Source organism: Magallana gigas, chromosome 6, assembly GCF_963853765.1.
Source record: "Magallana gigas chromosome 6, xbMagGiga1.1, whole genome shotgun sequence".
In the NCBI taxonomy this organism is placed as follows: Eukaryota; Metazoa; Mollusca; class Bivalvia; order Ostreida; family Ostreidae; genus Magallana; species Magallana gigas.
Window position 1 is genome coordinate 202,647 of NC_088858.1, and position 60,948 is coordinate 263,594.

Consider the following 60,948-nt stretch of genomic DNA (forward strand, 5'->3'; position numbering starts at 1 on the left):
TTTCGGATTAAAATACCTTTAATTTTTGCGCAGAGACTTAATAAGTATGGACATACTCGGTCTCCTTGTCTACAGCCTCTTTGAGGGTTAAAATACTGGGAAAGTATACAATTTTGAATAACTCAAGAGGATATATTCTGATAAAAACATTTGATCCACCTTTTGATTGAAAATCCAAAGTTAAAGAAGGTTAAAGTTTGGAATATAATGTCCCATAAAACTGTATCAAATGCTTTTTCAAAATCTATTAACATCAATAGTCTTGGAATATTATTGAATTCGGTGTAACTCATTATATAATATACAATCCAATACTTTCTCCAATAAATCTTCCTTTTAAAAACCGGTTTGATAATTTTTTGTTGTAAGCAGTTTTGTTTTTAAACTTTCTTCGATACAACCTGAAGAAATTTTTGTAAATTACTGAGAGGAGTATAATAGGTTATATGTTTATATGCTGATAAAACGATAAAAAGTATGACAGTGTACAAGTTTTAACACAACAAGTGTAGTCCCCGATACGCCTCCGAAGTTACTCCAGAGAGCAGTGTCGCTCATGGGCTTCTTGTTTATCTTAATTTATAAATACGTATGGTATTTATAGTATTTAGGTGATAGTGCTTCCTTAACCCATCTGCGAAGTATCCCTCCTCATATTACCGGTACACTAAGAGTCTTTGGAATTCCCAAGTTCATTCAACCAGACTTTTTAGACATTTTGTACATTTTAAACCCCCCATTAAAATTGACTGAATCACATTAATTTTTACCAGTATCTTTCACTTTTCCAATGCTCAAACATTTTCAAGACATCTTAATCCCCTTAACAGTGAAGTAGCGATTGAGTATTTCAGCGTGTCTGTCAAAACTTTCATCACACCTAACTACATACTTTTCAAATGTTGAAATCATCTATAAAGAATTCTTCGTTAGAATTTTATTTTCATATAGTTTTTGTACTGTTTTTATTTCTTTTCATAACTTTATGTGGTACATTAAAACAAATGCTAGAGAAGTCGTACTCTGGAGAAATCGTATCTGAGAAAGATCGCAACCATATAACAAGGTACGGGTTCTCTTAGAGACCTCGTACCAGGTTACAGAATCTCTAAGAGGACTCGTACCCGGGTACGGGTTCTCTTACTTAACTCGTACACTGGATGATTTTGTATTACCTTTTTGTAATCCTGTATGCATAAACATATTTTCTAGCAATTTATACCTGGCAATAAGATTCATTTAATAGTTGTCAATATTAATCGGATACCGGTGCTCCTGAAGGTAAAAGTATTGAAAAAATGCAATTTCTGCGTGTTTGTTGTACGTCATACAAATATTTGAATAATGTTTGTTTCTTGAAAGGTATTATTCTACGTTCTAAAAGGTTTCAAGTATTTTTAAGCGTTGTTGACTTTCCTGGCCCATCCTCACAAATGCATTCAAATCTATGAATGTCGCTTTATTTAACATGACGGCAAAAGTAAATGGTCAGTAAACACAAGACTGCTTTCTATTGTTCATAACGGGAGATAATTGTTGTAATACATCTTATTTTTAAAACTGTGATTTGGTGCTGGTGATTTGCAGGCATGTTCACGAAATTTTCTTAAGATATGACCTTAGTGTGTTCCTAAGATATGACCTAGGAAGAAAAGTTAGGAACATCCTAAGATCAACTTAAGACACGTCTTAAGATGTAGTTCGACGGTTATTTGGGAAAATCTTAAGTTAGGATATCCTAACTTTTCACAACCATTCTTATTTTTTACTTTTTTCTATAAAAATCGAATTTAAGAGACTTGTGCAGGGATAAACATATTGCAAGAAAAAATTGTACGTGCCGGTATTTACATGTAACACAATAGGTCTAAAACTAGTAATTTTAATGTATACATTTTTAAAAATTTACATTTAATCATATATATATCAGTGAACAATAACGACGTATAAATAGTTTAAAATACCCAAAAAACAAATAACAAAATAAAACAAATATAAAACAAAAATTTTAAAAGAAGAGTATACAACACCCCCAGAAATCCAAATTACTGCCTTTTTCGATGAAAATATATATATCAAGACAGAACTGTCTTACAAGCAAATAATTATTTTAATGACACATGTCATTTCTTTAAGTGTAAATTAACATTTCATAATCTTGTCATTCGAGTATATGTTATACATAAACATGAGATTTTCATAGAATTTAACGTCACATGTAGAAACACAACCAATTTCCCTTTAATCTGTTATATATAGAATACACGATGGTAAATAAGAAATAAGTTGTAATATATCTAGAAAATTCATAAATTCAGTTTATTCAACATTCCCATTTTTTCAAAGATTATTTTTTCAGAATAAAGTGAGAAAAAATCGAATGATCACGCATGGATTATATAAACCGATGTTTTACTCTTTAGCAAAGGGAATTTGAATAATCTGATCCAAAAGTAATCAAAACAATGAATGTAACTTACTTAGTGTACATTATGTATAGTAAAAATAAGTGAATAATTTTCATTTGTCAAACAAAGACAGTATTTGCGGGGAAAACATTTGCTTAATTTGTCAGCTCCCAGGCAAGAATGTAGCAACGGGAAGTTGGGGGGGGGGGGGGAGTTCGGGGTCCCTCTCCAATTTATATTGATAAAATGAACGTTAATTATCGAATAAATGACTAACCCCCCCCCCCCCTCCAGGATTAGGAATTAGATGTTTGTTGGAAATGCTGGAACTGTAGAAAATATTGCTTTATTTTATCGGTCGTAGTAAAAGTTTCACAACAGCCCCGATAACCCCCAAACGTTATTATACAACCTAAGGATGGTCTTAGGACAAGGATAGTGGTGTCCTAAAGTTAGGACAGGGTTATGGCGTTTCCTAAATTTAGGAGAGCTTCGAGAAGCAGACTTGAGACTAAGACGAATCCTAAGATGTACTTAGGACGCACCTTGGTCCTAAGATAGCTTCGTGAACATGCCTGCATATTATCAGTGACTCGACTGCGGTCATTCATGATCGGTATAGTGTACAAGACTCTCGTTTACCTGCCATGTGTGGAGATAATATATTTCCGTTGTCAATTCATAATAAACTACTGTGACATTGGTTTTTTTACAGAATATTTGAATTTAAGGAATAGTTTTCTGTACACAAGTTTTAGTGAAACATTTTTAGCAGTATAAATAGATTACTAATTTAAGATATAAATGATCTCAAGCTATCAATGATTTAAATTTTATTTACAAAATTCACAACTGTTAAGTTATTTGAAATACTCCAGCCAGTACATGTTAAACACATTATTAATTAACACCTCTCTGAATTGTTTGGAAGATCGTGTATAAAAAAATGTTATCATGATAATTACGTATATTAATATGGACAGATTTTTCAGTAATATAAACACACTCCTACATGTTAATGAATAATATAAAAGTTATGAGTAAAATTCGTCATTGCTATGAAATTAATTATTTTATATAACTATCAAAAATGTAAACTGAATAATTATGTATATGCGTGCAGAATAACAGGAAAATATCAGTTATCCAGGGTACGGGGTTTTGTTTTTTTTTTTGGAAGAACTAAGACAACTCTTACTCTATTACTAGGGTGTGCGTTCTCAAGGGTATGGGTTCTCCAATGTACTTCTCTTAATACACATTAAAACTACCCTTTACTTTTGTTTTAGAGTAAGCACAGTTGAGTTGCACTGTTTTAAAATTGACGTGAAAGGTGAGACAATTTTATGAAATAGTTAAGTTTGAAACAATCTTTAATTTAAAAGCATTAAAAGTAATTCCTTATAAACATTTAAACTAATAAATGATAATATTTGTTTTCTACAGCCAACCTGTTTCGACCAAATCCGACTACACCGGTAAGTCCATGAACTATGTATAACGGGTTTTTTCCAAAGCTTTGAGATTGATGTGAATCACATGTTGGGGCTTTTTGACTTTCGGTCAAAAAGATCTCTTGTTTTTGTCTTTATTAAAATTGTATTGGACAGGAATTTCGTCATCGATTTTTTTATAAACGGGAAGAGATCTTGAAACAAAAATGAAAATGTTGATGGTAACTACCAACTTGATTTCTTAATAACATTTGATAAACAATCAGTTCTCTTTGGAAAATATAAAACTAGAGATATTTATAGATTTTTAAACTTGATAGTTCTTATTGTGAAGCAATATTTTTTTCTTGTAAATACAGAAGTAATATCAATCCAAATATACATGGATTAAAAAATGTTATAATAGAAAGGCTCTTGATCGAAAAATTTATGCTTATGAAAAATTGTAGATATAAGGAGTATAAAAACCATGGGCAAAAATATGTGATTAGCTGTAAAACTGCAGTATATATGGTTAAATTGTCTCTCTATTGTGTCTCTTCTCAATGTTGTTTTGAACTGTGATGTTTGGGGGTTTTTTTGGATTTGTTTTTTGTGTTTTATCTTTTTTCCTTCTTTTAAGTACCCCTGTAGAACAGGGACCTATCACGTGATTATGGTTTATATTTTATATACGTATGTGAACAATGCCACAATCCTTTCCCTCGTTCTCTCTCTTCCTTATTTACTCTCTCTTTCTCTGTCTCCCACTCTTTCCCTCTTTCCCAAAATTTAATTACACTACATAAGAACAGTATAATATAGAATGATCAAATAGTTAAAAGCTTTCAAAGATGATTATATAAACATATGTACAAGATATGTCATGTATGTACATATAGGTGTTGTGAAAGTGAAAAATATTCAATTAAAAAATGGTTAAGAGATAAGGGATCTAGAGGGGTCAACGCTCAAAACAGCCCTTTTTACTGTTTCTTTCTTTCCGAAAGTATGGTCAGTGGGGCAAATTTTTTACTCCTTTTAAGGGTTTTGAGGGCCTACAATTTTTGAAAATTGAAAAACGTTTAGAAAGAGTTATTTCGCTTACCTTAAAGAATGTGGAGTATAGATACTCTAAGTATACCAAATTGCGTGCCTGAAAAATGAGTACTTACGTTTATGAATTTTTTAAAGAAATATTCTTTTGAAATTTAAAAGGTTTATCTACAAATAGTTCTCGGGGGTTATCTCTTTTTTACTTTGTATATCTTATAAGTTCTAAAATGACCATCTCATTTTACTAAGGCGTTGAAAGATTACTGAATATAAATTGCATACAGTTATTTATTAGTTTTAAGAAACTGCATGATAGAAATGGTTCGCATATGTTGACAGGGAAAGCCTTATTATGCATCTTTTCCAAAACAACAAGACATATTGTGCCCATTAGGCTCATATTGCAGGTTCCCTATATATGCTGCAACTAACAATACAGGGTATGATTATTTACATTGATTATTTTAATAAACAAATGAATAATTTGAAAGTTCGCATAATTCGCCTTAATATGTAGTGGTTAACGCGCTGTACATCCACCACTTACATAAATGATACATAAATCCGGACGTATAAGTTAGATTTTTTAATCTGGATGAATGCGAATGTCGAATGATGTATATCTTTATTGTCATATAAGACAATCAGAATATACTTTTTTTATAATTTAGCGGCATTGACAGGATTATCAGTACAGACAGAAGCAAGGAAAATGTGACAATACAATACAGCTCTGATGTGATTAATGGAACAATAGACACCAAGGTAGCACAAGTGGAGTTCCTAGCCTTGACACCTGGTCCTCGACAAATATGTCTAAACGCCACTGATCGGTGAATATTATCAAATTTGATATTTCTTGCTGAGGTGCTATTGATAGTTTCATTTTTTCAAAAAATAAAAAATGTTCAATTTTTTATTTTATAACATTTTAGTTTTGAATGGACCGTGAGATGCCTTATCGTAACGGTTGAAAGAACAGGTAAAAATTTATCAAGATGCAATTGATGTTTGGAAAATAACAATCAAAGTGTCTTAAATTACATTAAGTTTTTCGGCAAAAGTCACATAAAAAGTTTCTAATAAAAAGGTAATAACAATATTCTCTTTGATTATCATTAAGAATCTTTTCCGGATATTATTTATATTTAATCTTATTCTATCACAGATGCTTGAGGAATAGACCCCTCCCCCCTTCCAAATATTTTAAAAATAACATGAAACAATTGATTTATGTAAAACAACCCAAACCTGCACATAAACGATAAAAAGGTATGCTAATCCGCAAGGTAACTAGGACGGAAGTAAACATCTCTAGGTCACTTTGGTACGATCACATCCGAAAAAATCACTTCAAGTATATTGGCGCGCAAAATGACTCCTCGAATTTATCGTAAAAGAGTGTACATTACGTCATTAAAAGATGTTAACTTTTGTCTCGGTTACCTAGCTTGTCTTCACAAAAACTCGTTTAACAAGATATAGTTGGATTACGGAAGAAAGCACATTTTTTTAAAGCATTATGACGATATATTTACTGCGATAAAATCAAGTCGTGTTAGTTTGATATATAAAGTGGATGCATGTTTGTTTTTCCCAAATGACGAAGGGGTATTAATATAAACAATCGGAGTATCATAACTTTTTATCCGAAGTTGGGAGGGGTTGTTTTTATAAAATTCGATTGTTCTATGTTAATTTTTAGATATTTAGAAAAGAACATGCTGTGTACATTATTTTGAATTAACTTCTTTTATAACGAGAGTCAACTACACCAAGGGTCTAAATCGGGGGAGGAGGTTCTGTCCTCAAGCACTTGTGAATTCTATGTGTCAACCCCGTATTGTAGATCCATGTGAATCAAAACCATGTCAGAACAATGGTCGATGTACAGCTTATAAAGACAAATCGGGTTTTAATTGTTCTTGCGGTGAAAGATTCAATGGTACATTATGTGAAAATAGTAAGTCTTGGGAAACACAATTCTACAAAATGACCGAACCCTTTAAATCTTGATTTAGTAAATTCGTATCAAATATATTCATTTTCTACACTTTGTTTTTTATTTACAAGCTACATGGCAGTTTTGAAACCTAACTCTCTGATTGTTTTTTAATCCTTTAGAAATAAGAATCTGCAAACAACGTCCTTGTTTTGGTTCCGCTTCGTGCTTGGACGTGATAACGCCGCCATACTTTCTATGTTTACAATGTCCACCAGGAAAGACAGGATATAGATGTGACGTTGGTAATTATAGAATTTGAAATGCGTATTTTATTTCTTGATTTTCTTTTTCGTGCCTTGCACAGGTTAAGTAGACAACCTCTACATTTGAGAAAAATAATACTCATGTGTTCTACTTAATGTTCTGATGCACTCAAACGAGTATATGTCTTAGATTTAATAGTCAGTATGAAGTTATATTAGTATAAGACGTGTTTATCGTTTACATCTTGGAAATGGATACACCATAGAATAATACATTGATATACTTTCTTATTTTGAAATGAAATATTTTATAATGATTAAAATTTAGATTTTATGCAATAAATGCAATAGTTTTTTGTTTTTTTACCGAGATATCAACTAATGTTTGTTATTTAAATGCTTTTGAATAATAGTTAGTCAGTTTAAAAGTAAGTAACACAAAGTGTAATAAAAATGTAATCTTTTTAGATATTAATGTTTGTCGTCCAAACACTTGTGGCGAGAATGAAATCTGTGAACAGGATCATAGTTTATATCGATGTAATCCAGGTATTTATTTATAGCTCAGAAAAAAAAATCTGATCAGTTTTGTTTGCCTGTCAATATGTATGTTTTTGCGTTCATCTGTACTTTTTTTTTTACATTTTCAACTTCTTCTTCAGTACCAATAAATTAATATCACCCCAATTCGACACAAAACATCTGTGGATAAAGGTGTTTATATGTCCATATAAATTTTTGAGTTCGAATAAATGGTCAGATTAACTTCCAAAGGTTGTACTAAGAAAATAATGAATATTGTGTATGATGATTATAAAATCTTAAGATCCAGATATTAAGCAAAACTGAAACTTTTACATAGGTTTTTATGCATTTGCTAGATATAGTGTGTACAAACTCTGACCACTTGGTGTCACTTACAATTCAAAGGGATTCAAAGTAATTAATTTAAGGAATACATAGATAAAAACTGTCTTTTTATGAATAAAAAAGGTTAAACTTTGTATTTCCTCTAAGGGGGTCATGTTATGGCTCAGAAGATATTTTACAATTCGGATTGAACAATTTTAGATTTGTATGGAAATATGTTGATAAAGGGGTCACTTTTAGTACTGTTTGTAAACACTGTTTTGAAAACATATTATGAGGTTTAATGTTAATTAATCCCTTATTCACTTGATCATTTTAAAAGGATGATGACAATAACTTGAAGATGGTTTAAATTTATTTACATAATTTGAGAATAATCAAATTCTGAATTTTTTTATTTTATATGAAAACAAGCCAATATAAATATTTCAATATCAATCCATGATTCATTCAAAGTCACAATTCAAAGTTTAACAGATATATACCTTAATAAACAAAAACCCTTTTTCTGAATTATATTTGGGATGCATAAAACATAACGAAACTGTTTGCTTATGCACAATTATCAAACAGCTATGGAAGCAAGTTTGTTTAGAAAAGCTTTAGTTTATTTATACAGAAACCATTATTCTTTTTATTTATCAATATATTGTAATAGATTTTGAAAATTGATACATTTATATAAACGACTTTAATGTTATGAAAAGTACTTTGATGCAATTATTCGAAAAAAAGAATACTTAATCAGGCCTATACATTTCGCAATGTCCTTTTTTAAGCTTGTTAACAAAGAAGCTAGAGATATAAAGAATTTTAGATTATTTTGCAACTAAAACCCTAAAGTCAACTGACCAATGCTGCTCTTGTGAGCAATGTGATCCCCATTTCTATTTGGTTCTATTTTTGTATAACAATCAATTTGTCTTAAAAATCTTTCTGATAAAACATTTATCGGCTAAATCTTTATGTTCAACCCTGTATATAATGATAAACGGAATGTTTTTTTCTTACAGGAACTGTAGACCGTAAGTTCTTTTTTAATTTACACATCATTTAATCATCTATCCTGACTAGATGCTCTTAGCATATTTTAGACTATATAAGTATCCTTTATGGAGAAGAGCTCAGTATAAAAAATTAGGAAATAATTAAAATTTTTAAGATGGAATATTTGGAATGTTTTTATTATCTTAAAAATAGTTTATGACTAAAATAATCATATCTTAAGAACGACGGACCCGATTCAATATTTCGCAACTCTGAGCAGAAATCTCCGCATATGCTATGAATATGACTGTCGTAATTACGTACATTAGAATAAGAGAAAATAATAAAATGTTCATTCTACTAAACATAATTTGTGATGCCGAAATATTTTAGTGGAGAAAAATTGAGAAAAAAAATTAGTCCGAAATTTCTCTGTTTGCGATAAGTCCTTTATATTTCTACGATTTATAAATCGTAAAACGCACAAGTGCAGTTTACAGTGTAATTATCTGGAAGATATTGAATTTATATCTGAACCTAACAATGTTTATGTATATAGTAGTTAATGTAATGTCAGGCAATAATTAATCATGTCCTTTTTCAATGATATTTCGGAAGAAACATTAACCATCTAGAAAACTTTGACACAATCCTTCAAAAATTTTACATCTGTAAGCTGACCTCTTAACATTTCAATTCAATTAAGCAAAAAATCTATTGCAGAATTTTTAAAATATCAGTTTTTATACCACACCCCAGAAAATTCCCATTAGTTTCTATTATATCTGAGGATTTTCGTAGCCAAATATTGAAATGCCCCCAGTAAAATAAGAAAGTCGGTGATAATGTATCTTTTTTTATTGATTTTCACTCGCCATAAACTGATTAACATTTTATTGATTAAAATTTGAATAAAAAATCTATTGTAAAAATGAATAGGGTCCGGCGTCCTTAAATGGTAAATTTAACCCTTAAATTGTTGGCCACCCAACCTACCAAAATCTCTTATCTGTTTACGATACATACTACATACTATTAATCATGATTTTTGTCCGTTAATCTGAAATTACAATGACATCTCTTTTTTCCAATTTCTGTAATTCAGGATTTATGCGTGTTAAGATGGATCGCCACTCAACTTTTTTTTTCATTTTTAATAATGTGGGTTGTTTTCTTAAAATTCGTAGTAAAAAATTTTGTTTAATTAAATACACCAAATTATTACTTACATGGGTGTGGGGTTTTTTTGGAGGGGGTGCAGTTCTTAAAAAAATGTTTCAGGAAAAGTTTCTGAAAAATCCATTTTCTTTAATTTGAAGACTATGCGAAAAACAGTTAACAGTTGTCATTTTATTTATAAACTAATTTTTAAAGTCATTTTGTAAAGGAAGACTACCAAAAATTCAAAAAAATTACAAAATTTGACGTATTTTGATTTGTTTTGCAATTTAATGGTTAACTGGCTTATTTTTCTTTTTAGAATTTTAGATTTATATCTGTTGCACTTCAGAAAAATTTAGGGGTTAACTTGCTTATTTCTTTCTCAATTATCGCTTTATCAAATTCACCTTTGAAAAATGTCATCAAACAATTTTTTTTTTCGTAAATTTCTATTCGATTTGGGTTTGTATTTAAATGATAGATCTTTGTAAAATAAGTATTTTTGTAAAATCTGTGTTTAGTATATGAATATACTAAAATGCATGTACAAATACAATGTTTTGAAGCCAAAAGTCGGATAATGGTAATAGCGTATTTTCGCTGCAGTTTATGTAACCAAGCAGAAAGGAGGTAGTTGGTGATTTCTTTCCAATTTTATTATGATAGATAAATAAATGAGACATTGACCTAGAATAATAGACAATCACTATTATAATTCATTTAAAAAATACAGATGTGAAAAAATAAAAAAATATTTTACGTTATTTAACCACAGTTAACGTTTGAGTATGCATGCTTTCATTTCTATATTATAAAGTTATATTTAGTTTTGTAGTTAATTTAAATTATATATTACAAACTTAAATTATAAAAGTTTTTACTTTGACTGCAAAAATACAATTAAGTAACAACTTGCAATAAAAAGAATTACTTAAATCAAATTTTGAAATGGAATGAAACACATAAATAAAGATAAAGTTACATAACATATGATGCACACGTTGACTATGAATTTTAAAATGTATAACTGCTCAAAAAGGTAGGGTTAGCCCTACAAAGGTAAAACGCGTCGTGAAATAGTTGTTGTCTAGGGGGATAATAAATTTGCTATCATCCCCATAGTCTGTAAAAATGTATATAATATAAATGTGTTGGGTTTTTTGTAGAACATTGTCCAAGTACTTGTTTAAAGAGCAAAATATCAGTGTGCGTGAAAAACCAGTGCGTGTGTGCTTTAAGGCACCAAATTAATGCAACATGCATGTCAAGTAAGTTTGATTAGTTTATATGTTAAAAAACTCTAATCTCTGATTCTTAAATTCACACAGGTGTAGGCCATTATGTATTTCTTTTAAATAACCATGCCAACGCTTATTGATATGATTCATAACCATTTGTTTAGCTCAATTGAACCGAAGTTTCAAATGAGCTTTTTTGATCAACTGTTGTCCGTACTCCGTCCGTCTGTCCGTCTGTAAACTTTTCACAATATTGAAATCTTATCTAAAACCACTGGACCAAATTTAAGCAAACTTGCTACAAAATATCCCCATGGGAAGGGAATTTTGAATTGTAAAAAAAAAAGGCGTAACCCTTTTTTAAGGGGAGAGACTGTGGAATCATTAGAATTCGTGGTGGCTCAATTTTCATGGTACTCGTAAGTAACCCTTACCAACGAGTTAACATCTTCTACGAAACCTAATGATAGTAGATTTAGTTTTCCTATTGAAACTAAAAACCGACGCATCCACGAAATTACACCCCTACAAATAAGCAAAATACTGACAATCCACAAAAATTGGCCCACACGAAATAAAATGATTCCACAGTAATTGCAAAACAGTGAGTATAGGGTGAGTGTCTTTGAAAATTTTCTCAAGTACTACTGGACCAGAAATGTCGATATTTACATAAAAGCTTGTTCATATAGTGAAGATTCCAAATTGTGAAGATTTTGACCCTCAGTCCAAAGATGGGGCCCTAGGCGGGGTCAAAGTTTAACATAGAAATAGGTAGGGAAAATGGTTAAAAAAAATTTTCTCAAGTACCCCTGGGCCAAAATGCCGGTATTTACACAAAAGCGTGTTCATTTAGTGAAGATTCTAAATCATAAAAATTGTGACCCTTAGTCCAAAGCTGGGGCTCCAGTCGGGGTTCAAAGTTTAACATGGAAATACATAGGAAAAATGTTTTTAAAATCTTCTCAAGAACCACTGCACCATAAATGCTTATATGTACACAAAAGCTTGTCTATATAGTAAAGAATCGTGGCTTTTGGACAAAAAATAGGGCCCAATGTGGGATTCAAAGTTTAACATACATAGAAAAAATGTTTGAAAATCTACTCAAGAACTACAATGCTTCAAAATTGTAAGGAACTTATGGATGAAAATGCGAGATGTAGAGTCCAGATGAAAATATTTGTAAATAAAAATTGTATTTTAAATTGGTGATATATTAGTAAACATTTATGTTAATCTTCTTTTTTCTGTCCATAGAGTTATTAATGGACACATTGAAATCATTCTAAAGATATTGATTTCCGTACAGTACATTATTCTTATAAATACATGGCACGAACTTTTTTTACGTAAGAAGGAAATCTTAGAATCTGTATAATGCATGCAACATAATTTCTGACATTCAAAGTGAAGTCAATCATTAAAAACTTCCGATCAAACTTTTCCATACAACAATATCTCTGGAATGAAATTTAAACTATACTTTTTTATATATTTGAAAGATCAAACATACAGATCGAATGACAAAAATGTAAGTATGACTTGTTCTTTATTACACTGTGCACAGGATGCTTCATTTTACTTTTGTTTAAATAAAAGATGATTTAAATGTGCCTACATCATATAAAATAGCACATCTTTATCTAGATTTAGTGTCATGTTAATTAAGAGTCAAAATAATGATAATGGTAACAGCAGAACTCGAGGGCTTGTCTTTAGAATGTCACACTTTAATTTCAATGAATAACAATAAAATGCTTTAATTAACAGTTTTCTATTAGTATTATAGTAGTTTCAAATAATTTAAACACGTAAAGTCTTGTCCCAATTAATATAGAATCCAATTTATCTTCAAAATCCGAAATATTTAAATGTTCATACTATTCCATAAAATGAGATAAAGCTATCAACATATGAAATGACTTTAAAATTACTCTTAGCATTTGATTGCTTTTTATTTTTTATCGTTTACTTAAAATAATTAGTTCCTTATCTATATTGGAAAATTGAATTATATTTGTCGTACTTTCTACCTTTATTAGCTCACATGAGCCGAAGGCTCAAGTGAGCTTTTTTGATCGAAATGTGTCCGTTGTCTGGCGTCGTCGTTGTCTACCTAAAATTTTCACATTTCCATCTTCTGCTTCAAAAACGCTGACCAATCTAACCAAAATAGGAGAGTCGAGTTCATATTTTGAGACATTAAAAATTGTTGGTATTTTTTCAAAAAATCTTTTCAAAATCCAATTGGCCAGAAAGCTGAAACTTGTGTTGAAGCAACCTTAGGTAGTATGACCCCTAGGGGTAGGGAGAAGCAACAACTAAGGGTGGGAAGTCGATATTTTACATAAGATTATATACAGAAAATTCTTTGAAAATCTTCTTCTCAATTAGCCAGCAGAAAAGCTGTAATGTGTGGAAGCATTATCAGGTAGTGCAGATTCAATTTTGTTCAAAACCAGATCCTTAGGGGTAGGGAGGGGCCTCAATGGGGTCAAAATTCAACATTTGAATGTATAGAGAAAAGTCTTTCAATCAAAGTACTGAAGAACTGACGGGAGTTGATTTTATCGATTATTATTTATTTTAGAATAAACGATATATTATTTTGCATGGCAAGTAGTTTCCTATATGTATTTGAATTATGCACATTTTTTAAAATATGAATTATTCTCCGACAAGAATTTTGCGAAAACCCCATATGAATCATGTTGTGTAATATTCAAAGAATTAATTCCATCAATCTACGTATCAGTAATCGATATTTCAAAAAAAAATAGTATGGATCCAAGCAATATTGAACTCTAGTCTTGTTCAACCAGACACTCGGCTGTTTCCGTTAATCTACGATAAGCAAGAGAGACTCTCTGCTTGTCGGAGATTTACGGATATATATTGAACTCTGGCGTAGGAATACATACAATGTACGACTATAAAAAATATCTGAATTGTTCGTACCATTTAAAATTTGACTATTTACAAGGAATCTATAAATAAGTTTCCTTAAAAAACAATGTTTTAGAATACATTACATTTATTGATTATTTTCAAGGACTAAATGTTATCAGCGGTGTTAGTTTGTGCTTAGGTCCAAATACTGTTTCACTTTCGGTTTGCCTGAGTAACTGCATAGGAGAGTTGATTTAGAATCAACTCCCAAAAATCATCTTCTCGAAAACAAAATGGCCAAAAAGCTGTAACTTATGGAAGCATCCACAGGTAGTGTAGATTCAAGTTAATTCAAATCATGATTCCTATGGAAGGTGGGCCACAATGGGGTGAATTTGCACATAGCAATATATAGAAAACAAATCTTTAAAAGTATTCCTAAAATCCAATTTGCAGAAAAATTGTGCCTTGTGTAGAAGCATTCCCATGTTGTGTAGATATAAGTTTGTACAAATCCCCATGGGTACGGAAGGGTCTTAATGGAAGAGTCTTTTCCATTGGAATAAATAGGGGAAAATCCTTCAAAATCTTATTCTCCAAAACTGAAAACAACAAAAAAAGCTTAATGCTTAATTTAAGAATATGTTTCAGAAAAATTTGAAAATCTTTGAAAAATTACGATATACTGTATTAAGTTGTCTTGATATTTTGTATTAAAAATACTGAAGACGGTGTAAAGCTTTTGTTGCTCAGATGAGCGGTGTTTTCTACTACTCTATAAAAGACTCTGTTTTTAAATTTTATCGTAAAGAGTTTGCTAGGTTGTTTATAATAGAATGCACATGTCTTTGTAACTCTAAAATGTGTGATGTAGAGCAATGAAAAAGGTTACTTCGGTTATGGAACTCTAATTAACAAGTCTTAATCTCTTTATGAACAACTTTGATTGATTAAAATCTATTTTGTAAGAATTCACAGAAATACATACACGTAGCTAAAAATAAGTTGTCGAGCACGTGAATTAATTGAACTTCAAATTGTTTCATGATATTCTTTGTGTTTTGCTTTTATCAGCCGCATTTCATAGAACCAACACCTTCCAGTGGGGCAGTTATTACTTGCGATTTATATGAAAGAAATTGTGAATTTCCAGTATATTTATTTTCAAAGTAAGTTGTTAAACATGAAAAATGTTTTGTTGAGATGCAAGTGTTGTTGCAACTAATATTTTATTCCATCACCAAAAGTTAAACCTTTTAAAATAAAAGGCATACATAAATGTTATTACTTATTATTAATGTACCTGAATATATTTTGCTAAAATGAGTGCAAGGTTTTGTTTTGTTTTTTTATAAAAATTACAATTTGGTATTATAAAAGTATCTATATTTAAAAAACTTCAAAAAAATTATTCACTAAACTGAAATTAAAGTTATGGATTATACAAAAACGTTACGGTATTTGATTTTCATAACGCTTTTGTTTTCTTTTTTATATAGCAACACTGCTCCGACGTTATCTTTCTTCAATGGAACAAAAGAATGGAACGAATTTGGTCGAAAAATAAGTTTTTCACCACTAGAGAACAATTCCGATGACGTTTATTCATTAATAACTTCACTTTCCAAATTACCAGTTGATGATCCAAAACATCATGAAATTGATCTTTGTCTGAACGTAGCAAAAATGACATCGTGAGTATATATTCCGTTGTGCAAAAACTAGTGCAAATTCAAAGTCTCAGAATAGCTCAGAACAAAACAACTTTCTTTACAATTAATCAAATCTCAGATTTTGATATGATCCTTAAATATATGACAGTGTTGGTGTATTTTGCTGTTATTTTACTTTGCAAACAAGCTTTTGAAATTCTCGTAGAAGTAGTTTGTATAGCTATAGTGAAGAAGTTTTTATAAAAATACCAACGACCTGTGCGACAATTTAACATCAAATTATTGTTTATATTGAAATTTTTTTCTATTAAATTTTCATTTCTGTACTAGTAATTTTGTAGAAATTAAATCGTCAAACTTTAATTCACGACGCAGCAATATCATATATGTATTTCTATTTATTTTCTTTAATACAAAACCAATGAGAAGCGTGATTGTGTGAAAAGTTTTGTCTCAACCCTGTACGTGCTTGATTATATATACCTTGTTTGAATCAAAACTGAAATTGACAAACACTAGAAACTGTTTATTTGTATTCATTAAGAACTAATGATAAAAAACAAATCAAATAAAATTAATACTTGTAAGATAATTTGCACCAGAATGTTTAACCAATGATAACAAAACATAGCACTAGCCTTTTTACATAAAAATAGTTCATAGTTTTGTATTTAGAGTATAAATGACACACGAGTTTTGATTGAGCAAACGAAATACCTGATAGATATTAGAGATGGAAAAATACAATTCGAATATTTCTAACGAAATCTAGTTTAAATCGTGCCATTTGCAAGTATATAATAAGTGTAAATTTCAAAAAAGGGTCAGATTCTGAATGCAAGTCGGTTTTACTTTACATTTTACATAAAATGTCCATTTACCATTTTTGTATTTAACTTTATATATTTACATCTTCAACTGTTTTTTTCTGTGATAACATTACGAATCAATTTTGAAGCCTATCACCCAATAATTTCATATAAGATGAGCTAAACAAAATGGTCGTGTCTTATAGCATAACCGAAACATGTTATTGGCTGTGCTGCGTAGTAAAACATAGCATGTGCTATATAAAAAATATGATTTTAAATCGTTGTTTTAAAATGCAGATATTGGAAATAATATAGATATAAGAAATCTTTCTTTGAATATTATGAGATGATAACTTCGATCGGGGTGTGGTAAAATCTATCATAAAGCCCTTCGGGCTTTATTAGATTTAACCACGGCCCGACCGAAATTATCATATCATTATACTAAAGTACTGATTTTTTATTCCTTACGTTACTTCATACAGGATGAACTTTATCTTAATTACAGACCTCAACATATAACAGATAAACGATGTTTCCACGTTGTAGATACAGGAGTTCCATCTGGTAAGACATATAAATATATACTGGTATATGTATCTTAAAATTTTATGGGAGATTTTAGAGATGCCAATGAGTAAATAAATTTTACTTCATCTCTGCAAAGCATTTGACTTAGTATAAACTTGACACTTAACAAACCTAATCGCATTTTCAAAAAAGCTTCTATTAAAAGTGGTAGTTTTCAATTGTTCAATAAGAACACTTAACATATTAATCAATTTTATGATTAACAGTGGTTGTATCTGATAGGGTAGGGCAGTCACTAGCTTGGATATGTGGCATTTCATCGGGTAGCCCGACTTCCTTCGCCATTATCAATACCCCCCTCCCGCTGACATCCGTGCCAACGAGAGATTTAAGTTGTCGAACTTGCTTATTAAAGATTGTATAATAAGTTCAGTTTTCAATAAAAATAAATCAAATAATGTTGGCCGCCGGCCAGTATAAGAGCCTGTAGGAATCAGCGTTAAATATAAAACTTTGTTATAGAAACCTTTTTCAAATTTCTTACACATGATAATATCACAATTTGTGGTATTTTTAATTATTCTAAATCGGAGTTTTACAACCCGTGATTAATTGACCAGTGATATTTACCAGCGGTCATATATGTAAAATTAACACAACAACAATACGGCACCTATATAAAAAAATAAGATTTAAACAAAAAAACAAGTATTTTTTAAAGGCTCAGATTATTTGTTTTAAATTGTTTAAACAATACTCTAAAACAACATTTATTTTGCTTTAAGTATAAATTAATCTTGAATTGACATTTTTTGCAGTTCAGCAATCTGTAAGTATCATCTTTTTGTTATATTTATAAACATTTTTAACTGATTTGTTATTTACAGAGCAATATAAAAAAATAAAACCATCTCGAGTATTCAATTCAATTTGATATTGATCAATCGCAGACGTCATTGTTGTGGTCTTCTTCACTGTTAAAGGGGAAAAAATAAACATATAAAATCACGGCAAACAAATATTGGAATTATATTTTTCTGAAGGGTGAATAACATATTTAACAAGCATTCTGATAGTATTGCATAAGCAATACACGTCCCCTACCGGTTTGTGGAAATTGTGATATGCAGAATATCGAACCCGAACATTAAAAAATTAGAATGTAAAAAATTAATTTTCTCGAAAATATGTCAACCAGATGCTACAAAAGTGTAAACTTGATCTGTAGTTTGACATTTTGAAGCTGTTCAGCAAATTTCATATTATTCCTCAAACGCATAAAGGAAAACAAGTGTGGAAAACTGAAGTGGTACAGACAGACGGACGGACGGACGGACGGACGGACGCAGAGGAAAGCTATAGTCCCCTCCGGTGAAAACTGGTAGGGGACTAATAACCTGGGGTATAGCTTTATTTCATGTGAAAAAACTTTAACTTTGAAAAATAGGTTTAATACCCTTTTAACTTCATATCAGAAACATTTAAACAGAAATATAAGAATTGATATTAGCGTCTGATGGCGATAGCATTTATTATTACATTTCATATATCTGTTAAAGACGCAGTGTTAGTCTTTTGCAATTTAAGTCTTCGTGCTGTTTTACGTTGTTTACCTCATGCATGTAGGGTTACGGCTTCGTTTCAGTCTTACGTTAACAATATATATCTAAAACTCTGAAGTATCCTTTTATGACTTGAGTGGCATATGTCTACATTCATCAGAAATTTATAAGCTTAAACTTTTGAATACCTTGCGATATATCTTTAAAGATTTTCTAATTTTTAAAAACAGTTTTTAAATCATCCTTATGTAATATTTAAAACTAACATAATTGCATTACAGGAAAACAAATGAATGCATAAGCATTTTATGTACAATTTTTCTGCAACCATCGCTACTTTCATACCCATGTGACCAATGTTTATTAGCCATACAAAACAATATGTGTCTTTCTGCAAAATGGTAATATAGTTGTTCAAATCTGCAACCAACACTCTCAAAGTAAAAAGCAGAGGTATTCTAGTTATCATCTTAAAAAAAAGTTCAAATTTTTGCATAGATATTCTCAATTATTGAGCTAGATCTACATGTTTTATGATATATTCAAATAAAAGTTAATATGAAGCTAATCTCTGGCTAATTGTTCATTGTTGTCGCGTTAATATTTTTCGGGCAAATATTGTTTATCATTACCCTTTTCATTTTAAATTGTTTGAATGGTTCAATTATAAATGTAAACACTGTGTAATGAGAAACAATAATTATATTTACTGCTACCCTGTTCAATGGTTATGAATTTGCTTCAAATGGTCTGCAATTATCATAGATATTAGATGCAAGTCCCGGTTGCATTTTTGCAAAACCAACACTTCCAAGAGAGTCAACTGTTGGATGCAGACAAGGACAGTCTTGCCATTTTTATCTGTATTCTGAAGAAACGAATGGAGGATGGTAATTTTCTTTGAAATGTTTATTATTAATGCTACAAGTATTTAAGATATTATAATATTGATACATTTTGGTAATCTGCTACTCAAAGTTCCTCTAATTTGTCCACACTTTAACACATGCTTATATATTCAGCTTCCTCTAGATTGGTTACAGTCTAGTTGAATCATATTTTTCTTCATGTATTAAAACACTCCATAGATGATTTAATAACATTAAACGGAGAATTCATCTCTTATCTAATACCAAATTGCCATAAAATAACAGCAGGCTACAAAAGCCTTATTGTGATTGACAGTGTTGATGTTTTACCATTTTGTCCTTGAAATCATAAGGGATCAAATTTTTTTTGTGAATTAATTCTATAATGAAAAAATAATATAATTTTTGTTTGTATAACAGTCAATTTATTTTATAATTAATAAAAGATTTCATGAAAAATGTGTATCAACTAAATCCTTTAAATTTCTGTGCGAAAACTTGCTCCTAAATACTACTTTATAAATAGATAACACGTTTTAAAAAGTGTTCTTGACTTCTTTTTAGCACAATGTTGACCACAAATGACCCGTCTACCGGTATATTTGATCCAAAAATTTCTTCGGGATTGTGTAGACATGAAGTCGTGTATACCAACACGTCCGCGGTTGGAATTAATAAAATTTGCTTTCTGATTTGGTAAGACTTTATGTACAATTATATAACAATTACAATTCATGTTCACTCCTGTGTAAAGTAAATCATGGGCATTTATTATTGTTACTTTGCAAAGTTCCAAAGGAGAATCCAGATGTTTCCAAATGCACACCAACGACATAGTTGATCGTAAGTATTAACGTATCGATGTATCTAAATATCTATAATATAGTGTTGTGTTGTCCATGCACTATGCCTAAATAGTAGTCTGGGTATGATACATACTTAGTAGTACACGAGCTTGAGGAAAGTGCACTATGTATTAAACCCTGACTTCTACGTAGGTATAGTACATGGACAACACAACACTATTGTTACTATTATGCTGACTGCTGTATAGACAGACGTGCTTTGCAATAAATAGCTGTGACGTTTGAGTGTTGTTTATCATAGTCCCTATAAATAATCACTGGAAAAGCAAGCGTTTGTTCTTTCAAATCAATCAACTGATTTGATTGATTATTTCATGAACAAGTTGCTGTACAAAAAAAAATTAACAAACGTTTACGTTCTTTTCAAGAGATGAGACACGATTGACCTTACCAAAAAAACTACAGTTGTTTAGCAGACAAAATCTTACTAATTTTTTTATTTTACATTCTTTATCAAGTGTCGTTTAAAAAAAAGTTTTTGTGATGCTCATGTACAGTATCTTTGAAAAATGTTAAATCAATTTGTTCAAAAGTTTATCAGAAACTTCAACTTAAAAATTACCATCAATAGTGAAGTGATTTGGAAATATTAATGATTTAAATTGTTTGATGTCAATCATATGTATTTACGTTTAATATATATAATAACCGCCATATTCAACATCGACTTACATAGCGTAACGGTAACGTGTTAGGCTTTTAGACGTTATGATTTTAGGGTTGAGTGTTCGGAACCTGCTGTCGGCGCTGGTAAGATTTTCGTTGAAAACATTTCCCGTGCTCTATATCGGATATTATGCTTACGCTATATAAAATCTTTGTATATTATGCGAAAAAAGATGAGTATTGAATATATATCGACAAACAGAAGGATATAATAATTTTTGATGGTTTTATTTCAACGGAATTTTGATTCATTTTGCTTCATTTTTTTGTGTTTGCCTACAGAATGTACGGCAGCCCCGTGCTTGAATAACGCCTACTGTCAGACTGAGTCGACAGGGGACTTCCGGTGTCATTGTCGAGAGGGATTCTGGGGAAAGCTCTGTGAACACGGTATCATGTTCTTAAATGTTCTAGTTTGCTACAAAATAGATATTGCGTTTGCAATTAATTTTGAGACACATAGGGTATAATGGAATAAAACCAGATATATCTAGAGCATATAAAATGTGTTTTCAAATATCTTCATAGGATTTTGTAATGATCAATCATATTGCCAAAACGACGCTGTTTGTTTCATAAGTAACGGAACTCGAGGTTGTTTTTGTCGTCTGGGATTGGAAGGACCTACTTGTGCTTTGCGTAAGTTATCACGCGATTGAGGAAGATATTAAGAAAGAGAGGTTCAATAAAATTATCAATGATAAAAGATAAAATAAAATGTGTATCTCTTAGTAAATAAATGGAAAATTTGTTTTGTTTAAAAACGGAAACTGAATCTTTTGAAAAATATTTTTGCACGTCCAAGGGAACAATAGATAGGCAATCATCATGTAATGAATCTTTGTTTAAGCATTTGAAATATTCTTATCATTATTTAGATAAGGAGCAGTTGCTTGGATTCTCAATATGTTTTATTTTTTTTTTTTTATTCTAGAGCTGAATAAAATGAAAATATTTCTGTTGATGGTTTTTGAAAACTTTAAATTCTAATATGCTTTACAGATATAAATCGAAATCTAACAGACACAATTGAAAACGGGGTAAGCCTATTCATTGATTCATGTCGATTTGTTTTATAGAGTTTGTATGCATGATATATTAAAAACCATCTTGTATTTAATATTTCAGGGACATTTCACTCATGTAGGTCTCATCGAGAGCGTGACATGTTACATCAGTGAACCCTGTACTATGCCGATCAGCATCACCAAAAATATACATGCCATGTATGTACTTTCGATTATGAATTTTTTTAAGTAAAGAACTTCTCGAAATTATCATATTGTCTTTTCTTAGGCCTGCGTTAGAAATTGGATTCTCCGATAAAACGCTAAAGGTTCAGTCAATGGATTTAGACTCATCAACACAAGCAGGGGGTATTGTTTATGGAACCCTGACAGTAGTTGGCCACGAACTTGGCCTGAAACGTATATGTCTGGATTCTGTTGCTAATCCGAGGTATTTTTTGTAGTGGTTCTTTATTTCTAATTGTTTTTACTGTGTGCAATATAATTAATATTCAATTTGATTTTTTGCTACTACAGAACAGGTAGAATTGAAGACGAGATCTGCTTCCAAATTAATGTTACAACAGGTAATAAATCAAACATATCACATTGTTTTCCCTCGGACTGAAATGTCACACTTCAATTGGTTTAAAAATAGCATCTGACTGCTTCATATATATCTATGTTTGTTCGGTGAGAATTAATATTATCCAATATGGCCGTCATTGGTCGACGTTCCGCCTACTCATTTCATATTATTTCATATTATTTAATATAGAAACTACTTGCCGTAATGTCTTAAATCATTTGGAGTAGTTGCCCTTTGAAATTCTTTGAAATTAGAATAGTTGCCCTTTAAATCGTCACATTGTTGTGTCTTGAGCAGAACAAAATAGCAGCGTCGAGATTTGCTCAAATCTCTGCATAGGAAAGGGAAGAAAACGTTTAAAGTACATTGTAAGTAAACATAAGTGAACGAAGAGTTTAAATGACTTAAAATTGGACGAGATGTTTTAAGCAGTTTGTATACATGGGTTTACGTAGATCATCGCTTTTTGTGAATAAATGTGTTACTTGATACTCATCGTGAAAACAAAACACTTTTTACAGGTTTGTTACTGACTGATTACAGAATTATATTTGGTTGATCAATCTTATAGATGCAACAGTAATAGTATATGTACATAATATATAGGATACCTCATATGGTTCCCGATGTTGTATGATTTTTATCCAACGAGTTGTGTTTTCTTTCCCCGAGCCTTGGCGAGGGGATTGAAACACACGACTGTTGGATAAAAATCATATACCATCGGAAACCATGACAGATTCTTTTTATCACAAGTTTTACTACTTCGTGTGTTAAACCTCAATCTTTTCTGTAATAATGATAATTGTGAATAATTGTGCACAACTCATTTACTACAGGCCGTCAACAACTTACGCATTTAAAAAAAAAGTTCCTTAAAAATTAACAAACAAACCTTTCATTTTCGAACATATATCTATCAATCCATGAAAAAAAATATAAAACAGCATTAAACCTCACATTTACATCTCCACACTATTCACCTAAATTAGTGTTTTTAGCTCACCTGAACCGAAGGTTCAAGTGAGCTTTTCTGATCACACGTTGTCCGTCGTCCGTCCGTCCGTCTGTCCGTCCGGCTGTAAACTTTTCACATTTTTGACCTATTCTCTAGAACCACCGAGCCAAATTTAACCAAACTTGGTACAAAGCATTCTTATGGAAAGGGGATTCTAAATTTTTAAAATAAAGAGCACAACCCTTTTTAAAAGGGAGATAATTGCGAAACTGCGAAACTTGGGTGGGTGTCTTAAAAAATCTTCTTCCTAAGAACCACTGCACCAGATATGCCAATATTTACACCAAAGCTTGTATATGTAGTGAATATTCTAAATAGTAAAAATTGCGATCCCCGGGTCAATACTGGGGTCCCAATAGGGGTTCAAAGTTGGTTAAAAAAGACAAATTTAACATAGAAATATATGGGGGGAAATGTTTTTAAAAATGTATTCTCAAGGACTACAGTGCTAAAATTAGTGAGATTACTATACAAGTACCCTAAGATAGTGTAGATTCTAAATTGTGAAAACCGTGATCCCCGGACTAATACTAAGTACGGCTCCAAAATATGTTCAAAGATTAACATAGACTTATATAATGGGAAAATGTTTTTAAACTGTTGTTTTTAAGAATTACAATGTTACAGTTTGTGAGATTACTATGCAATCATTCTAAGATAGTGCAGATTCTAAATTGTTTAAATCATTTTTTATTAAAAGAAGATTTAAAAAAAGAAGAAATTTCCATGATAAGTTTATCATAGTTATATAATCTGGAAATACATATTTATGTTTATCGACTAGTTTTTGGGGTTTTTTTTTTAATTTCAATCCCGACATCAATTACTCACATATCGGGATCCAAGTGATCGGGATCAAAGATCATAAACTCAAACAACTTCAAAAAGGTGTGGATCTTAGTTTTTACGAAGTTTTGATATACAAACACACAGTTAGGAAAGATAAAGGAACAAAAGATAAAAAATGGTTATGGAAAAAAAGTAGGAATCATTGATAGACTTTATCAACTATATATAGACTTTCCGTGTTTTTTTTAGTTTAGTCTATAAGACAGATGATCGATGAGAATGCAAAATCTAACATGCCGAATGTCCTAATCACACCTGCAATATTTTTATTTGATGAAGAAGCTCTTAAGTTATCTCCTTACCTATAAAATTATGGGTTCAAAGTTAAAAAAACTTTTTTTAACTTATTGGACTTGAATTTCATAAAAAAAATAAATAAAATATATATGTATCCATACTATTTAAGATGTAAGGTAATAAAAACCAAAGGCTGAAATTATCATCTGAAAATCACACTTTTTCTTGTTTAAAAATTAAATAAAAGTGGATGGATACTTGTTTATATATTTAAATTTTATTGCTTACTATGCCAGAAAACTAAAATTAATTCTTAAAAAAAGAAACAATTGTTTACATTATAAAAATTATAGCATTTAGATATATCACTTAGAGAAAAATAGAAAAGAGTTATTTCCCTTTGTCATTATTGAAATATGTCAAATATAAGGATGAAAAACGCTTATAAAATATCTCCAAGTAAACACCGATTTCAGTTGCTGATGTATGTGCACCTATAATTACTTAGAAATTACAAATCTACTTGCAAAAATTTTAATGAATTCATGGTTTATGTAAAATGTATGACGTCACAGGAGGGTGGATTTACTTTAATGATTGAAATACAAAACAGATGCCAATATCATCTTTGAATTATTTAACGAATATTTTTCAATTTTTTCAGTGAAATGGGATTTTTTTTAAATGCAAATGGGTATTTTCGAGCTTAAAATTCAGTCTCATTTGATGTGTAAAATAACTATGAATAAAAACATGCCAAAGATAAAATTGTTTCTTCTTTTTATGTATTGTTTAATATATGGCAAAATCTTGAAATATATGAGTTTTACAATATTTATTCAGAGTTCACTTCATAATAAACCCTTTCGAAATAAAATGATACAAGGACTATTGTTCAGGTGAGCGATTTGTGGCCCATGGGCCTCTTGTTTAACTTTTTCATTCTGTGTCAATCAACCGCCTAAACCTATTTATTGTTTAATTATGACGGCACGTTGGGTAAGAATACGCAGTTTAATAGCAAAACTTTCTACTTGACATATCATCCATCGTGTATTGAGATAAACATGTGATAATTATGTATATGTATTCATTTGTAACATCTTAAATCATCTACATTTTGTGTTGCAGGAGATATTTTGGAACCAGACGAGGTAAACTATTTTGTAAACGACGTGTATCTTCTATTTCACTAAGATTGCAATCAACAATTGAAAATTATTTTTTTTTAAATCTCAACGTTATGACAGAGGTATTCATGTATATTTTTTCAATAAGTTTACAGCCCTGTTGTAAAGCAGCTTTTCCTCCATAGTGCTCCCTCTAAGGAAATCGTGTAAATAGTATATTTCCCCTGTAGAAGGGTTTCTCCATTCCTCTTTCGGTTAATATATTATATATATGTCTATGGAAATCAAGTACACAAATTAAATCATATATTTTGTATACCCATTGGTCGTATATATGTCTGCACATCTTTTCATGTAAAAATGTTTAACGTTGTTCAAGGAATACTTTAGACTTAGTTACATATATTATGATGGTTCTGAATTTTAAATAACTTAATATTCCTAAATAATGATAAAGTTTATGTCTGTTGTCCCATTGTTTTATTCTTCTGATAATTGAATTTAACAAAGAGGTGTTAAAAATAAGGAAATAAATTTAAAGGGACATTGCAGCTAAAACACATTAGTTTAATTTCCGATTTACCCGCTGTATCGTAAGGAAATAAATGATAGCGTTGAATGTAACAGTTGAAGTACATAAAAAATGCCTAATCATTGTAATTAAGAGCATCCGGAAATTGAGGGCCGGACAAACCGGATTAATCTTATATTATTTACATGTATTTGTATCACGTGGACTTTGATTGACAGTAATTGACACGTGCTGAAAATTACAAGATCTTCATCTTGGAAAACGAACTAAAGGGGACTCTCTAAACGGAACACCTCATCACTTTATCCAGAATTCATAAATGGTTTACCAATTTCAGTTTATTTTGAAATGAACAGACATAAAGATGTTAGATAAAACCTCAAGGGGCCTCACTTACCAAATAAATTTAGGTGTAGCAACTCCTGTGATAAAAATTCAAAATACATGCTTACAAAGTAATAATTGACACGTGCTGAAAATTACAAGATCTTCATCTTGGAAAACGAACTAAAGGGGACTTTCTAAACGGAACACATCATCACTTTATCCAGAATTCATAAATGGTTTACCAATTTCAGTTTATTTTGAAATGAACAGACATAAAGATGTTAGATAAAACCTCAAGGGGCCTCACTTACCAAATAAATTTAGGTGTAGAAACTCCTGTGATAAAAATTCAAAAAACATACTTACAAATTAATAATTCTGGTTATTTTAAAATCTTTGGGAGGAGTGAATAAGACACATTTTTATCAACAAACCTGTCAAGGGGAATCTTCGCGAGCCCTGCTTGTGTTTTGTTTATAGTAAATACGCAAGCGTAAAAGTATAGAAGGTTGAACCCTGTAACACGTTGCGATGTATATATTTATAGGTTAAAATGTTAATATTAATGAAATTGTTATATTAAATACATGGAGACCTTTTTAACATAATACAATTGACTTTTTCACATTTTTTGTAGACAAATCCTTATTTTGTAAATCCAACTCTACCAACTTCAACGATATTACAGTGTGTCGTAAATCAACAATGTTACTTAAATTTATGGGCAAGAAACCGCGTGGGAGTTGAGAAATGGTGAGCAGAAAACACTTGTATATTCAAACCCATTTTTTAATAACTGTGAACTTATTCACCGATATCCGATCTTTTCAGTCCACAACTGGAGGTCGACAAAACTATTGAAGACGGAGTTTATATTTTTCCGCTTCGTGATGCAATAAATCAGCCATGCGTGTTTGAAAGCGTTATATTGATCGACAACGTCACTGATCTTCAGCTATGTTTCTCTCTACCGTTAGATTCATCTTCAGAATACATAGCAAAGTGAGTGATACATTAACAACCCTTTTGAATGCGTTTTCATTTTTAAGATATTTAGATAATTTTGATTGACAAAATATAATTTTTGATTCAGGACTTAATTTGATGATGTATTTTCCTTTCAGTGCTCAAAAGGATACCAGATGTTATATTATTCGTGTGCTTCCCAAGGTTACAGGTTCGTGCTTAGTGCAAAATTTGAAAGAAGTTTATTGATAATGCAATAATAAACATCATTTTGTTTTACTCAGTATTTGATATCATACATATTGAGGTTTTTTTGATTTTTTTTTTTAAACATAAATCCACATACACACATATTTCATACATTTCAAGATTCTACATATTGTAATATCTTATTAATCTAAAGGAAATAGATTACCCGTGTAGTGTGATAACATGTGTTTTTCTTGCAAAAAAAATAGATAATAAATAATAGCAGTAAATGAAAAGAGAAAAAGGGAGATAAAGAAGAAGATTTTTAAAAATACAATAGAAAAGCGGGGGGGGGGGGGGGGGGGGGTACATGTATCAAAATATTTGTTCACAAGTCAATATAATTTAAAAAAAGAATAGTTTAAGCAATCGCAGATGTCATAAAACTTGTTATAGTTTCTCACAAATTGTTTGCAAGTGGTTTTCATAATCTGAGTATCTACAGTTTTTCAATAACATTTTTTCAAGCAGAATCCTGTTTTTATTATTTGTTTTACTAATTCAAAACTTAGGTGAGGGTTTTTGTTATATTTGGTAGCAAAAATATACCATTTAATAACCATCGATATTAAATTACACATTTTATTGATGCTTGGTTTTAGAAATTTACCAAATAAAACAGATTACATATTAGTTAAAGGTTCCTGTGCTGGAATGTCCTGTTACAATGAGGGATTTTGTGACGGAAGTTCGCCATCTTCCCAATGTCTTTGTCGATCTGGTTTCTCTGACTATAACTGTTCTAAAGGTTTGTTTTTATCGTTTAACATATGTGTCATCATATACTCAGTTAAAGCACAGTATTAAATTGTCTTAAAGAGTTGGTACGAAACATCAGACATCAAATTTATTTGATAAATATGTGAATTTACTGATCATAAGTATTAAATATTTATGAAGTTGGTTTAGTTTGCATTTATCATAAATGTTTCACACCTCTAAAAGTGTCTGTTTTCGGTAATTTTAAGAGACGCTCATTTTAAAAACACTTTTTAGCAGAATAGTTGTGTTTAGAACTGCCTATTTTGAATTTGATAAGCTAAATAGCATGGTACTGTTTACTCTCATACATGTATACTTGTCAATGACAAATGTTTTAAAACCATCTGTTTGTTTCTTTGATTGTGTATAACAATTGGCCAGGACAAATTTATAAAGGTTTAAAGTCAAAAAGGCGAGAAAAAACATACACTTTTCACTGATTTCGAATCTATGAGGAAAAATTTCAACTTTTATTCATTTTTGGTAAAGATCAAATTAACCCTTTTATTCTTTTCCCAAAATTGCCCTACCAAATACAGAAAAAACCATTTGACTGGCCTTCAACAGCCGCATTAGATTTTCTTATTTCAGAGACCACTGGCTTCAGAGTAAAAATTATTATAAATTTCTTTAGAAGATTAAGAATCTGTTTTGTTATCTTTAATATTTGTTATGGAATTGCAGATTTCGGGATTGCTCAAGCATTCAACAGTTGTACAAGTTCACAGGTATTGTCTAGAATACTTTTTAGTATTCTATGAGTTTTATGTGAAAAAAAAATTTAAATAATACAAATATCTGCCACATACTTATTAAGATTTTTACAATGATCAAAGAAAGGATACTATGAAAATCATTTCTGGTGTATTATATGCATAATAGGCAAAATTTGGAGATGTTGCTCTACCCACACTAATAAGATGCCCTCTCTTGGAAAACTGCGATATACCATTTTCAGTGACAGACACAAGCAAGTATGTAACATGAAATAGTAGTATGTATTTTTCTTACTTTTGCGTTCTGTCTCATGTATTGCCTAACAAATTATAGTTTGTTTTTAATGTCATTTTCCTTGATAATTTGGTTGTTTAATTTAAAAACAAAAGAATAAAAATCTCATATTTTACCTATTTTTCAGTTTAAACTCTTTTTATGTCACATGGAATGGAACCAACTTCGACTCTGTTAATATTTCTCGCTCTCAAATGTCTGGATCTCGTGACTTTACTGGAAATGCTGTAGTGGTACATAACGCGACAGGAAAGCATGAATTCTGCCTGACTTTGGGCATAAGGTGTTTACTTCAATAACGTATGGTTTATGACAGTACAATTACACTGTGGGCTCGTCTTTATTTGTTAAACACAAATTTTCAGTCATTCAACGAAATTCAATGTTCAATGAAGTACGATGTATGTTGATATATTGTACCAATAGGACCATTGTACACGTCTTAATGCATCCTAACAACTAAGCATTTAACGAAATCCGCTTAATCTAGAGCACATTATCGAAATGTTTATTTGAATACATAAAGAATTATTGATAATAATGAAACACCTAAATACTGAAAACTAAAATTTTATTTTGTATTCTAATATCAGTTTTCTAGTATTTATATCAAGTAGTTATTAGATGTTTCTGAAATGACGTCATTAACATAGACTTCAGCATTCAAATTTAAAAATATGCCTTTTCCTGCAGAGAAAGCATCGTTCATAACAAATATACGCATCAGAAGCGTCATCTACTAAAAAAATATATCCATTTCTTTAGGGGTTACGTTTACGACAGTGTTTGCTGTTTCATTCTAACAGAACCGGGTAAGCTTTGCAAAATACTAATCTTAAATATATAAAATGAACCAAATCGCTTCTTTTTTTATTTATAATGCAAATAAATATTTTTTTGGGATTAATTAAAAGCATTTTCTTGTTTCAGATATTGTCCCTCAACTACCTGATAACGGACAAGTATGTTTATTGCACATCCACTCTAAACCGAAGTCAAGTGTTATGTCGACGTCTCCAAAATAAGTTTAGGGCGGATGTTGTCGGTCTTTATGAGAATTTCCTATTATCTTTTGTTTGTTCTGAAGTGTATTGATGCATGTAGTAGGAAATCGTCTGGAATGTTTTTCGTATACTGTATGTGTATTTGGAAAAATGTTTTATTTAACTTGAAATTTCATTTTCTCTTTTTATTTTTTTTACTTGCTATTAATGAAATGCAAACATTTTTGCATATTTTAGTATTGTTTCGATTCAATGCATCTCTTTTATATATGCAGGAAAAACCTTGAAATTATAATTTATGATTTATAGAGCCTTTTTATTTCCCCTTCACCGAGTAACAACTCGGAATTCAGTTGCACTGCAGGGCAACCGTGTCACGTGATATTTAGAACAAGCAAGGGAGATGATCAGAATTGGTAAGTATGATCTCATTGTGTGCTCATACAGATAACTTGACTAATTGCTCATATCTATAAAAAGAATAGCAGCCCTATATTTGATCGACAATCACAAGTAGTTTCCATCTTTTAGTCCTGAGTTGCATGACAGATCGAGAATGTCCGTTCATATTTTTACCGCACTGTCTCCCAACGAATGTCAAAGGGACGTGTTGATTGAATCTCAAAACAGTACCCAGGGAACGGAGAAGTACTGCTTCCAGACATCATCTTCAGGGTAACAACACTCTTCTATTGGTTGTTTACAAAATGTTTCATATGGTTCCATTTTGTATAACTGTTGAATCGATTAAATCCGTGAAAGCAAACATCGTGAATATCATGTTTTTTAAGTTCTTCATCACCGATTTATTTATATGATCAATTAAATGAATAATAAATCTTTGATAAAGAAGACCCACATAATCCAAACAACGTATGTCTCCACAAATGATTCAACAGTAAAAAACTGTACGTAGCATTGTAATATGCTTCAAGCTCAAACGTGTACTTATTGCTCCAGTTTAAGGTTGTTTTCGATGTATGCAAAACCTTTGAGTATGATATTTTGTTATGTTAAGTACAATGTCTATTTAAATGTTTTATAATCTCGATGCATGAATTTGGTTAATTTAACAATTCACTATTAACAAAGATATCGTTTTGTAGTATTCTTGGAGAAGTGAGGTGCATGACCATCCATTTTGAAAACCATGGTTAGAAAAAACACTTATTTAGTATTTATTGTTTATAAATTAATGCAGATAACAATTGATTAATATATTTGAATTAAAACCCGTGTATAGTATACAACTTCACGTTTGAAAACCTATGAAATGGAATGTAAAAATCAAATACATATTTAGGTTACTTTTGCAAGTTGATTAATAATGACAGCAAGTATAATACACTTGCCTTTTACTTTTTCCTACGTATTACATAGATTTTTTTTTTCATATACTCGTAAGAAATTGCAACAAAAACACACAATTATCCATCCTAAAAGATATGAAATTGGTAACTATCTGTATCTATCATATAATAGCTATTATAATAAAGTTATGCAATATTTTCCTTTAAAAGGCTTACCACCACCCCCTCCCACCACCACAACGACAACAACAGAATCACCGACGACTGTCATACCCAGTACAACAACCACATCATCAGCCACGTCCAACAATGATCATACAACAACTTCCGACAATGATCATACAACAACTTCCAATAAAGTGTCTACGTCATTACCAGAAAATGGTCCAGAATCAACCACAAATAAGGAAATATCCACAAGACAAACAGAGCAGCTTGCATCAAAAGAGACAACTTTTATACTTGGATCAGTGCAGACAATAACAACGCTTGGCACAGCACAGACAACGCAAATTCAACCAGAACAAACAAAAATAGCACTAGAAACGGGACAACAGGCAACAACACTTGTAACAGGAAAAACAACAACAACGCTTGCTGCAGGACAGATGACAACAACACTTGGTGCAGGTCAGACAACAACAACGCTCGCTGCAGAACAGACAACACGAACAACAATGCCTGCCGCAGAGGAAACAACAACAACGCTTGCTGCAGGACAGACAACAACAACGCTTGCTGCAGGTCAGACAACAACAACGCTTGCTGCAAAACAGACAAAACAATTAACAATGCCTGCTGCAGGAGAAACAACAACAACGCTTGCTGCAGGACAGATGACAACAACACTTGGTGCAGGTCAGACAACAACAACACTCGCTGCAGAACAGACAACACAAACAACAATGCCTGCTGCACGACAGACAACAACAACGCTTGCTGCAGGTCAGACAACAACGCTTGCTGCAGAACAGACAACACAAACAACAATTCCTGCCGCAGGAGAAACAACAACAACGCTTGCTGCAGGAAAGACAACAACAACGCTTGCTGCAGGTCAGACAACAACAACGCTTGCTGCAGAACAGACAACACAAACAACAATGCCTGCTGCAGGAAAAACAACAACAACGCTTGCTGCAGGGCAGACAACAACAACGCTTGCTGCAGGTCAGACAACAACAACGCTTACTGCAGAACAGACAACAACAACGCTTGCTGCAGGTCAGACAACAACGTTTGCTGCGGAACAGACAACACAAACAACAATGCCTGCTGCAGGAGAAACAACAACAACACTTGCTGCAGGTAAGACAACAACAACGCTTGCTGCAGAACAGACAACACAAACAACAATGCCTGCTGCAGGACAGACAACAACAATGCCTGTTGCAGGAGAAACAACAACAACGCTTGCTGCAGGTCAGACAACAACAACGCTTGCTGCAGAACAGACAACACAAACAACAATGCCTGCTGCAGGACAGACAACAACAACGCTTACTGCAGAACAGACAACAACAACAATGCCTGCTGCAGGAGACACAACAACAACGCTTGCTGCAGGTCAGACAACAACAATGCTTGCTTCAGAACAGACATCACAAACAACAATGCTTGCTGCAGGACAGACAACAACAACGCTTGCTGCAGGACAGACAGCAACAACATTTGCAACGGGAAAGACAATTACAACAACGCAACATAAAAGAGAAACATGTGATGTTGTAGCTGGTAATTCTTGATATTTTGATAGAAAGTTTTTATCATGATGTATCATCGATAGTGTTTTATTTCTTCATTGATACATAATTCAATTGCGCTATTCATATAATTTCAGTTCAGGAATGGGCGGTATGTATGGCTTGTTTCTTTTCTAGTTTAAATTGGATGATTACGTTAGTGTTTTTAAGGCACGAGTACATAATGATTTAACTTGAACTTCTGATAAGAACTAGAGTAAGTACAAAGATTGATTAAGATAATAATTTATTTTATTATACTTTCATGTTAAATATTGAAATCTGATTGGTTTAGACGAAGTTGATAATCCGTTCTATTACCCTCAGCGTTAGCAACACACTTGGCAACGGGTAACACAACGAATTGTTACATGCGCGTAAATTATGCGCGTACGGTTCGCCGTATAATTCACTTCATTTCTATATAAAAGCAGTAAAAGTTTCTTTAAAATTAAGACATTCAGTATAATAAAATAAATAGTACCTGTTTGGGAGGGTAACTGTTGAAATTGACACCCCTCGAAAACCATTGTCAACCTCCGCTTCGCGTCGGTTGACAATGGTTGTCTCGGGGTGTCAATTCCAACAGTTACCCTCCCAAACAGGCACTATTTATATACCAGACTTGACCCGTGCATGCACGGGTTGACATTGCATATCACCGTATATTGTTGACATTTGCATAACCAAACTTCAAGCCTACAATAATGCTATTAATTTCAATGCACTCTGCTGAGTTGGAATAATCTAATTGTGTCTCGGGAAAGGTCTTCACCACAGTTAAAATAACTCCCATACACCCGTAATGTAGCAGAAAATTGCAGAATCGCTCCAACACGATTCTGGAGAAAATCAATAAAGTTGCATTGAAAATAACAGTCAAATTGTTCACAACAAACCATTTTGAAGCTGTAAATAACTTTCTTCGAAAAGTTTAATTCTATAATTGCAGAATTCAACATATTTCAACAACGTTTTTTACACACCATGTTGACATTCAAAACTCTCGGGATTTTTTATAGTAAATGCGCTGTGTTAGATCGAGTTATCTCCTGTATTTTCTTTGGTGAACAGAAAAAATTTCCAATGAAAATTAACACGAATTTGTTTTATCGTTTCCAAGTTTATCCATGCAAATGTGATATTGTGGAAACATAAAATAAAGAGCCTCCCATGATTTAGCGTGAATGTAATGTGCATGCGAAAGATTGTAAAATCCAAAAAAATCCAGATGATTTCCGGAATTTTTTTAGGAATTTTCGTTGATTATTAATTAACGAAGCTTGATTGAGAAAAAATAAAAACAAATTGGTAATCTTCAAGTACCAATGATGTTTAAAATATATAAAACAAAAGACAGTACACTTCCGATTTATCGGTATTTAAGCTCAAAAATTCGAGTCTATTATTTTGATATAGTAGTATAGACTCATTCTATTTTCTTGTTAATTTTTCCCAAAAATTGTCTACTTGTTTTCATTTATCTAAACTTTCATTAGATCCTAGGCGCAACGCTCGGTAATACAAGTAGTAAACAATTGGCACATCTTTTATTTTGTAGAAGTTTAAAATTTTAACTCAACGACTGACCATGTTTAGTTGTATTTGTCATTAAGTTGTTGACCTTTCGGATCTTAATATCCTTATTTGTTATATAATTGTTTATACAGAAAAAGGGGCGCGTTAAGTGTGAGTGTTTCCATCCTACCGGCGGGACCACAACAACGGTCATCGCCAAGAACCCGCACGTCTCCGGGAAATCCCTGATGGTGGCTGCGGGGCTAGGATCCGGAGCCATGGTAACCATGCTGGGTACGGGCGTGCTGCTGTATGCTGTCTCCCAGAAATACTTCGGACCCAGAAAAACCGGACCCGGCAGTGACACAAACCAGCAAAAGAAAAAACTAAGCGTCGCCAGCTGTCCAGACAAAAAACAACTGCAATGATAACAAAACCTGCTTTGTCGTAGTGTTGACTTTTTTTAGCTTTATTGATTTGTCAATGATTTTTAAAGTCTCACATATTTGTGGAATAAACAGTTGTTTGCATTATTATTTGATTTTTCACTTTCGACAGGATATGATAGTAGCCATAACTAATGTGTGCGGATAAATGTCCACTGTTAATCAAAAAATCAAAATATAGTATCATCTTTTTCTTATAAAAATACAGCGTTGGTGCTTTAAAGATATCTATCTACACGTCTGAATGCACTATTCCATTATTCTTTGATGGAAGATCCATCACTGAAGATTGTCTTTATAAACAAAAGCTTAATAAATATCGGATCTCTTGCGAGGAATAGAGCCCATCATATGACATAACAAAAAGTAGATGTAACGGTCAGAAACACAAAATGTATCCTGTTGGTAAAGAGAATTTTTTTTATAAATATGGACTCTTAAATGTAGACGTGAATTATATATAAGCACATAGCAGGGATTTTTTACAACGTGTATGCACTTGAAAGTTGAGGGAATTTAGCATGTTTTAAACAACCTTTGAACACATCACTTATCGTATTTTTATATCGACTATAAAGTTAACAAAATAGATAAATTGCTTCGGTATTTCATATAATTATTTAATTTGTGAGTTTTTCAATATTTCTAAAGTAGTTAAGAAATATAATATGTAATTTGTTGTATTTTTACAATTTATCTAAACAATAAAATGCTTTATTTGGTGACACTCGTTGGTTTTGAAGATAGCTTGCATTGCAGAAAAAATACATAACCCGCGTAAGCAGATTATAATTTAAAAAAAATCTGCAATGGTCGCTACCTATAGCCCTCACGAATCATCAAAGATAGCATTTTTATTGTTTAGATAAATTGTAAAAATACAACAAATTACATTATTTTATTTCGTTTATTAAATTATTAAATTAATCATAAAGAGTAAGTAAAAGTAACTAAACCATTGTTAATGTCCATCAGTACGTTTGATTAAAAAAATAGCCAAGTCTTTTTACATGGGAACTTGAGTCTGGCATCAACATAGTTTTTTCGTACAGTCTGTGATTTTTTTTTTTTGGGGGGGGGGTGGAAGGGGGGTGGGGGGGTTACGGGAGATTTCGATCGATCGATAAACTGGTTATAACTGGATCGTGGAAATTTCAACCCTCTCTGTAGCGCTATGAATCACAATCGGTTTGCTAAAGAAATCGAGATTATACTCAGTGAATGTAAATATATGATAATCAACCAAAAGTATAAACAACCAAAAACTGTTTACTTTTCTATTGACGATCTTATCATTTGTAAATTGAAGAGGTTTTACATGTCGACAAGACTTTAAATCGTATGGGGAGATATAACGGCTTTGTTTAAATCCCCAAGTTGTTCCACTGATATGTTCTAGAGGCGAGGCAAGAACAGGATTACTACGGCAGTTCTCGGCTGTCCCAGATCTGAACGGAATCTGAGATTTAAAATCATCAAATAAATAAACCATTATATCGATCAATTAATTCGAGATATCGATAATTCTGATCAAAATAACCGCATTAATACTAGATCAATGCAGTGTTTGACAGATTTGACAATTTTTCAATATTCCGACCCTTTGGTTTTGGATCACTTCTCCCGTTCACTACTCGGGGTTTATACAAGGAGAACATGGTTGTGTATTACCAGAGAGGTGCTATGGAGTTGAATTGTCGTTTTTCTATTCACACCGGAGTTAAATCGCTTGTCATTTATCAATAAAACAATTGTAAACGATACACCATAAATAATACCCGACGAAACAGTTATACCGTTCTCGGACCTGGAGAGGTGTGATAATCTATAGGACAGTTCGGTCCCCGCGGATCCCCTAACCCAGATCAGATTTCATAATTTGGTGTTCTGTGGGTACAATAGGTAACTACAACGTATCAGATGGCCGTCGTCTATGAGCCTTACTCAGCGAAACTCCTAACCAAGTAAGTACTATCGATCTTATGCAGTGGTAATACGCAACCTGCTAATTTTTTCATGAGGATGACATTTTTTGGTGTTTGTTTTTTGCATGCACTGTCAGTTTTGCGATAAACTCAGACTATAAGGTGTATCACATCTAGACAGCTTGGGTGAACAATCGGTCTATATTGTGGGAATTTTACGAGCTGTATCAAAGAATAGCTTCAATGCCTTGGAACTGGGGAAAAATCAGCGACCTTGACCTGGAGATTGAGGTCAAGCGGTGTTACCGTTCCTTACTGGAGGCCCAGGAGACCAGCGAGAACTGCCTAAGGGCCCACGATGATGTTGGGAAAGCAATGGAGGGAAGGGCCACGCCAAGCAAAGGCTCCTCCGACAGATGGCGCTTTATAAACCCTAGTAAGTCAGATCCTGATATTTCAGAGTAGATGTTGGGAACAATCGCATCAGTGGTGTGTTTATATGAAACTTTAATTCTTTCTTAACAGAGAACAGTTTTCCAGACAAAATAATGAACAAAGAACAATTCAATGCCTTCCGATCTCCATTCACCAGTCTCGAACCTACCAAATGGAACAGCATGCGTCCTACAGGATCGTCCTCCTATGACAAGGCGGTCCCTAATGGAGACTTAGACACGTCCTACAACCTACCCCCTGTGAGACTTCATGACGATAAATCCTTCTTCAGTAACCTGTCCACAACAACCCTGGATACTTCCATCACGTGTGAATTACTGACACCCGGGGGTAGAGAAAACCCAGAGGGTGCTGGTGACAGCGCTGGTCTCCTAGTAGCAGTCAAACACGAACAGATCACCGCGGTACAACAGCTTCTCAAGCATGGCGCTCTGGTGAACGTTGCAGACGACTCCGGGAAGTCTCCGCTAATTCATGCCGTGGAAAACGGATTTACTGCCATTGCCAAAGAATTACTCGACCATGGCGCTTATGTCAATCAGCGGGACCGGAACAAAAGGACGCCTTTGAGAATTGCAACGGAAAGTGGGAAGAAATACTTAGTAAGCTTTCTTTTGAAGAACAGGGCTTCAGTATACATTCTGGATGAGGATATGAAGGCCCCACTTCATTACGCTGTGGAGAAGAATTTCGCCGATATCGTAGAACTGTTACTGGATCACGGGGCACCAGTTAACCAGAGTGACGGGAACCAGAAAAAGCCTCTGCATTACGCCGCAGAGCGGGGGTACCTGTCGATCGTCGAGATTCTACTGTCTAGGGGAGTGTCCATTGACTGTATGGATAGAGACATGAGGACACCGCTGATCCTGGCTGTCGAGAAAGGCCTTGAAGTCATGTCGCACACCCTGATCTCCAGGGGCGCCAGTGTCAACGCCGCCAACCGCCGCCGCCAGACGCCGCTGCATTTTGCCGCCGGGATTGGATTAATCAATATTGCTGAAGAACTGATTGCAAAACGCGGAGGAGTGAACAACAGAGATGATGCTGGAAAAACGCCGGCGTTCTACGCCATCAGGAACAACAACGTCAGCATGTTGAATGTGCTGATTCAGCACGGCGCCCAGATGGAGACGAGCGATATAGCGGGAAAAACGCTGCTTAGGTACGCTGTGGAAACCAAGTCCGAGGCAATCATCTATTTAGTGGCTAAAGCCGAGCTAGACCAGTGTGGTGTAAAGAGACACGTGTACCATCGTCAGCTTCAGACAGCGATCCAGGAAGACTGTGACTTCCTGGGGAAGACCGTGTGGAACCACGTCATGGACCAGTGCTCACGCATGCCCCAAGACGCCGTGGAACATCAGCTGATGGCAACTACAGTCCATCTTCTTCTTGACGCCACGTGCGCAGCCCTCTCGCGCGCCATTAACCACGTGCTGATCAAAATGGAGCCACAGCTCAGAAACGAGAGACTGGAGAGTCCGTATATCCTGGCTCACGTGATCGTGCTCCCCCCTAGCAGACGATTGACATACATGGGATTGCCCGTGGTGTACGAGGTCTCCGACTTCAAGGCGGCCTCCTCCTACTCGGTTCAGCACAGGCTCTAGATACTAACAAGAGGCCCATGGGGCCACATCGCTCACCTGAGCAACAATGGGCGTTCAAAAGATATTGTGCCATATGGTCCCTCGGTAGAAAAACAAAAAATAAATATTGTAAAGTATTCGAATTTTACACTTTTTTTTGTATACATGTAATCTTTGACATTGTACCTTCATGAAATACTATTTTTTACCAGAATAAGAAAATTCTACGCAAGATATAAAACTAAACATTTGGTAGAGGTATACTGTTAAGTTGTTAACTTCCAGATCCCTATATTTTCGTTCTGCCCCCCCCCCCCACTTTGTAAAGCGATCAAAATATATGAGTGCATATAGGTACATTTTTTTCATCAACTACTCAGTACTTACTAGTTATTGTTTTTAAAAAAATAATAGTTATTGTTTTTTATTTTAAAAACCCTACATGTATAGATGTGAAGAAGAAAATTGTACCTCAATGTGCTCAATTTCTCAAATTAAAAACATTCAAAAATTGTATTTGTCTTCTCCATTATAATTAAATGACTGTTATTTACTTCGCGTACAAACCAGGATAATTTTCCGCTGTGATATTCTTAGGAATAGCGATAATTACTTTATCCCCGCAACAGAAATGTGTCAGAAATATGGAAACTGTTTTAAAGATGTCGTTTTTATTTACTCGTGTCTGAAAAACTATCAAAATTGATGTAGATTTCACATTATTTATTGTATAAAGAGAGGGAGAGTAGATATATACAGAATACTGTGGAATCATTAAATTTCGTGGGGGCCAATTTCGTGGATGACTTAAATTTTACAGATTCGTGGGGACGTAATTTCGTGTTTTCATATATATCTACAAAAGGGAATATGACTTTATTACCCTAATTCATCAATTCGTGAAGGATGTTATTTCGTGGATGAGAGGTACCCAAGAATTCCACGAAAAATGAGCCACCACGAAATCTAATGATTTCACAGTATCATTCTTTTATTTTGTTTGTACAAGTATTTAACATACTCTAATTCATAGAGATTTTCTAATGTTCAACCAAAATTTCAGCGTCAATTGTAGAATTATAAGCAAGATACAGAGCTCACAGTTCGCCTAGGTTTGATTCATATTTTGTTCACATGAGTTTATTACATTCAGCTTATGATTTTTAACTTGGTATTTCCTATTCAGCATTTAAAATGGAAAAAAAGAATGGCCTAAGATTTTATATTCTTTTATTCACTCAATACCAGTTCACTGGTATTTGAGGTTCAAAATCAGTTTATACAAATGTACACAAACACAGTGAAGGATCACATGTACAGTAGGAGTAATAATGACGAAAAAATGTTAAGTTTACAATACAATAAGATGTTAAAGTTGGTTTCTGAACGAACAGACTTTGAAAATTTTCTCAATAAATATTGACAATTTTTTTACTTTTTTAATCTTTAGTTTTTAAGATCTGTGTACAAACATAGAATTGTGAGCAAATCTCTGTATCTTGCTTATAATTTGAAGCTTAACACTCAAATATGGTTAGTAAATAGAAATTGAAAACAATTAAACACAAGAAACATTCACTATAACAAATAAAGAACACAATTTATTTTTTCGAAATGAATCATATAGATACATGTATATACCTACATATTTCCGTCAGCAATGTCAAACTTTATTTAAATTGAATAAACTCGAGAAAATGCCGAGCATCGCAACAAAACCTATTGCATTAATCTACCATTACGCAAAAGATAATGCCGATCGAATTACCGGTAGAATGAATTGTATTTCATTATTTTTTGATACATCAGATTTTGCTTAATTTGCGCAGGTAAACAGTTAACTGTTTGATTTACCAAAGTCTCTGTTTGATTTGATTCGTAAAAATCACGAAATAATACAGACGATTGTTCCCAGGTTACAAGCAGAAATAATGAAAACGAAACGAAAATCGGAACAAGCTAACACCAACGTCATGTGTGAAAACTGTCAACGCATTGAAATATTTAGCCTCAATTTACTTCACAAAATCGGCAACGATATGTTTTGCATGTTTCAAAAATTTCCCTTCATACGCGAACTGTTGCACAACAAGCAAATTCATCATAGTCAGATCGACCCTTTTTCTTATAATGTCATGGCTGCTTTAAACAAAGAACCTCGTTTTAGATGTATGGAATACGAGTCTAGGTAAAATGGGTATGCAAACCCGGGCCGTGGCAAAATAAAAGCCAAGGCAGATCGACAATCGTCAATTCCAAATACGCATTATTTTGCAGCAATATTTACAGCGAATACAAATATACTAGTCCATCAAATATCCTGATATTTTAATGAGATTGGCAGATTAATATCTGCCAATCTTTGTTTTGCCCAGACCAAGTCTTGCTTACCCATTTTACCGGATGCCGGATTACCGGATGCCGAACCCGAAGCTATTAAACTGATTGAAACACCCATTTCCTTTATTATTATTTTCGTAATAACTCAAATTTGACACAGAATTAGCACTTAATTTTTGCAATTTATATTTTCCTTCCCATAAGGATAATTTATGCTAAACTACGTTGAATTGGAATCAGTAGTTCTTGAGAAGAAGATTTTTAAAAATGCACCCCCCTTTTTTTTACAGTTTCAAGGTTTTCTCCGCTTTGAATACAGATCGGACTTTTATTTTTGCAATTTATATTCGCCCTCACATAAGGATGCTTTGTGCCAAATTTGGTTGAAATTGGATAAGCGGTTTTAGAGAAGAAGTTCAAAATGTAAAAAGTTTACAGACGGACAGACAGACGGACAGACAGACGGACAGACAGACGGACGACGGACAAAATGTGATCAGAATAGCTCACTTGAGCTTTCAGCTCAGGTGAGCTAAAAACTGGAAAGAGGACATGCATTTCTGTATTTGACTTTTTGTATTATTTATCCAATTTATTTTTTATGAGAATACATATATCTGTTTCTGTTTGTTTTTGTTTTTATCATGATTGTCAGGGGATGATTATTATGCGAATCAATTAACAGATTTTTTTTTTACTGATATTTGGTAATAATATAGAAAATCTTCTAAGGATTTTCTAGATTCTTATACAAGAACATAATTATAAGAAACTCTTCAAGAAGCATTCCTATTTTTATTTAATTCAGCAATACATACAAGTAACTGAATTTTGTATCAAGAACATACTATTGCAAAATAAAAAGAAGAAAAAACAACTTGGAGATATGCAGATACATGAAGAAAATGATCTGAACAAAGAACAATGTTATATATGAGCTGAGACAAGTTATACACCGGTCGTAATTATGCCTTGTACCATAATACAGGGGAGATCACTCTGTGTGTTACAAGTAATCTACAGTATAGGGGGTAATATATAAATCTCACAGAAAGCCGACTACAAAGCTTAGAGTGAGCACGGAGAACTACCACCCATGCACACACATTCTCAAAGACGAGCTCAGAAAAACCTCCACATTCTCTATGTACTTGAGTCCCATTGCTAATGCATGACACCAATCACCTGATCATGAAAAAAAGGACTTTTCTGTCTGTGATTGTCAATTACTGAATATGTTTAAAGAGACCATGGCACAAAAGAAATCTGTTTGGCAGAATTTTAACATACAGTAATTGCAAATCACATCTTAAAAAAAGACTCCACAATTCACTTGGGTTTTTTGTTATAAATTTTGAAGAAATCTGAATTTGTAAAAAGTTACAAAGAACTTGCAATTAATATGAAGACCCACCAAAGTCCTACTAAGCATGCACTATATTGGCTATTACAACATATAAGTTTAATGATATTTTTTTCAAATCAAGCGCTCACTAAACTGGGTTTGAAACACAAAACCATAAAAAGTAACACTATATATTAAAAACAATATTAAAGTATAGTTAAAACGAGGGTTGATAAACTCTTGACCAATTAAACATTTAAAATATACAGATAAAATACACATAAAACATAAGGTATTAAGACATAAAAACAATGATGATAAATAAAACTTTTAAAATATAAAAATAAGTTATCATGGCTTAAAAAACTAGATTTTGACATTCTTTTCCTTATAAAATGAAGTGAATACAGTTCATATAATGATGAAATAAAAGTCACAAAAACGAAGTATCTGCAGACTTTAATAAAAAGCCCCTGAACATAATCAAGTGTGCTAATGGACAGTCAAATCTCTCATCAATGAAAAGTGACACTGGATTATCAGTGTATGCAGACACTTAAAAATGAACAACTGACAGTGCAGAGAGCAAGAAGTAAAAGTGAACAAAACAACAAAACACAAATATAAATACCATGTAACAGTCACCACAACGGAACCACTAATATCACAAAACCAACATCAGTAATAGTACAGTTCATGACACATTTCTAAATTGCATTGATCACTGCACCATGGTCATTCATGCGTGAAATTCCTCTTCTTGGTCATTCAAGCATGAAATTCCTGTGCTTGGTCCTGTAGCAAGGATGGATTATGATAGGAGCTCTTTCATCTCAGTCATAGATTCAACAATGGCATCTGCCATTTTGGCAGAAGAAGTCGAATCATTGGTTCGGAAAGATGTGACATGGAATTTTACTGAAACAGCAATTTTTCAAAGATAAGTAATCTAATTATTACTTCCTATCCAAATAAAGGAATAACTGAATTAAAAAATGATTCCAATTAATATGCTTAAGCATTCAAGGTTTATATTTATAGTGATGCTCATGTGTACGAAATATATGTGTATCATCATGTTAAAGGCATTATACATGCTCTTAGTCAGGGATATGAAACAAAGATGGAACAGCCACAGTATCATATTATTTAATTCACTTCCGCAACTAAACAAAGAAGGCCAGAAACTTTGTCAAGAAAAATGTTTTTTATTAAGGAATAGATATGATTTAACGATTAAATTTCATAAGTACATTTTAGATACATACATGTAAGTTTGCACTTTTCATTTAATCTTACAATAATAAATTTACATGTATTCAAAATGTGTGAATACGTTCATGCTTGTGCTCATGCACTGTGACTAGGCTTATATATAAGTGTTTACAGAAAAAGAACATCGCAGATTTCTATTGCAAACATAAGGGGAAATATACACTGAATGTTAATATATGTAAATAAATGTAAGCAGATAAGAGTTGCCAATTGAAAAGAACCTTGATAATAAATATATGTATCTAATATCCCTGCCATAGCAAATTATCTATACAATCTTTGAAATGCACAGGACTATGTTCTAAAGCTGCTTAATAAAATAAAAGGTTTTATGTGACATGAATAAATTCTGAGCGTAGTTAGGGTATTCACTTACTGTGATCCTCTCCATAGATCATATAGGAGACTCCATAGCCCTCGGGAAAAGCAGCCTGAAACCCACCCCCCATACAACAGTTCTCTAGTGTCCAGCCGTCATTGTACCGAGTTGGGGTCTGTGATGTGCTCAGGGTATCGTGCATCCAAAAGCTCTGCACAAAGAAAACATTTTAAGTTTACAAAATGAATTTATAAAAAAAGGATTTGCAAAAATATAAAATCTTTTTTAAGGAAGAAACTTTAATTTTATACAAGATCACTGTATTTCTAATATTCATGTAATAAGAATTTACATGTCTGCAAAGCAATAGATCTTTGAATCTCAATTAATGTTCATTGTTGCCAAAATATTCTAATTATTAGGACAGAACAAACAGTATTTGTGTTGTATTAGAAATAATCAATACCATCTCTGCTACCTTATCTTGAAACAGAGCTGGTGTCGGCCTGTTCATTTCCCGTGCGGCCACGAACATTCCAAACAGGTGTCTGTCCCAGCCCATGCCCAGGCTGGCATCGACCTTGACCTGGGTCTGATACTGGACTGCTCGCTTCAGCAGCATGATGCGTTGTTCTCGGGTAACGCGCTCGTGGAACATGCTCTTCACCCACTGAGCAGAGAACTCTGAGACTGGTCGAATGGTCTCAGTCCTCCCAGCACAGAACATCCTGCAAAGAGATTAAATAAACTTCATCAAGGGGAATGTATTTACTGGGATGGGGGGGACTCCTACATAATGTCCCAGTACATGTGTACCTACCTTGTAGATGCTGACTCATAGGTCTTGGCAATTTTGTTGTGAATTTTGTAGTATGCCAATTGCAGGGCCATCTATTTAATAGAATAAATGTAAAAACATAAGTACCAAAATCAGTATATATGCATGTAGATGTACTTTGAATTAACTTGATCTTGTTGGAATGTATCTAGATGTTTATACCTACAAAAATTGTTTAGTACACAAAATAATTAACATATATACTTAGGTTTATAAACCTGTTTGCATAGTACATGTACCGGTACTTATGTCTGTAGAAGATTTTACTTGTATATATGTACCTCTCTATCTACCTGTATGTCATTGTGCATCATTACCTGTATGTATGTACCTCTCTATCTACCTGTATGTCATTGTGCATCGTTACCTGTATGTATGTACCTCTCTATCTACCTGTATGTCATTGTACATCATTACCTGTATGTATGTACCTCTCTATCTACCTGTATGTCATTGTACATCATTACCTGTATGTATGTACCTCTCTATCTACCTGTATGTCATTGTACATCATTACCTGTATATATGTACCTCTCTATCTACCTGTATGTCATTGTACATCATTATCTGTATGTATGTACCTCTCTATCTACCTGTATGTCATTGTGCATCATTACCTGTATGTATGTACCTCTCTATCTACCTGTATGTCATTGTGCATCGTTACCTGTATGTATGTACCGCTCTATCTACCTGTATCTCTTTATCTACCTGTATGTCATTGTACATCATTACCTGTATGTATGTACCTCTCTATCTACCTGTATGTCATTGTACATCATTACCTGTATGTATGTACCTCTCTATCTACCTGTATGTCATTGTGCATCGTTACCTGTATGTATGTACCGCTCTATCTACCTGTATCTCTCTATCTACCTGTATGTCATTGTGCATCATTACCTGTATGTATGTACCTCTCTATCTACCTGTATGTCATTGTGCATCGTTACCTGTTTGTATGTACCTCTCTATCTACCTGTATGTCATTGTGCATCATTACCTGTATCTATGTACCTCTCTATCTACCTGTATGTCATTGTGCATCATTACCTGTATGTATGTACCTCTCTATCTACCTGTATGTCATTGTGCATCATTACCTGTATGTATGTACCTCTCTATCTACCTGTATGTCATTGTACATCATTACCTGTATGTATGTACCTCTCTATCTACCTGTATGTCATTGTACATCATTACCTGTATGTATGTATCTCTCTATCTACCTGTATGTCATTGTACATCATTACCTGTATGTATGTACCTCTCTATCTACCTGTATGTCATTGTGCATCATTACCTGTATGTATGTACCTCTCTATCTACCTGTATGTCATTGTACATCATTACCTGTATGTATGTACCTCTCTATCTACCTGTATGTCATTGTGCATCATTACCTGTATGTATGTACCTCTCTATCTACCTGTATGTCATTGTACATCATTACCTGTATGTATGTACCTCTCTATCTACCTGTATGTCATTGTGCATCGTTACCTGTATGTATGTACCTCTCTATCTACATTACCTGTATGTATGTACCTCTCTATCTACCTGTATGTCATTGTGCATCATTACCTGTATGTATGTACCTCTCTATCTACCTGTATGTCATTGTGCATCATTACCTGTATGTATGTACCTCTCTATCTACCTGTATGTCATTGTACATCATTACCTGTATGTATGTACCTCTCTATCTACCTGTATGTCATTGTACATCATTACCTGTATGTACCCATCAGGACTCATCCTTTTCTTCTTGATAAAACCTTTGCCATAATCAGGGGAGGTCACTATCAATTCAAAACTTCCTGCCTGAAACAGTAAATAAATCAAGTAAACAATGCATCCAAACAATCATACATACCATGACCTTTTAACCTGACTCCCATTAAAGTGGACATCTTACTTCCTGTGTGGTCAACAAACTCTGATCCTCACATGATAGTTTATAGGTTTACAGGTTTACATGTATTTTGCTTAGATAACAGTCTGCATTAAAACTTTAATTAATTTTTGTGCATTTATTTTTCAAATGCAAATTAACTGCAAGAAAAATAATTCAGAATCCAAATGCATGTAATTATTCTTTTAATCAGTTTACCTAGATATATAAATAAAGAAAATTGAACTATTTGTAAATTACCATTGATCATCTATACATGCATTAATATAATTTATGTGTCTGCAAAATCATTGTCACCTCATAAGTGTTAGCTTGAGTTGTCTACATCCAACAAAGTAACAGCCATTTAAACAAGAGCTTGAACTTTCGGTTGAATGTTACTTCCTAGTTTGCTCATCAAATACAAGCTGTCACATATTGACCTCCTGTCTTCTAATTCGCTAAGAGAAGCTCATTAATATTAAAATACTGTTAAAATCCTAAAGTATTTTCCAAAAGAACTGCTCTTTTGTGTGAAATTGAGGCCATTTCAACTAAAGTATACATCCCTGGATGAAGTCAGACAAGTGTCAATCAATGTATTCATATCTATTAGCCAATGATTGAACAGTTAACCATGAGTAGACGCCACCTTCATCAAATCGGAGTTGGTCATGTCCAAGTTCATGTTAAAATGACTCTAATGTAGAGGTGTGTACCAGTAATCAGTTCAAAATTCTTACCAGTCCTCTAAAATGGTCGAGAGCTTTGTCCAAGTCTTCTTCAAAGTCCTTAAGATCCCACTCCAATCTAAAACAAACACATACTGTAACGTCTATCCCTAAACAAATATCTATAGTATATATATATATATATATATATATATATATATATATATATATATATATATATATATATATATATATATATTTGAATCTAATAAAAGAAATCTCTTTGCATGTTTCTGACTTTCTCCTTAAAACTTTCTGGTTATTTACATAAACATTAATATGGCAACCATGGATTATCCTACCTTTCTGGTTTTGAGAGTGTTCGCTTGGATTTCTCGGGGATAATGCCTCCATTTTCTGCATACTTCTCACTCTGCAGGAAGTACTCCCACAGTCGCCCTGGCAACTGCATGAACAAATCAGAGACCACCATTAACATCTCTACCAGTATATACCGTATATTTTTCCCTTTTTTGAAAAGCATTTTATTTTTTAAAATAACCGTGATATTAATGTAAATTCATTATATATTTAAATTTAATACTTTTTTAAATTTTTTACTAAACACAACACTAATAATAAGATTAACTTTGTAGTTTATAACTGAACCTGTGCCCAAGGAACACTTAAGCTGAAGACAAAAAGATAGTACATTCGTAATCCAATGCATGCAAAGCAAGACTGACCAAGGCATAAAATAGAAACCAAAATACAGAAATAAAAAACTGAATATTAAATATATAGAAAATTAAATGAATAAAAAAAAATTAATAAATAGAAAATTAAAATCTTTTCACTGGAAAGGAGAAACAAAACCCCAGTGTTCTGTTACAAAAATACAAAAACCCTTGTGTTCTGTTACCAATGAAACACAAAAATCCTGTGTTATGTTACCAAGGATACACAAAACCCTTGTGTTCTGTAGCTAATGACACACAAAAATCCTGTGTTATATTACCAAGATACACAAAACCCTTGTGTTCTGTAGCTAATGACACACAAAAATCCTGTGTTATATTACCAAGATACACAAAACCCTTGTGTTCTGTTACCAATGATACACAAAAATCCTGTGTTCTGTTACCAAGGATACACAAACATCCTGTGTTCTATTACCAAGGATACACAAAAAACCTGAGTTCTGATACCAAGAATACAAAAAACCCTGTGTTCTGTTACCAAGGATACACAAAAACCCTGGCTTCCTTTAACAAGAATACAAAAAAAACCTTTGTTCTGTAACCAAGGATACACAAAAACCCTGGCTTCTTTTACCAATAAACAGTGAAGCCCAAAGCAAGCTGATGGCCATTGCAATGTTTATACCAAGCATGCCAGCCTTGTCCTAAATCACTGACCAAAGAAATACCGATAGTTTTTTGGGGAACATGTTCATTGAATCTTTAACACTTATCTTGCTCATACATTCACACATTTTGGGAATTGAACAGGGCTTATAGAATATATGCACATAGAAGTAAAAATTAGGCAGCGAGGTTGATTTAGAAACAGTGTTTTTAGGAAATTTCTTTTTCATTTTCAGGTTACATATTGGTTTAATTTTCATGGTAAATCTGTAACATTGTAGAACATGCTGGCTAACAAATTCCTCCACATATCCCCCATGCCTTGGTCCCTCTACTCACTGTGGCATCAATAGACGAGTGCTCCCCACACACACCACAGTATCCATTCTCATACGTAATGAACTGAACAGACTTATCAAACCACCTAGAACAGACAGAAAGTGTTCATGCTTAACTGACACACATTCTCTGGTCATTGTGCTCCACAGACAACAGAGGACCTGAACATTGCCCTTACTATTCACAAGGTGATGGACTTAATTTAAATACAGTGTCAACAGAAAGGACTGTGGCAGAGGTATTGATGGAACTAAATAAAACATAAGTACTTGATACACAAGAACAAACTTTTGTGTGCATAATCTTAAAAGATATCCAAACTATTAATAAAAAAATAATCACGAAACTTATCATGGGAATTCTCAGACCACATATCTGGACAACACTGAAACACTGGAAGCCACCAGAAATATAAGAACTTTATAACAGTAACATTATATTAGTCACTCTCTTTAAGTTCACACACCGCTGAAATCTAAACAGAGATGCAGAAGTCAGTGAAGTGAGTACTGTGGAATCATGGACAGGTGGAGGGATCATTGTTTGTAGGTTGTCCAAATGAACAAGTTTGTTGGCAACTTGTAGTTGACATTGTGTATAGATCAAGCTTTACATTCAGCAATAACTTGGTTTAAATATTATTTTGTACAAATGTATGAACTCTGTTTCCTCCTGGGATTCAATAATTCCACAGCATACATGGCTCTAACTTGCAGTCTGCCTCACAAGGATCTATAGGTCTGCTTATTTTGCTTACTTAATTAGTCTGCTAGTATTTTATGTATAAGGTGTTTAAAATGACTACAAATGTACAATAAAAAGGTCAAAGTATTGGTTGAGTAAATGAAGATAAAAAATTAAATACTGGTGAAGGTACACTGCAATTTACAAAATATTCATGGATCCTCTTTAAATATGAATGAAATCCCTTTAGAAAATGTAATCATTATCATGCAAATCACTGACATTTTCTACAATAGCAGGTCCTTGGATTTGTGCAACAGACTACAAGCAGACCAATAGCTCACTTCATTTGGGCATAAGCCCTCAACAAGAGTGATGCAGAAAATTAAACTATTAATGAAAGGTGTCAGAATCAGAAATAGCAAGCTTTTGATGACATAGGATAATGCTTCTCTCTATGAGCTACAAAGAATAAGGCTGGTCTAGGATTCTATGTTATGGTTCTACAATGATCTGAGTACAGGAAGGTTCTAGGTTAAGCTTCTACAATGATCTGAGTACAGGAAGGTTCTAGGTTAAGCTTCTACAATGATCTGAGTACAGGAAGGTTCTAGGTTAAGCTTCTACAATGATCTGACATGACACAGGCACTCAGTCACTCACGGTGGCATCCATGCTGCTATGCTCCACATTTGTTCCAACTTTGCCGTTACTGAACACACTGAACTGGATGGATTTGTCGAACCACCTAGTGGTGACCCAGAACATAAGGTCAAAGGTCAAGATGTGATACAAGCATATAAAAATATTACTTTACTCCTACAATAATTCTTTTAAATTTCATCAAGATTTTTCAGTTACCAGAATCCTCTACTGCATATATACAGTATTTGTCATTGGTTTTATTATCTTTTACCTGTTATATCCATTGCCTGTCATTGTAAAGGAGCCATTCTCCTCAATGCTCTGAAATATCAATATAATAAATGTATGAAATCATTTTATGTACAGGGATCATTTACCGGTATATCAGAAAGCAATTGAAACACAAGGAGTTCCTGAACAAAACCAAGTACAATGTGACGTTATATCAGACCTTGGGAGCAACATCGTCAAGGGAGACAAAGAAGATGGCGGACTCCACGGCCTCCAGACTGGGTCGGTTACTGGTCGTCAGTAGCCTCTGTCTCACCTACAAACAAAGCAAACACTGCGCTCACAATGTGCTGCAATACATAACCCTAATGTGAGCATCATATAGGAGAAAGGGATAAACAAAAGTCAATATGCATTAGTTCATAATCAAACAGAAAACACTCTCATAGCTATCTACTTTTATGGTATGATTGAAAACTATGAATTAATAAAAAATTTGCAATTAATGACCCTTTTAAAACTCTTGTAAATAAAGCAAATCAAGAGAAAGGTACCCATACATTATTTCACAATCTAATTTTTTTCTATTGATCTTAAAGTTAAACCCTAACAGGACATATCTGAATCTGTTTACCTTTCTCTAAAGGTTGGTGTTCTGTTTCACCTGAGATCTGTTTCACCTGAGATCTGTATTGTTTTATTATAGATCTTCTATACTTACTTTAGCCCAGGTGTCTCTTCTCTCAGACGTGAACACAGCAATACTGGAAACCTCACTAACGTCTACAAAATATCAAAACATCATGAACATTTAATAGGAGACTGCAAATATCATCTATGTTCTGTCTTCACATTACAAACATAACAAGAGTATTGCAAGGCAGAAAATGTCGGCTGTGTTGGAGTACAAGTCTAATCAATTGTTAACTCTTATCTAATATTTGTTTTGCATAAACTCAATGAATTAATATAAATACTGGTATCTTAAGAAATAATTTACCAATACACATGGAAATGAATAGCAATAATTTGCTCACAAGTTACCTGTATAACCGCGCTCTGATGTAAATGTACAAAACAAGCAAAGTTGACAATTAACAGGAAGTTGATGTAGAATTTGTTTAAAAATGAATCTCACTGTATGACATGCCTACACAAAGATTGTGTTAAAATTTCAAGCGTTTGCAATTAATTAGTTGCTGAGAAATCTATGACAAAAATTTGCTTAAAAATTTGTTAAAAAAATAAACAAAGTTATCATTTAATATGAAGTTGATCTCTGATTAGTATAAAAATGAATCCCACCATATGGCACACAAGTCTATACAAAGAGTGCAATAAAATTTCAGGTATCTGCAATTAATAGTTGCTGAGAAATCTTTGACAACAAAATTCAACGTACAGATATAGACACACAGAAACACAAGGGTAAAACAGTATATTAAAAATCTAGTACCTGCTGTTTAACAGTACATGTATTTGTTTACATCCGAGACCAGTCAAATTGACTACCCCAAAGTTAACAAGCTGTACAATTCCTTGAGATAAGGCTTTGACAGGCAATGGCCGGGATGTCGACAAAAAGATTTACACAGAAGTAGCTTACTGTCTGTCCACTTGACAATTTGTCGCAGAACGTCGTGTAGCTCAGCCACCGTCAACAGCTTCTTCTTGCCATCACTGTCTGGTGCAAACACATCCACCTTGTAATACACGCCATTCCTGTCAAAAGCAACCAACAACCAAACTTTAATTTGGAAGCATTAATATAAATCATATTTTATACTTATAACTAGTCAACAGTATGATTTTGTTAAAACCCTGCAACTAATTCAAATTCTTGGATGAACACGTTAAAAATATCTCACTGATAATCCTCTATCTGGTAAAACATTTATTGCCAAGATCTACCGGCTCCATTCAGATTCAGGACATAAATCCCTCCATAGAGACACAAGTCCATTTCCCAAATACAGGGATGCCACCTACACCTATTAGGTTAACATTTTTCCCTTACATTCATGAGCAGATGCATAAATAACCCCCCCCCCCCCCTTACACCTGACTATACAGTAAATATGCATGACCATACATATCATACTTACCTGTATACAATGATATGCTTGGATTCTTCATATGTAACAAGTTGATCTAATGTTTCATATGGTATCCGAGTTGTTGAGAACAGACGCCTAAAAAAGTCATAAACCAAAAATAATTCTCAAAATCCATCACAGCAACTGTAAGAATGTGGCTATAACCAAAGGAGCTTTAGGAATCTATTGTTTCCTTCACACAGATTGAGTTCTGTTTGAGACCACTACCCACTCAATCTCACAAGAATCATACCCTATAGAATTATCACATGATCAAACAAAATTAGTTAACGTCATCAAAAATATACCTGAATTGGCAGTAAATTAAAGACTCATACTAGAGAGGGGTGTTAACTTATTCAATGGCTAAGATTATATACCTGTAAATTTCCTTTTACAAAGAGACCATACTCTGCTACATTCATCAATTATTTTTATCGATAACTTACCTGTAACCCTCCATACACATTGGAATCATATCCTGTAGATACTGAGGGGTAAGAGTTTCATCTTGGAGTTGTTCATGGAATCTAAAATAATGAAAGATAGGTTGAATATATTATGTCTACTTGGTTAATATTATAGTTGCCTTTCATAATTAGACAAGTTGTTATTTTTCCATTAGCCCTTTGTTACACATTTAGCGTGGGTTATCACTAACGACTATGCATAACAAGTACTTTAAGTTTTAGGGTGTATAATACTGGGTAATTTTAGAAAATGACTCTTAGGCTGAGTTTTTGGGGGCCAAAAATTACTATTGAAGTGTGTCTAAAGACCAGGAAATAACACATGGACTGTTTTTAAAGAGTCAAGTGGGCTTTTATATCAAACTGAAAAAAAACATTTCAATCATTATAAAATACTTTTTTTATCTGCAGTGTGCCTTTATTGTTGATGTTTGAGATTTTGATATGAAACACATGTCGGAGCCAACAACAGTTGCGGAGACCTCCAGTGTGAGGGTACAAAGTACAAGTGTACATCTCACCACCTCTAATCACCTAATCACATTCTACAGTCTATAAATATCAGCAGCATACTATTTGTTTACATTTTTTTACTTCTTCCAAAGGTTCATTTTTACTACTTCCCAAGGTTCATTACATTTGGAATTTTGAGGATTTAGACATTTTTAAATTCTGACTATTGAGTATTTGATTCGACTATATTAAGATTTTCCTAATAAGACTGCTCTTTCTTTAGCTAATGTACTGATGTACATTAACAGTAATTTAGTAAATACTTACCATGCTTTCATGTGGGTTATGAGGGTAGCAAACATTGCAGGAAAAATTTTAATAACCCACATTTTTTCTGAAATGTCGCCACCTTCATATCCTGCATGAATCAAAAAAGAAAGTACTTTATTGTTTAAATGTATACACCTGGAATGGAGCCCTAGTGAGACCTAGCCTCTACCAACTTGATGTTTAAACTCTACACTCTACTATCTATACCAATGACCATATCATCAATGGAGTGAGGAGTCAGACCCCGCCTCTACCAACTTGATGTTTAAACTCTACACTCCACTATCTATACCAATGACCATGTCATCAATGGAGAGAGGAGTCAGACCCTGCCTCTACCAACAGGATGTTTAAACTCTACACTCCACTATCTATACCAATGACCATGACATCAATGGAGTGAGGAGTCAGGCCCTGCCTCTACCAACTTGATGTTTAAACTCTACACTCCACTATCTATACCAATGACCATGTCATCAATGGAGTGAGGAGTCAGACCCTGCCTCTACCAACTTGATGTTTAAACTCTACACTCCACTATCTATACCAATGACCATGACATCAATGGAGTGAGGAGTCAGGCCCTGCCTCTACCAACTTGATGTTTAAACTCTACACTCCACTATCTATACCAATGACCATATCATCAATGGAGTGAGGAGTCAGACCCCGCCTCTACCAACTTGATGTTTAAACTCTACACTCCACTATCTATACCAATGACCATATCATCAATGGAGTGAGGAGTCAGACCCCGCCTCTACCAACTTGATGTTTAAACTCTACACTCCACTATCTATACCAATGACCATGACATCAATGGAGTGAGGAGTCAGACCCTGCCTCTACCAACTTGATGTTTAAACTCTACACTCCACTATCTATACCAATGACCATGACATCAATGGAGTGAGGAGTCAGACCCTGCCTCTACCAACAGGATGTTTAAACTCTACACTCTACTATCTATACCAATGACCATGTCATCATTGGAGTGAGGAGTCAGACCCCGCCTCTACCAACAGGATGTTTTAACTCTACACTCCACTATCTATACCAATGACCATTTCATCAATGGAGTGGAAAGTCAGCACAAGACAAACTAAGAGGAAGTACAAATTTTAAAGTGGTCCTTGAGGGGTTGTAAAAGTGTAACATTCAGACGACATGTACATGAGGAAAACATCCTTAAATTACTGTGTCCATCTTACAACAAACTCAAGTAGATGTCTTTAGAGCTGATATTTATGTAGCAAGTGACGTTCCTATTTAAATTGTGTAGGGAAAAACATTACCATACATTTGTCATTTGTGTTAAGAAATGCATTCGCTATCTATTTTTAACTACTGAATATGATTCCTTCCATTTTTTATGGAAACTTACGTTAATTCATAGGTCTATAGAAACTGAAAAACTGATATCTTCAGGCCTAATTTATCGTTTGGTCGAAACCTCCAGCAAAGGAAACTGACAGAAATGAAATCTACACATCCCGTTTATCCATTGGTCAAAACCTACAGCCACCTGAGAAAAATCATGGACTGTACAAAATATTTACGATGATGTCAGACTAAAATTCCCATATGAGAAAACTTGGTTGTTTATTTTAGCTAACGCACAGATGTACGATAACAGTTATTTAGTTAATTTAACTTACTTCTTACAATCAATTTATTAATTTGCTTAAAGAGAGATGTAAATATAACATGGGTCATGTATTTTTTCTGCAATGTGACCACCTTCGATCCAGCATGAATCACAAACAAAAGCATTTTATTGTTTAAATGACAATCCTATTTAATATACACTTTTTAATGATGTTCCTATTCAGATAAGTCTGTAATGAAAGACCTATCTATATGTGTGTGTAATGATATTAAAATTCAAACCAGTGTGTATTGTGATTTTCCACTGAGTATCATACATCTACACAAATAACAAAAGCATCACATGACCAGAGTACATTCAAGGGTCGTCTAATGTCACCACGTACTGAGGTGAAATTAAGCCCTATCCTGCCCTCCATAACAGACTAATCAAATAAGAATACAGGTGACAGTCAAGATAACAGGTAGCAGAAGTATGCAGGTACATATATCATTGATGATCTGGGTTTGATACTTTATCAAAAAGCTTTCAATATGTTGACATTGCACACATGAGTGTAAGCTGTTCAGCCTGTATCAATAAGCACTTGGAGCATCGTCTCTGTACACATAATTGTTCAGCCTGTGTGTACATAGCCACATCAGTGAGAGCAGACAAATGTCATCTTCTGGATTTAACCAGCCCAACTGACTGCCAATATCTGAAGCTCAATCAATTACTCTATAAAGTGTACACCCTGCACTTTGTCTGTAAATATTGTATTCTGCAGTGTACTCTCAGCATAGAATGTCCCCCAGCCAACTGTCTGTTTAAATTAAACTCTCACCAGCCTAATTGTTCATGTGTGATGTCAATATATCTAATTGACTGTCTACAAAACAGAGTTATCGATAAACACAAAACAATCCAGCCTTTGTTTCACATGTGATCTCTCTAACTACGCACTTTTAGTTAACTGAGATAAACATGGAATGGGCACTCTCCAGAAATTGCTATTCTAGACCTTTCTAGAAAATTCCACAAAGCTTAGACATGTTTAATATACCCATTAAATCATTTCAATGGCACAAAAACTCTTAAATTTCTTTGAATGAATCATATATACATATGCATTAATTAAATCGCTACTAGAAATACCGCTGATAAAAGCCAGTAATTTCCACCGAGTCAAGATGTTTTTATATCCTCCCAATGAGGGATATAATGTAAAGAGCTTCAAATATTGCAGATGACTGTGAAATCATTGAACCAATTAGTTCCTACTCATGTTCTGATTATTGTCATCTATTGAAGGTTAAAGTCTACTCTACTTGTAAATATTTATCTGATCTATATATAGAACTTTATTTGGAGTAGGGTTGCCCAAAGTTAATGGTGTGAGGAAACCTCAACTACAAACAATGAATGAATTGTACACGACTAGTGTCTGTCCCTTAACTAAGCTGTAACATTTAACTCTTCAGACAACATGTCATCTAAGTTACACAGAAAGCAATCTCACATCAACATCAAACCCTGAAAAGTTTCTTACAAACAAAATAAAGACCAGATTCCAACAACAGGAGACCCCCAGGTGTCACTGACTAGATTTGTTGGTTGAACTGTGCACTACTAAGTCTTATTTCACTGTTGGTGGCTTTCTGGGAGTGAAACGACACATCTACCCCCTGTGGCAGTAACAAGCTACACACAATTACGGGACTCTGGTACAATACTCACCTCAGGACATAGTGAATCATGTTTGCTGCTCGCGCTAACTGGTTGTTAGTTGGTTGGTCTTTTCGATCAGTCGCATAACAGTTGACTTTCACTGAAACACCAAATCAGAGCAAGTTGATAAGTTCAAATTTCTAATGCAACAATTTACCATTACAGCACACAACAGTCCCGATCACATTTTCTCTTTATCTTTTTTGTTATTTTGGAGAGCCACAGGGGTGGGGGTTAAATCACATTCATCAGGTACTTTCTCAGATTCATAAATTTAGTCCTAATTCCTCAAGTTTCTGGCACATGTGTAATAAAAACTTCAAAGGACAATGATGATCTAGATTAGCATTATAGCGCTCCTGGTGTAACAGTTTTTTAGTTGTGTCCAGGAATCTGACTATTATTACCTGCACAAGGTTCCCTGTTAGTCAGATAGGCATACTTCAGCCAGTAGTCGATCAACCAGTTGTTTTCTGTTGCAGCCCTAAAATACACACAAAGTAAAGGCTTACTTCTGTTGCAGCCCTAAAATACACACAAAGTAAAGGCTTACTTCTGTTGCAGCCCTAAAATACACACAAAGTAAAGGCTTACTTCTGTTGCAACCCTAAAATACACACAAAGTAAAGGCTTACTTCAACTGGTGTTGCAAGGGGGTATGTGACTGAAGGAGAGATGACGAGTGATAATATTATGATGATATGCTGGGATTTCAAATATTTTGGGTGGGGGGGGGGGGGGGAGCACTTAACTCTACGTTTGCAGTGGAAGGATTAGCCATATACATACTTCAAGGCATAGTGTTGCGTAACTTTCTCTAAAAATTAACACTCACCTATTACATAAAAATTTATGTAAAACTGGTCCGTCCTTTTCTTTAAATTCTAACACAGCTGTAAGGAGGCTCATATAGTCTTCGTCAGAGAGAATGGGCTTCATTGATGAAAGGTACCTATGCAACAATCAGACCTAATAAACAATCTTCACAACACACACTCAAAAGGTTTTTATTTTCAATCATGTCTCTTTCACAATTTAATTCATCAAAAAGCCAACCTGTCCAGTGTGACATTTAAATTAGGAACTGGCAGTTTAGGCAACATTGGTTGGAAGAAAAATGTTGGGTACCGACCATTTCCTCTCAGAGCGTTTAGCATTAAGGCCCACATCTGTAATAATGTTGCAAATCTTCATTCTTGAGACATTTTGATTATGAACTAAAACACATTAAAGACTATCTTTAAAATGTTCCATTTGATGAGGAACGAGATTGAGCTATTGTAGCCTCTGATCAATATGTGCATCCCATGTATGATAATGTGCGTCAAAGTAAACCAAGGAATTGGTATTTAATATAGGTATGCATTATGCTTTCTGAGTTCATCAAATACCGGTATTCAATAAAATTTAAAAATGATCCGCATAAGCAGGGAGGGGGGGTAATATTTACCTTGGTAGCCATGCTTTTGGGGTTGGTCATCCAGCCTTGATAATTCAGAAGCATTTTGAATAATTGAATCCTCATCAAAAGAAATATTTTCACAAATCCAAATCCCACAATAAACCCCAGCATCGCCGTATTCATCTGATAAGGTAACCCAGACAAACTCATCCATTTTTCTCCAAAATCAACGTAGGTCTTCAACGGCTCAGAAAATACAACGAACAAAATTGCCGAAAGAAATCCAACAGCTGAAGCCTCGCTAAAATTTCGGTAAGAAATGAGACGACTTGTGTCTCCAAGAAACGGGGCGATGGCGGGTAGGCTAGGCATGGTTAGGACGAGAAATGGCAGCGCTCTGTTTTGTCTAGCCGCTCATAATATTTACGTTTCCTCGGGCTTTATCGTCTATTAACAAGCCGCTTCTAGAGGTCTTCCGAAAAGTGAAAATGACGTATGGTTTGCTGTGACAACGCCCACAAAACGCAAAACGTGTTGAGCTCACGTGGAAAGTCAAAAATGCGCCACAAAACCCTCTATTTCAGTGCTAATGATTTATATTTTATTATAACATGGAGTTCATAACGATTCTCTTATTGTTACAGACACCCGATGTTATTGCAGAGACATAAATAATGTTATATATGTCTGCATGATTATTGTAATTATATAAAGTCTCCTGTCCATGCATGTCCGCCAATCTTAAAATAATTTGCTCGCTGTTAAGTGCAATTTTAAGTTGGACAGAGGTAGGGATAAGAGGCCTGTGTCCCGTGGAAGATCTCAATTTTATCTATAGTATCTGCATTGTATTTCGTTAGCGTTTTTAAAACATCCAGAGAGAGTGTCATGCAGGGGGTCTGGATCGACACATCTTTTTATAGATTCAAACTTTTTAAATTCACTTATCAAATTACCAGAAAAAGATCATGAGGCCTCGGACCCATCCGCCCCTCCTTCCCCGTTTCAAATTTAACAAAAAATTGTCC

The 60,948-nt window shown here is 33.4% G+C and overlaps 3 protein-coding genes and 2 long non-coding RNA genes across 6 annotated transcripts; 4 read left to right on the top strand and 1 right to left on the bottom strand.

Annotated features, from left to right (window-relative positions):
- The first annotated feature begins 3,695 nt into the window (after nt 1–3,695).
- Nucleotides 3,696–5,724, top strand: LOC136276638 (uncharacterized). The gene is made up of 4 exons (XR_010715179.1): nt 3,696–3,741; nt 3,855–3,886; nt 5,237–5,337; nt 5,569–5,724. It is a non-coding gene; the product is annotated as an uncharacterized lncRNA (long non-coding RNA).
- Nucleotides 5,725–21,534: 15,810 nt separating this feature from the next.
- LOC105319101 (uncharacterized) lies at nt 21,535–36,010 on the top strand. The gene is made up of 23 exons (XM_066088126.1): nt 21,535–21,622; nt 21,761–21,871; nt 22,235–22,272; nt 22,361–22,458; nt 22,529–22,690; nt 22,777–22,826; nt 26,064–26,086; nt 27,559–27,674; nt 27,753–27,923; nt 28,046–28,098; nt 28,771–28,884; nt 29,583–29,626; nt 29,781–29,872; nt 30,037–30,192; nt 30,675–30,721; nt 30,840–30,871; nt 31,223–31,329; nt 31,445–31,588; nt 32,020–32,066; nt 32,434–33,789; nt 33,877–33,957; nt 34,064–34,077; nt 35,636–36,010. Exons 4-23 carry the CDS (start codon nt 22,424–22,426, stop codon nt 35,909–35,911), a joined length of 3,120 nt encoding a protein of 1,039 aa, XP_065944198.1. The 5' UTR covers nt 21,535–21,622; nt 21,761–21,871; nt 22,235–22,272; nt 22,361–22,423; the 3' UTR covers nt 35,912–36,010.
- Nucleotides 36,011–37,404: 1,394 nt separating this feature from the next.
- On the top strand, nt 37,405–39,932 carry LOC105319099 (serine/threonine-protein phosphatase 6 regulatory ankyrin repeat subunit A). 2 transcript variants are annotated; one of them, XM_011416508.4, is made up of 3 exons: nt 37,405–37,893; nt 38,032–38,290; nt 38,380–39,932. In XM_011416508.4, the coding sequence occupies exons 2-3, from the start codon at nt 38,098–38,100 to the stop codon at nt 39,921–39,923; spliced, it is 1,737 nt and encodes a 578-aa protein (XP_011414810.3). In that variant the 5' UTR covers nt 37,405–37,893; nt 38,032–38,097; the 3' UTR covers nt 39,924–39,932. The 2 variants fall into 2 exon arrangements, with proteins under 2 accessions (XP_011414810.3, XP_011414809.3); XM_011416507.4 differs by having other exon boundaries at nt 37,406–37,893; nt 37,992–38,290.
- Nucleotides 39,933–43,023: 3,091 nt separating this feature from the next.
- LOC105319102 (carnitine O-palmitoyltransferase 1, liver isoform) lies at nt 43,024–60,364 on the bottom strand. Its single transcript, XM_066088131.1, has 19 exons — nt 59,969–60,364; nt 59,575–59,687; nt 59,354–59,470; nt 58,926–59,002; nt 58,528–58,618; nt 54,396–54,476; nt 53,956–54,042; nt 53,457–53,572; nt 52,572–52,633; nt 52,071–52,166; nt 51,891–51,940; nt 51,638–51,722; nt 48,947–49,050; nt 48,657–48,723; nt 47,754–47,843; nt 46,002–46,072; nt 45,660–45,909; nt 45,239–45,392; nt 43,024–44,505 (listed from the first exon to the last, which is right to left on the bottom strand). Exons 1-19 carry the CDS (start codon nt 60,290–60,292, stop codon nt 44,399–44,401), a joined length of 2,142 nt encoding a protein of 713 aa, XP_065944203.1. The 5' UTR covers nt 60,293–60,364; the 3' UTR covers nt 43,024–44,398.
- On the top strand, nt 51,386–51,710 carry LOC136276329 (uncharacterized). Its single transcript, XR_010714825.1, has 2 exons — nt 51,386–51,468; nt 51,549–51,710. It is a non-coding gene; the product is annotated as an uncharacterized lncRNA (long non-coding RNA).
- Nucleotides 60,365–60,948: the final 584 nt, after the last annotated feature.

Excerpts from the sequence above, each read along its gene's own strand:
- LOC105319101 (XM_066088126.1), top strand. The coding sequence starts at position 22,424 with ATGCCGATCAGCATCACCAAAAATATACATGCCAT. Across the intron at positions 27,675-27,752 it reads CGCGTGGGAGTTGAGAAATG|TCCACAACTGGAGGTCGACA; the intron begins GTGAGCAGAAAA and ends CGATCTTTTCAG. Across the intron at positions 28,885-29,582 it reads TGACTATAACTGTTCTAAAG|ATTTCGGGATTGCTCAAGCA; the intron begins GTTTGTTTTTAT and ends ATGGAATTGCAG.
- LOC105319099 (XM_011416508.4), top strand. The coding sequence starts at position 38,098 with ATGCCTTGGAACTGGGGAAAAATCAGCGACCTTGACCTGGAGATTGAG. Across the intron at positions 38,291-38,379 it reads ATGGCGCTTTATAAACCCTA|AGAACAGTTTTCCAGACAAA; the intron begins GTAAGTCAGATC and ends CTTTCTTAACAG.
- LOC105319102 (XM_066088131.1), bottom strand. The coding sequence starts at position 60,292 with ATGCCTAGCCTACCCGCCATCGCCCCGTTTCTTGGAGACACAAGTCGT. Across the intron at positions 54,043-54,395 it reads ATGTGTATGGAGGGTTACAG|GCGTCTGTTCTCAACAACTC; the intron begins GTAAGTTATCGA and ends TGACTTTTTTAG. Across the intron at positions 48,724-48,946 it reads ACACTCTCAAAACCAGAAAG|ATTGGAGTGGGATCTTAAGG; the intron begins GTAGGATAATCC and ends TGTTTGTTTTAG.